The sequence below is a fragment of the Pollachius pollachius genome, assembly GCF_949987615.1.
Source record: "Pollachius pollachius genome assembly, chromosome: 20".
Taxonomy (NCBI): domain Eukaryota; kingdom Metazoa; phylum Chordata; class Actinopteri; order Gadiformes; family Gadidae; genus Pollachius; species Pollachius pollachius.
In genome coordinates this window covers 13,624,030-13,694,620 of record NC_136953.1, presented here as the reverse complement: position 1 = coordinate 13,694,620, position 70,591 = coordinate 13,624,030, and the positions used below count along the sequence as shown (strand labels likewise).

General features: G+C 47.3%; 6 protein-coding genes across 7 annotated transcripts; all 6 read left to right on the top strand.

The window, feature by feature from the left end:
* Positions 1-16,297: 16,297 nt before the first annotated feature.
* Positions 16,298-19,817, top strand: LOC307091479 (uncharacterized protein). Its single transcript, XM_079758474.1, has 4 exons — positions 16,298-16,357; positions 16,461-16,614; positions 17,780-18,088; positions 18,906-19,817. The coding sequence occupies exons 2-4, from the start codon at positions 16,480-16,482 to the stop codon at positions 19,047-19,049; spliced, it is 588 nt and encodes a 195-aa protein (XP_079614600.1). The 5' UTR covers positions 16,298-16,357; positions 16,461-16,479; the 3' UTR covers positions 19,050-19,817.
* A 407-nt stretch (positions 19,818-20,224) lies between these two features.
* LOC307091360 (uncharacterized protein) lies at positions 20,225-29,956 on the top strand (the record flags this gene model as incomplete). Its single annotated transcript, XM_079758304.1, has 8 exons — positions 20,225-20,323; positions 21,802-21,911; positions 22,484-22,568; positions 22,736-22,931; positions 23,423-24,663; positions 26,047-26,939; positions 27,838-28,041; positions 29,706-29,956. The coding sequence occupies exons 1-8, from the start codon at positions 20,232-20,234 to the stop codon at positions 29,954-29,956; spliced, it is 3,072 nt and encodes a 1,023-aa protein (XP_079614430.1). The 5' UTR covers positions 20,225-20,231.
* A 2,228-nt stretch (positions 29,957-32,184) lies between these two features.
* mfsd8 (major facilitator superfamily domain containing 8) lies at positions 32,185-40,340 on the top strand. 2 transcript variants are annotated; one of them, XM_079758470.1, is made up of 12 exons: positions 32,185-32,589; positions 32,863-32,945; positions 33,536-33,579; positions 34,116-34,356; positions 34,850-34,963; positions 35,897-36,041; positions 36,188-36,246; positions 36,624-36,729; positions 37,818-37,952; positions 38,089-38,192; positions 38,627-38,880; positions 39,324-40,340. In XM_079758470.1, the coding sequence occupies exons 1-12, from the start codon at positions 32,531-32,533 to the stop codon at positions 39,531-39,533; spliced, it is 1,554 nt and encodes a 517-aa protein (XP_079614596.1). In that variant the 5' UTR covers positions 32,185-32,530; the 3' UTR covers positions 39,534-40,340. The 2 variants fall into 2 exon arrangements, with proteins under 2 accessions (XP_079614596.1, XP_079614597.1); XM_079758471.1 differs by lacking the exons at positions 32,185-32,589; positions 32,863-32,945 and having other exon boundaries at positions 33,537-33,579; positions 34,061-34,356.
* Positions 40,341-41,913: 1,573 nt separating this feature from the next.
* LOC307091359 (uncharacterized protein) lies at positions 41,914-45,314 on the top strand (the record flags this gene model as incomplete). The annotated part of the gene is made up of 4 exons (XM_079758303.1): positions 41,914-42,016; positions 42,862-43,042; positions 43,363-43,649; positions 45,179-45,314. Exons 3-4 carry the CDS (start codon positions 43,372-43,374, stop codon positions 45,312-45,314), a joined length of 414 nt encoding a protein of 137 aa, XP_079614429.1. The 5' UTR covers positions 41,914-42,016; positions 42,862-43,042; positions 43,363-43,371.
* A 1,042-nt stretch (positions 45,315-46,356) lies between these two features.
* On the top strand, positions 46,357-62,590 carry dtx4a (deltex 4, E3 ubiquitin ligase a; the record flags this gene model as incomplete). The annotated part of the gene is made up of 8 exons (XM_079758468.1): positions 46,357-46,564; positions 48,524-49,628; positions 58,582-58,643; positions 59,054-59,215; positions 59,317-59,378; positions 59,851-60,171; positions 61,690-61,779; positions 62,360-62,590. The coding sequence occupies 8 exons, from the start codon at positions 46,357-46,359 to the stop codon at positions 62,588-62,590; spliced, it is 2,241 nt and encodes a 746-aa protein (XP_079614594.1).
* Positions 62,591-67,133: 4,543 nt separating this feature from the next.
* On the top strand, positions 67,134-70,157 carry msantd1 (Myb/SANT-like DNA-binding domain containing 1; the record flags this gene model as incomplete). Its single annotated transcript, XM_079758302.1, has 3 exons — positions 67,134-67,387; positions 67,564-67,884; positions 69,866-70,157. The coding sequence occupies 3 exons, from the start codon at positions 67,134-67,136 to the stop codon at positions 70,155-70,157; spliced, it is 867 nt and encodes a 288-aa protein (XP_079614428.1).
* Positions 70,158-70,591: the final 434 nt, after the last annotated feature.

Below are 70,591 nucleotides of genomic sequence, written 5' to 3'. Positions count from 1 at the left end.
CCTGTAGTTGTTGAACCCCCAGTGGTTGTTGAAACTCCCGTGGTTGTTGATCGGCCTGTTATTGTTGATCCGCCTGTTGTTATTGATCCCCAAGTGGTTGATGATCCTCTTGTAGTTGTTGAACCCTCAGTGGTTGTTGATCCTCCAGTGGTTGTTGATCTGCCTGCTGTTGTTGATCCCCCAGTGGTTGTTGATCCTCCTGTTGTTGATAATACTGTTGTTGATCCTCCAGTGGTTGTTGATCCGCCTGTTGTTGTTGATCCCCCAGTGGTTGTTAATCCTCCTGTTGTTGTTGATAATCCTGTTGTTACCACTGCAGTGGTTGTTGATCCTCCAGTGGTTGTTGATCCTTCTGTAGTTGTGGACCCCCCAGTGGTTGTTGATCCTCCAGTGGTTGTTGATCCCCCAGTGGTTGTTGATCCTCCTGTAGTTGTTGAACCCCCAGTGGTTGTTGAAACTCCAGTGGTTGTTGATCTGCCTGTAGTTGTTGAACCCCCAGTGGTTGTTGAAACTACAGTGGTTGTTGATCCGCTTGCTGTTGTTGATCCCCCAGTGGTTGTTGATCCTCCAGTGGTTGTTGATCCTCCTGTTGTTGTACCCTGTGTGGTTGTTGATGATACTACAGTTGTTGTGGATCCTTCTTTTGTTGTTGATCCTCCAGTGGTTGTTGATCCTGCTGTAGTTGTTGAACCCCCATTGGTTGTTGATCCTCCAGTGGTTGTTGATCCTTCTGTATTTGTTGAACCCCCAGTTGTTGTGGACCCCCCAGTGGTTGTTGATCCTCCAGTGGTTGTTGATCCTCCTGTTGTTGTACCCTGTGTGGTTGTTGATGACACTCCAGTTGTTGGTGGTCCTCCAGTGGTTGTGGACCCCCCAGTGGTTGTTGATCCTTCTGTAGTTGTTGAACCCCCATTTGTTGTTGATCCTCCTGTAGTTGTTGAACCCCCAGTGGTTGTTGAAACTCCAGTGGATGTTGATCCCCCAGTGGTTGTTGATCCTCCTGTTGTTGTTGATAATCCTGTTGTTGCCACTGCAGGGGTTGTTGATCCTTCAGTGGTTGTTGATCCTCCTGTAGTTGTTGAACCCCCAGTTGTTGTTGACCCCCCAGTGGTTGTTGATCCTCCAGTAGTTGTTGATCGTCCTGTAGTTGTTGAAACTCCAGTGGTTGTTGATCCCCCAGTGGTTGTTGATCCTTCTGTAGTTGTTGAACCCCCAGTTGTTTTGGACCCCCCAGTGGTTGTTGATCCTCCAGTGGTTGTTGATCCTCCTGTAGTTGTTGAACCCCCAGTGGTTGTTGAAACTCCAGTGGTTGTTGATCCGCCTGTTGTTGTTGATCCTCCTGTAGTTGTTGAACCCCCAGTGGATGTTGTTCCTCCAGTGGATGTTGATCCGCCTGTTGTTGTTGATTCCCCAGTGGTTGTTGATCCTCCTGTTGCTGTTGATAATCCTGTTGTTGCCACTTCAGGGGTTGTTGATCCTTCAGTGGTTGTTGATCCTCCTGTTGTTGTTGATCCCCCAGTGGTTGTTGATTCTCCTGTTGTTGATAATCCTGTTGTTGTTGTTCCCCTAGTGGTTGTTGATCCTCCTGTTGTTGTTGATAATCCTGTTGTTGCCACTTCAGGGGTTGTTGATCCTTCAGTGGTTGTTGATCCTCCTGTTGTTGTTGATCCCCCAGTCGTTGTTGATCCTCCTGTTGTTGATAATCCTGTTGTTGTTGACCCCCCAGTGGTTGTTAAAACTCCAGTGGTTGTTGATCCGCCTGTTGTTGTTGATCCCCCAGTGGTTGTTGATCCCCCAGTGGTTGTTGATCCTCCTGTTGTTGTTGATAATCCTGTTGTTGCCACTGCAATGGTTGTTGATCCTCCAGTGTTTTTTGATCCTCCTGTAGTTGTTGACCCTCCAGTGGTTGTTGACCCCCCAGTGGTTGTTGATCCTCCTGTTGTTGTTGATAATCCTGTTGTTGACACTCCAGGGGTTCTTGATCCTTCAGTGGTTGTTGATCCTCCAGTGCTTGTTGGTCCTCCAGTGGTTGTTGATCCTCCAATCGTTGTTGTTGGTCCTCCAGTTGTTGTTGATAATCCTGTTGTTGACACTCCAGTGGTTGTTGATCCTCCTGTTGTTGTTGATAATCCTGTTGTTGACACTCCAGTTGTTGATGTTGGTCCTCCAGTTGTTGTTGTTGGTCCTCCAGTCGTTGTTGATACTCCAGTGGTTGTTGACATGCTGGTGCTTGATTCCGCTGATACGGTCATCGAAGTGGAAGCCAAATGAAAGGCAACTATGTTTGATTTGGAAAAACATTAAATTTAATTAAATTTAATCATACTTAAAATATCATGTATAAGTCCTACACACGCTTTTATTCTCTAGAGCTGTGCTAGGATATTTGTATATTTGGATGTTTGTATTTAAATCTATTTAAATTTAAGTATTTTGTATAAAGTGTAATCGAAAAGATATCAGCAAATTTGTAAGGCTGCGAGATTCCTTCAGGCAGAGAACGCTTCTCTTCGCCTCCTCCGTTGATGTTTCATTCCGAACATGTAACGACTGAATCATCCTTCATTAGTATTAGTGGTTTGACGACTGGCTGTCCAGTGTGAGGATTAGCAAGACCGAAATAGACAGACATTTAAAGAGGTAGTTGGAATAATGATAATATTTATTAAATGTTGTAGGGTTCTCCCCGGGATTTAGTTTTCCGTGGTGGCGCTCCAACTAGTCTGTTTCGGCAACAAAAAAAAAAGGAGGCAGGGTTAATCGGTTTAGAAGGTTTTCAATAATGAATGTATTTAGCAGCTATTTTAAAGTTGGAAAAAGGCCCTAAAGCTCTCCCTACTGATAATAACGGGTTCGTATTTTTATCAATTTGAATTGAACAGGTACCAACGTCAGGTAGCAAATTAATCACACTCTTATATGGTGATCCGTCAACTAGTTGACAGTGACGGATCACGAAATTCGCATGACAGTACTCTTCACCAGAAAATAAAAATCACGCTAGCGCATGTGTGGTTAATTTCTTCGGGTGAATAGTACTGCCATGCGAATTTCATAGAAGCCGTTATATAGCCGTTATATAATTTTATATATATATATATATATATAAAGAAACTCCCGGCCCACAATGAAGCCCTACTGTAACCGAGTTGGACTAGAACCGATGAATGGATCCTTAAGCCACAAGCTCGCATCCACACAGCAATCATACCTGTTGTTGTTTTTGTTTTGCTTAAAGGGGATCTCTAACGAAAGCGGCGCTTAGTTGATTAAGCCCGGTTAGAACTAACGCCAACTTCCACTTGAGACTAAAGCCATTCCATCAACGTAGTTCAGACGCGCCCTCCTCAGCCTAGTTCAAGCGAGGCTTACGTTATCGTGGATTACGCGCGCTGACGAGATATGTAACCAGCCCAGAACCGTGAATGTCGAATCATGGGTCAAATGTCCGAATAAGACCGAGCGGGATCTTTTCCAGAGACGAACAGAAGCTGCTTGTGGAGGTCTATGAGGAGTACAAACATATAACAAATCAAAAAGGGAACACCGTAACCATTAATAAAAACAAGGAGGCCGCCTGGCAATAAAATTGCAGATCTTCTGAATGAATAAGTAGTATTAAGCGTAACATATTTATATTTAATATTGTCCATAGATTTGTATTCAGGGAGATTGTCTCGAGGTAACGTGTCGGTCTTGCACCTGGTCGTCCGGGGTTCAATCCCACCTAATTAGTGATTTAGGAAGGATTACTGGAGAAATCAAACAACTTTTCATGTCTTTTATTTTTCATTTCTTTGAATATTCTAAATTGACTAACCATAGTATTTATCTCAACAGAGGTGGCCTCGGCTGCCTCTGAGAAACTCACCTGAATAGAATTTATGTGGCTGACAATTTCCCATGCAGCAGTGTCTTCATTTCACTATCAGTAACATTAATATAAACATTAACTTTACCATGGGTTTTTGCAAGTTATATTTGGGTTCTACGGATATTGTGAGACATATTTATTATATAAAAAGTCAATTGTTAGGTCTAATTTCTCTGATATAAAGGAAATTACCAAAATGAGCCAACGCCAAAAATTGAAGGACGATAACAATTGATTGCAATTCATTTAATTATTTTCTTTGCAGAATTTAATCTTAGACCCTTAGTGAAAATACACGCTGTTTGTACTTCATATATGTACACTTATGACAAAATCGTGAGGACTAGGCTTGGCGGAACCTTCTGATGGTACACTTGTTTCCGACAGATGGACTTATCTGAAACAACGCTCAAGGAAGCCTGACAGTTAGCCTGGTACCGACCAGGTTATTTTGGTCGGATAAATTGCCATGGTTACTTAGCGGAGATTCCCTTAAGCGACGTTAATGGAATGCAACTCTAGCTGAAAGCAGTGAGGCTTGGCGAAATAAGCCCGGCTTTGCCTTTAGCTTGGTTGATGGAATGCCTCTCAGGTGTTAGTGTGATTAGCTTTAAAAGCCGTTTCGAAAATCTGCCCCATATGACATCACTAGTGGGCGTGTCCACCTAGATCTGTGCTGCATAGATGGGCAACGTTCACTTCAGTCCACTGGGTAGGCTGGTAGACTGATCTTTCCAGCAGAGATCTAGGTGGACACGCCCACTAGTGATGTCATATGGGGCAGATTTTCGAAACGGCTTGTAAGGCTAATCATACTCACACCTGGTGGTATAATATGTCCCCTTTAAGGCAAAACTTTTATTCCAAAATTATGAAAAATATCTAAATTTATGTATTCGGGCCGCCCCTAAAAGCTGCTCTTATTATTGTATGAACCTACCTAAAATAAAGATGCATGCCGATTTTCTCCTTCCCAAATCCATTCTGTCTTCTTTTTTACCCTAAGGATGAAAGAAAACATTCAACATTATTAAATCAATCACACTTTTATTGTAACTTTTCAGTGGCGTAGGGGGCTGAAAGAGCTTGTAACTGCATTTTATACTGTTTATGCTGTTACTTGTATTCGCCGCTATGGGGATTCATGAAGCAGAGCGGGAAGATCAGCGGAAAGTGGCACAGAGGCATCAACTCGCGAGAAATTACATCATTATGTGTTGTGAGCTGACACTTCTTTGCAAGGAATCGCAGCTATTACGTCCACGCTTTGTCCACCGTCCTTTTGTAGGTAGCCTAGTGGTGTTTTGCACAAATCCATTGTTTGTGGACTTTATTCAGCACATTGTAAAGGTGCTCGTCAGGCAAGTATGTAGTGAAATCGATGTCAGTTCTATGTCGTTCTGTTAACAAAGGTCTACTGTATAAATTGAAAGCAGTTTCTGTAAAATTCTGTAAAAACCGGTGTGGCGATAATGATCACCGTATCATGCCAATGAACCGGATACCTTGACAAGCCTATGACACATGACTCTACTGTGACAAGCCTAGGAGTTTTAGGCAACCACCTATCGTGACTTTGTATAGTCTGATGGTTGGTTCAACTTTAAGCTTGAGAGCAGCAAACCTTCAAAAGTATTCTATATGGAATGCCATTTCAGTCATTATTGAATAAATAAATAAATATAGCTAGGAAATAAATAGAAAAGACATTAACTATAAATATATAAATATGTTTTTATTTTAAAAGGGTGTTTTTCCAAAGGAATATTGTTATTTATTTCAGGGGACCTTTAGTTCATCATGCTATTGTTATTTATTACACAGAACTTTTATTTCCTAAAGCCACATTTATTTATTTAATGCCACATTTATTTCATAATGCCACATTTATTCATATAATGCCACATTTATTCATTTAATTCAACATTTAGCTTGCTTGGGACTGATTGAGCACAATGTTTGTGTAGAACAGGTCCAAGTACTCAACGTTACTTCAAGCACCGACTCTGGACATCCCAGGTGATATGCTTGTGACCTTTGACCAATCCAGTCTTTCAACCTGCTCTGGTCTGAGATAACCATGCCCTCTCATTTGAATAAAAGGAAATGTGCCATGAGGAAATAAATGTGACATACAAAACAAAAGTCCCCTCAAATAAATAAAGATGGCCTTATAACAAACGTCCCCTGAAATAAATTAAAGTAGTCCTTCGGAAAAAAGTCCAATGTATGTATTTTATATATTTTGTACACATTTATGTATATATTGATATTTGTTTTCTATATTAATTGCCTCATTTATTTATTTCATAGCCAGATTTATATATTTATTTATTTAATATTGACTCATGGTATTCCATAATTCCGAATTTTTAGATGGCTCTTTTGCTGTTCTTCTTTGTTGTCACACAATGTATTTTGCATGTATTCAAATGTATACATCTGCTAATAGTTAACTTATACAAACCCTATCATTTAGAATCACTGAGACAATAATGTTCTTCTGTAAACTCCAATAGATGTTGACTAACTTCACAGTCACCTCATAATTTGCACTGCCATTGTCATCATTGTCACTGACTAACGATCTGTCAATTCTTAAGTGCAAGTGAACCACAATTCATGGTTTTTAGGTCTTAAACAGTGATTTATGACTTTCCCTGTTAATAATTGTGATCATCAGAAAAAAACTGGAGTCAAGTTTTGTCCAGTCTGTCTGCCAGCCAGTTTTTGAATGATCTACTCTGCTCAGAGCTGAGGTCCAGTTCTGTTCCCGTCCAGCGTCACTTTGTGTGCTTTATTGAAATCTTTAATGGGAATTATTCAAATTAAGTGACTTTACTTTCAGTATTCCTCTTCAATATGCTACTCAAAAGGTTACACTTAACTTTTAAATATTAAGAGTTAGGCATATTTAAACATAATTGTGTAAAGAAATTCTAAGATGTCAAAAGGTCTTCCATTCTCAGTGTGTCACCATCCAGCGGTCAACTGGTATTAACGGGCATCCACACAAAAGTCTGAAATAATAAGATCATGCAGTTCCTAAAATGTAATTAAACATAAAAAGATCAAGGACTCACCTTTAATTAAACAAGTTCCAAATGTATGTGGCACCTTCTCAAATAAAAAAATGTAAATCCTGATTAAATCTTTGGATTGGATCCACTTGTTAATCTCTGTGCAAATCACTGGTGAAATGTTGGCACACAAGCTTATATGGGTAGGTTAGTATGACGTGCCAAGAGTTTTTCTAGCAGGTGTTTTTTTTCGGTCGGAAATAATGAAAGAGATGAGTTAAGGACAGAGGGACAGGTTGCAAAAATGTCAATCATCACAGATTCATGGTCATTGTGCATCAGATTATTCCATTGTTCCCCTTCGAAGCGAGGTGGTGCTTCTGATGCATTCCACATGCCTCAAAAGTCCCTAAGTTCTGCCTTGGCAGTCCCTAAGGCAGAAAATGTAGAAGTCTTCCATGACAAACACAAATGGGTCTTTCAGGAAATAACACCTGTAAACTTGCAGAAGCAAATAGCAGAAGGCATTGGTCAATTCCTTTGGATACCTGACAAAATGTTGGCATATTGTTGCTCATTTCTGAATAAAAAATAGATATTAAGCATTAATTGATCCTTATTTTGAAAATATGGAGAGTGGAGGAGAAAATCCCAGCAAGTTAATCAGTAAATTAGCTGTTATATTTCGCATTGCGCTATAAACACAGCAAAAAAAAAGTTTATAATAATTTCCTTTCCATCAACGATGAAGTATGCCATGTCTGACAAGTCTGACAATTTGGAGCTCGGAAATGATAGACAGAAATTAAAAGATTAACAAAAGCAACAAACCAAAAATGCTGGCAGACTTTCTGAATTAAAACAACAGAAGTTATCAACAACTGAGACACTTACTAGACTGGGTTAGCTACAGAATAGAATCATCAAACAAAGGGCAAAAAAAATTGTTGTTCTTAGTTGCTGTGAGAAGATTTAAGAACGTGGCTGTGTTTGGGGGCAACTGCCAAAAATAGTTGTCTTTTCAGTGGGCCTTGTGTCTTTAATTTCCAATTCATTGAATATCATCCATTATACTATTTTGTTAAATGTACGTTGTGACTCTGCTGGTCCACATACACTTGAGGGACTTTCTTGGATACAATTGCGTGTACATTTCATTATTCTTTTTTTAATGCAGTAACAGTTCATCAATGTTGTTCATTTGCAAAAGTTCAGCCATACAGCAAAAGTAGAGATGGCACACTGCCACACCAGACGCAGTGACGCATGCATTTTTGCACATTGTGTCTGCTAGGCAGTGTGTCTACTGTGGGTATAAATAGAGCAATCTACTCAATCACCATGCATTTGTTCAGACATGTTCATTGTTCATACTAGCGACTTATATAAAAAGGATGTAACCTCATTGATAAAATGACCCACATGGTGTGTCATATTTCTTATCTTTCGGCTATAACATAATGACTTTGTCCATCTGTAAGAAATTACCTGATTATCGCAGAACACCTACAAAACAGAATGATTGACTGTGAATTGACAATTTGTATTTATAGGTAAGATGAATGAACCGGCTAGCCTGCTCTTTCTACTGCCATCGTTGCAATCAAAGAGGTGATTGTTTCAGGGACTTGAGAATTCAACCTGCTCCTTCCCGTATGACGGTTTTCATCATTGCTCATTCCTGTATGAGAATCGACCCTGGTATGAGTTTAAATTCCCCTGACGAAAGCCTTGTAGTTCTTTCACATTCATTTAACTAATGTAATAAATCGATCAATTGAACACATTCTTTCGCATTGATTTCATTTATTTAAATACATCTCATACCATTTTCCATCACCCAAACGCTTATACCACAGATACAGATACAGATGACTATTGAATTTATTTGCAACAGTTTCTCAGCTCCAACCAGGAGCATTCAGGTAAATGGAATAGAAATACACTCTAAGCTATGCCAGGAATAGCTCCCTTAATATTAGCCTTTTTTGTGTGCTTTTCCCATTTGGCAGTAGGCCAGTCCAGCCCCTTAAGAATGTCCATCCTTCCGGCGGAGCAGGGTTACACATAAAGATGTGTTAACCTGCTGTCCCAGGGCTTCCATGTGCTGCCGTGCAGTGCACGTCAGTCACTCAGGGCTGACTGAAAACGGGGTATATCTGAGCTCGCTTTGTATGAGAATGCTTTTGAGCATGTGTGAAGGAGCTGGGGTAGATAAGCTTGTCATTGGAGCTTAGATCGTGGATTGTTTTGGGTTACGACAACCCGCTTGTGTGCATTCTTAGGTGTGGTTGACCCAGAAACAATGGCCAAATATGTCGTGGTTTGAAAATGTAATGTTTGTTTCTGCGTTTCTACGTACAAGCTACATTCTCCGTTGAACCCCTTATGTCACAGGCCCAGTGGGTGTTGGGAGGATTTTTATATAAAAATTATATTTTGTCATTGAGCATGATTTATTACCAGCTAATTACATAGGTGTTAAAGCGCCATATATATGTCTTCTGCCTTCTTGAGAGCCATACATACCAACTCTCTCTATCTTTCACGCACGCACACACATTTCAGAGAATCATACAGACCACCACTCACGCTTTATTCATGAATTAGCTTTGAATGAGATCATTGAACAAGAAACTGAGGGTTTTACCTCAAACCCTTTTAAGGGAGTTAAATGTTAAAAATGTGAATGTCATCCCCTACATTTCATTCGCATTTTGCATTTAAACAAGTTTTTTACTGCCTTGAATAGAACACCATGTTCACACTTTATCATGTCACACATGTCAACCATATCACTCATGTAACATATTTAACAACACCATACACACGGATACACAGGTAAGGGGAACGAGATGTGTTCAAAGACTGAAAAGACTCAAGACTCACCTGTTCAGAGTTCACCTAGACTCTGCATGGCCCACCCCTCCTACTTATTGTATGTTGTACGTCCTGCCACTTAATGTACGCACTTATTGTATGTTTTATTAGTTATAGTACTTCATTGTGTAGCATCTCATCCTCGCTATGCTTGCTGTATACAGGGAATGGTTTAACCTAGCGATTGTTAGCGCTTTGCGCTAACAAAAAAAAGTGTTTCATTTTTTTTTATGACAAATGTACTTATTGTCAATCACTTTGGATAGAAGTGTCTTCTAAATGCCCTGAATGTAAATGTCATGTGTGTGATTAAAGGCTGGAGATGTTTGGTGAGGGAAAAAGTCTATAGGAGACAAAGACCGAAGGTGACAAAACCCCAGTGGTTTAACATAACAAGGGACCCTATACGGTGCATTGAGTCGTCAGTTCGCAAAAAAAGGCAAGAACAGAATGTAAAGGCTGTTATTTCTAACCTCTGAGACGCAGAGAATCGTCAGCATACTTGAGGGGATGAGATCGAGGAGTGATTGGATTTGGCTCCTGTCTTTGCGGTGTTCTGATCGCCTTCTATTTTAAGGACATGCCACTCGGACTGTAATTGTTTCTCCCCTACACAGTCCTTTTGTGCGGTGGGAAATGGGCGAGACTTGACGTCAGTGCATTATAGATTGATTTAGAAGCGGAAGAAAATATAACACTGCCACGGGTTAGTTAGTTTCACTAGGGCCTACAGTATATATATTTTTTTAAACGTGGCATGCAGTAGGCATGAAAAAAAAGAGAGGCAATGGGGCCCTTAATAAATATATATATATATATATTCTGGCCCTTTCATAGGTAGGGTCTCCAGGGTACTCGTCTCTGCTTGCCAATACCTTATTGTTTGTGATTCTGAGAATGCCGCTAATTGAGAATATCCCACCAAAACCCATACCAATTAAATATGGCTGATTAAGGAAGAGCCCTTCAATGTCAGGCTATGTCCACAGATAGCAAGAAGTTTGACTGTAGTGGTTACACTATGGCAACAAGTGTTGTCGATATTAATATTTAACGTCCTCCAAGTGTTGCAATGCAATGCAACAGCTCAATATTGTTGCTCCATTTGAGGGCCCTGTGAACATCAGAACTCGGGGTCATGGATCAGAACCAGTGGACCTAGGTTCCTTGGTACCAGTGGACCCCTGGAGATGTGAAGGGAGACAGTGAAAGCCAGCTGGGAGGCTGTGTGTTGTTTCGGTAAGTTTCTGATGTCTGTCTGTCTGTCTGTCTGTCTGTCTGTCTGTCTGTCTCTCTTAATGTGTCCAGCTGATGCCGATCATCAGTAAGATCATAAATCACCTCATATATATATATATATATATAGACGCTAATAGAGACGTTTTAATTCAAATCATTGTTTACCATGACAACCGTCTCCGTCACACTCTAGGTGGCGAAGGGTAAGGCTCCACCGGTAACAAAGGATAAATAAACAGAGAATTCCTGTCCCGTTGAGACACCCGCATTGTCTCGATTCCATGGCTGATCTGTACATTCCTGGTGGCATCATGGAAACGCACCTTAGATCCGCTAACAATGTACGGCTAGGGTCCCGGCCGTGCAACACGTTGGGCGACTATCGCTGCCTCTCACATAACGTGGGGAGTTATGTGTGTTGCCGTGGGTTTCACTCATTTGGACAATCGCTAGACTTTAATGAGACCTTTTTAAATATAAAATTGAAATATTGCGTTGAGGCAATACAATAATAATTGATATAATGAAATGATATGTTGAAAAATGTATGTAATGATGTGTCGCACATTTTGAAGAGTTTTCAAAGTACAGAAGTAAAACAGGTGGATACAAAAAAAAACAATATCAAATAGACTTTAATTTACTGTTTTAATAATTATTGTTAAAGGTAATAAAGGTTTCATTCTGAGTCTGCTACTGACAGTGTATCAAGTGTTTTTTCAGACGGTTCCAGGCCCAGTGTTTCACTTTAACTTCAAACATCAATTTGGCTTAATTATCGAATTATATCAAATTATATTATTGTGAAATACTGGTATGGATTGTACATGTGAGTTAGTTTATTGAGCCATCCTTAAGCAAGATGCCTGATTCCTACCTGCTCAATATTTATATCAGAATTCACTGTAAAGAAGTCCCTTCGTATTAAAATATTTATATTTACATTTACATTTAGGGCATTTAGCAGACGCTTTTATCCAAAGCGACTTACAATAAGTGCATTTGTTACAATAAGTACATTTGTCATAAGAAGTGAAACAATATATCGCTGTCGGTACAGTAAAGATGTTTATAGAACCAAGTGCAAGTATTACAATCGCTAGGCTAACCCATTCCCCGTGTAAAGCAAAGATAGCAGCTACTGTAGATGCTACATAATTAAGTACCTTGAATAAGTGCAATGTACAAGTGCCAGGACGTACAACATTCAATAGTGGCTGTGCATTGGTTTCTATGCAGAGTCGAGGTGAACTCTGAACAGGTGAGTTTTAAGTCTTTTGCGGAAGCTGGTGAGTGACTCTGCGATCCTGACATCGGTAGGGAGCTCGTTCCACTACTGAGGTCCCAAAACAGAGAAAAGTTGTGACTTCGCTGATCGACCTTTGCTTGCTCTTAGCGATGGCGGTACCAGACGTCCAGCTGAGGTAGTTGAGCGGAGGGATCGAGCTGGGGTGTGTGGCTTTACTAATGCTTGGAGGTAGGCAGGGGCAGTTCCATCGACTGCCTTGTATGCCAGTACCATCATCTTGAATCTGATGCGAGCTATTACAGGGAGCCAGTGGAGGTCTCGGAAGAGGGGGGTTACATGTGAGAACTTTGGTAGGTTGAACACGAGGCGCGCTGCCGCATTCTGGATGCGCTGCAAGGGTTTAATCGCAGAGGCAGGGAGTCCAGCCAGGAGCGAGTTGCAGTAGTCGAGGCGGGAGATGACCAGTGATTGGACTAGAAGCTGAGCTGCTTCCCTTGTGAGGAAGGGTCGGATCCTGCGGATGTTGTAAAGTGCAAATCTGCAGGATCGGGCCACCGCAGTGATGTTCGCGGTGCAGCATAACTGATTGTCCAACACTACACCAAGGTTTTTGGCATTTGGAGAAGGAGATACAGTGATGTTCTCAACAGTGACCAGTAAGTCCATGTGTGGGCAATCTTTCCCTGGTATTAGGAGGAGCTCAGTCTTGTTGAGGTTAAGCCTCAGGTGATGGGCAGTTGTCCAGGTGCTGACTTCTGCCAGACATTCAGATATGCGTGTTGCAATCAGGGCTTTGTCAGATGAGGGAAAGGAGAGAAATAGCTGAGTGTCGTCAGCATAGCAGTGATAGGAAAAGCTGTGGGATGTAATTACAGAGCCCAGAGATCTGGTGTAGTGGGAGAACAGAAGAGGCCCCAGTACAGAGCCTTGAGGGTAACCTGTATCAAGCGTGCAAGGTTTGGACAAGGAGCCATTCCATGTTACCTGATAAGTGCGATTCATCAGGTAGGATGTGAACCAGGAAAGGGCAGATTCAGCTATGCCAAGTTCGGCGAGAGTGGCGAGGAGGATCTGGTGGTTCACAGTGTCAAATGCTGCAGACAAGTCAAGGAGAATGAGAACCGATGAGAGGGACGAGGCTCTGGCCGCACAGAGGGACTCAGTCACCGCGAGGAGAGCCGTCTCAGTGGAGTGTGCTTTTTTGAAGCCTGACTGGTGAGGGTCAAGCAGGTTGTTAGATGAGAGATAGGAGGACAGTTGGTTAGCGACGGCACGTTCCAATGTTTTAGAGAGGAATGAAAGAAGAAATACCGGTCTGTTATTCTGGATGTCAGTGGTATCAAGGGTTGGTTTTTTGAGGAGAGGCTTTATTCTGGCAGTCTTGAAAGACGTTGGAACAATGCCAGAAGTGAGGGAGGAGTTAATAAGTGCGGTGAGAAATGGCAGGATGTCGTTTGACACAGCCTGGAGGAGGGAGGAAGGGATAGTGTCCAGGGGGCAGGTGGTGGCATGGTTAGATGTTATAATTCTGTTGACCTCGTCTGAGGTGAGAGGGATGAATTGGGTAAAGGCAGAGGTGGGGGTGGGGGGAGGGAGGATGGTGGCAGTGATAAAAGTGGAGCTAATGTCCTTTACTTTCTAGGTAAAGGCGAGGCAGGAAGGGGGAGGAGGGGAGGGAGGGTTGAGTGGGGAAGAGAACAAGGAAAACAGTTTCCTGGGGTTTGAGGCGGAGGAGTTAATTTTGGTCCGGTAGAAGGCAGATTTGGCTGTTGACACAGTGGAGGTGAAATCAGAGAGAAGAAAGAGATAGTGAGATAGATCATAAGGACAGTCTGATCTCTTCCATTTCCTCTCAGCTGCCCGCAACTCTGCTCTGTAGGTCCGCAGAGATTCAGACAGCCAAGGAGGGGGGGGTGAAGATCGCGCCGGTCTGGAGTGGAAGGGACAGAGGGAGTCCAAAGAGGAGGAGAGGGAGGATAGCAGAGTGTCAGAGGATTCCTCTGTGGATAGTTGAGAGAATTGTTCAATAGAAGGTAGTGAAGACAGAACAGTTGAGGCAAACGTAGAGGGAGAGAGAGTTTTGAGGTTGCGGCGGGTGGTGACAATGTGGGGACTAGAGAGGAGGGGGGAGAGGACTTTAAGGGGAGAGAAAAAGCAACAAAGTGATGGTCAGACACGGGGAGTGGGGTAACAGAGAGAGCAGAGGTGCCACAGGACCTTGTGAATATCAGGTCAAGCTGGTTCCCGGCCCTGTGTGTGGGAGGAGAAGGGGATAGTGTTAAGTCAAAGGTGGCATATTTGTGTTAATAACTTAACAGTAATAGTAAACTATAAAATCATAGTAGATTATTAGTAAATATAACCTACTTACTAAAACTTACTAAATATAACCAAACCGTAGGTAAATTAGACTCTGTAAAATAGTGAACCTAAATGTCAGTAAATTTGACAGGACACAATTTTCAATGCATCAGCCAGATTGATGTTTGCTGTAATATTGTGAGCTCTTTTCCACATTAAAGACATGTTCAAAAGTTAAAAGAAATTGAGATCTGATTAAAATTCCGAATTGATCAGATCCACCCTAATTCTATATTTGGTTTCGATCTAGTTATTTCTTTCACTTTGCGGATTAAAGATACGCTATGAAGGACATTTCAAATTTCAATTTAAAAACGCAGCCGTCCTCTGTCTCCCTCTGGTGGCCGACCTGGGCTGTGCGGCTCTGACGTGGCAGTCCTCTGTCTCCCTCTGGTGGCCGATACGTGCTCTGCGCCGTCCCTCGGTACACAGACGTATTGGACGCCATGGTTACTTGGTTATGCCTACTGAACTATTGGGGCAACTCGAAATGGACACAAAGCCAACCTAGACCTAGGTTTGCTTGTGTTTAGGTAAGTATTATTTTTTGTGTGTCTGTTATTAAACTATATATATAGGTAAAACACTATAATGAACGATCAAATATACATACTTTTATCGTATAGGTATTTTATTAAGTTTAACAATTAATATAACTTGCTACGTTCTCTATTGCAAATATCACCAGTGAATAACACCCAGTAACCTACGGAAGAAGATCAGGGCCATATTTAAGTTTGTTTGGAGCTCAGAGTTTGCGATAATAGGCCTTTTCTCAGAATTCTAACTTTATTCTATGTATTCTGACTGTAAACTCAGAACTCAATTTTTGACTCATGTGACCCTAATCCTCTTCCGTAGTTAACCTGTGCAGCGTGTGAACTCATCGATATCATTGCCAGAGCTATCTAGAGAGAGTTGATCTGGGTAAACTACATCTGATTATTGCATCACACTCAATATTCCTTTCCCTATTTCTCCAACCTGTACCTTTAGCTCTTTTCTATCCACTGCGCTTGAGAACAGGACCATCTAATGCTCCTCTCGTGTGTATAATGACATCCTTCTCCGGTTCAGAGAACCACACCAATACCCCACTACCTCTAATGTTGGGACCACCGCTAGCGTTTTATATAGGTCATTTTCTTGAATGCATCACCATCCCACACGTAACGGCGCCCCGTTTGCATTTGGTTGATTGGACGCGTTTCAATGCATTTAAAATGTCTCGTAATATATTACCTACATTGTAAGAATAAAGATTATCCAACCTGCACATGTTTTGTCATCTTTCTCTTGACCTAGGCCTATACACAATTCACAAAATTGTGTAGCAAATGTGCAATTTAGCCTCTTAATTCATGAATGTAAGTGTCTTTCCTTCTGTTGATGAGATAGACGTTGCATGCATTATAATATACTGTTTGGTCGGGAAATAGGGAGGTGGGGGTCTACAGATAGGGGGAGGGAGGGGGGGGGGGAGACTGCATGGACCTATTAAGGGAGACTGTCGTGGTCATAATGTGACGTCACCAAACTAAATCTCCTGTGCATCCCCCTAAAAACGCCCCTCCTCGGCGCCTTGCGGAACGAATTAAACCCCATCGCACCGTGGGTAGCGCTGATGGCAACGGCATCGAGCCAAGCATGTTAAACTGAACACGCAACTGCAGCGCCGGTGGGGGAAAAAAAGTGTATGCTTTTCTAGAAGCGTACACCCTCAAAACACTAAAGGTGGTGGATATCGTCGGGGAGTTTGACGTTGACCCAACGGTAATAATATTTGTGTCCCGTTGCTATATCATCCAACTCACCGCCCTCCTCGCCACCTTAATAGGTCCGTGTCTGTGTCCGACATGGCCGATCAGGAGATAACGGCAGACCTCGATGCCATGCTCGACATGCCCGCACCCGGCCGGTCTAGGACGGCCAGAGCTGTGGCTCTGGCGCGGTTGCTGCACCAGGAGTGCGACCAACTTCTCCAGCTATACGTGAGTACAAATCGACCTGCTCCTGGTTACCTTAATCGCCTGGCTAGATTATGATTGATAGATCTCTACGTCCCGTTACTTTCCCTGTTCCAGTATGTCTGCCGCCCCCTCCCGCCTGATATATATACTTATATCATGGCTATGTTTCATAGCATGTCTAACGGGCTGCTGCTATGCGATGTTGTTGGCTGTTGTATGTGCAGTCCGGTGGTTGGATTGCAGCTGCAGTGCATAATTGAATCATCCCGAACCCACTTCTAATGGATTCTCTGGCTCACTCACTCCCCCCCCCGCTTTTATCAAATCAATACAATAAATGTCATTGTTGCCCTATACACTACATGCATAATTCATGCTGAATTTAACTAAAGACACGGCTTTCCTTCCACCACTTTGCCTTTCACACTTATTTCTCTGATCAAGCAGACGTTTTCAACGCAATGTTATCCTCACTGTTAAATAACGTGTGTGTGTGAGACCTTTAAGCATATTGCTGTTAAAATGAATTGGCTCCATCATAATGTACCTGACAATGATTACTTTAAAAACATAGCAAGCACTCCAGACATTGTAACGAGACTCTGAAAGGTGTACTCATTATTGAGGTGGTTCTGTAGCTTCAATTTGTATATGGACACCTGCTACTACTCTAAGTTACTGAAGTACCAGCCACTGGTGAGTCTTATATGCCAACTAGGTTACCAATGCAAATTTATATCTTTCATCTTTGGAAGCTTAGGTCATATCCACAAAAATTTGGTTAGAGGACTGCGGTTGGTTGGGTTACATAAGAAGGAAGCCAAAAGATTGGCAAAATTCTGCTCTGTTTCAGCCACCATAGGAAGCATGCAAATCTGGAGACAAAGATGTTTTGTTTATCCATAAGTATTCGGTGTAAGCTTGTAAGTTTCGAACCTGTTACCTTATCAATATTTTTTCCCAAAATGTTTGGGACTTTTTCTCCTTCTTTTGTAAATTAGCATCCAAATAAAAGCTGTGTGTGTGTGTGTGTGTGTGTGTGTGTGTGTGTGTGTGTGTGTGTGTGTGTGCATGCGCTGTAGGACTGTAGCTATGCTCAGACATGCTCAGACATGCTCTCCTCTTCGTCCTCTTGTAGTTTATCGTCATCCTAAACTATACCTCCTCCCCCCCCTCCCGTCCCTAGCGAGAGAGGGAGAGCTTCCTGGCGGACCAGACCCCCGAGGAAGGTCGTCTCGTCTCCCCGGCCCCCGACGCCCCGGACGGCGAGGGCCCCGGGGTGGGCGAGCTCCACGGGGCCCTGCGCCAGTGCCTGGGCCTGCTCCACTGCCTCATCCAGCGGGACGAGGAGGAGATGGGGAAGCTGGAGGGGGAGTACGAGGCCATGAGGAAGAGCGTCTGCCGCAGGCTGGAGCACCTGCTGCTCAGCACCCGGGGGCTACTGTCGGAGGGGGGCGTCGGCGCCGAGGTCGGCCCCGACCACAGCTGCACCGAGGTACCCCCCCCCCGCTGAGCTGAGCTGACGGAGCAGGGGCTGTTGTTGTTGTTGCCGTAGGGGGTTGCGTTGTGGGCGGAGTGCGTTGTTGGAGGTGGCCGGGTGGAGACATACCACAGTCTTCTTCGAGATTCCCCCGCCTGGGATTGTTTTTTATTCATTTATTTTTATTATACAGGAATGTATGAAACACAGTTACAATTTAAAATGGGCCTGACTCAGTATGATGCTGATTTCCAGCAGGTTACTGTTCCTGTTCCTATTGGGTTCAGTAGAGTGTGTTCATATCTTGACTTGCAGTGTGTGTTGGTTTAAAAGGTAATCCCAGTGATTGATGGCTCTTGGCACGTCAGAACGTTAAGGAATCGGTTCTCCGCTAAAAGGGTTTCGACCGTTACAATTCAGTTTGATTAGGATGTGTTGTTGATTAATGTAATTGGTAATCAAACACTGTTCAAAGATGATGAGCTGGTATGTAGATATGTGAGATATTCTCAAGGGTCTAGTTGTTGACCAATCGGATTGCTTGGTCAGATCTACCTGTCATTAATCCTGTCAACTGACTTTGAAACTAAGTTCAGAAATGTTTTTTCACCACCTGTTGCCAAAATGAGGTTTTGGGCTTTTCATTTAGTCAATAATTAACAGACTCTGCTTGCTGTGTGCTTTTGGTTGATAGCTTCCTTTTGGGAAACGCTTACTTCAGTGCACTGTTCACTGGATTTCTGTGTTGTTCTTCTTAGGCCCATCTCATTAACTTGCTAGGTCAGACGTGTGTGACGAATGCTATCTTCTTCTTTGGTTGTCTTGTGTGCAGGAGATTGATAGCGAGATGGGATCCTTTGCCGTCAAAATGTGGACGTATCGGGTGCTGCTGGAACTACTACACTGGTCCGACCACGCGAAGATGACCCTCCACAACATAAACACGCAGAGCCAAGACACAGAGGAGGACGTCTAACTCCGAGTTTCTTTTTATCCAAGCCCAACTGTGAACCGCGACGGATTCTGCATCCAAACTAAGCCAGCTCTGGGTGTGAATGTGTTGAGAGGAATTAAAAAAGAGAGGAAAGATAGAAGTTAATGTGAAGTTGACGTAATGGGTCCTCTCTGGTTAACCTGCAAAGAGTACCCTTTGAGAAAGATTAACAAGCCCCTCGAACAAAGTCTACTAGCTTTACCAAGACTGGTATTTCTCCGGCACGTGTCAAAATGACCTGCACTTCCAATATGTTCTCTTCAAACTGTGGTGTTGCATTCTGGGTTGTTTTCTTCATTTTTTATATATATATATATATATTTATTTTCTTTACTCACTAAAGGTGAAACATTTAATTGGAATAGGTTTAGTGAAGATGTTTTAAGTTATTCCCACTAACACTAGAAATCCTGCTAGATTGTAGCCAGAACTAACTAACTGACTGATAAACTGTGACTTAACATGCAGATAGTAAAACCAAGCTAGCCGTATATGGTGTGAACAAGATAGATGTATGCTCAGAATTTGTGCCACTACTATTTTAGCTTGGTGTGATTTCTGGGTCCTGTATGTTCACTTGGCATTATATTGTATTCTCATTTTTTAAAATGCTGCTATATTGTTTTCACAACGTTTAAGTGATTTGATGAGGAATTAATGAAGCCTGTAGATAAATGTTTCACACTGAACCAAACTCAATCACCATCACAGAGATGTTGCCAGACGGACTGGATGTTTTAAGAATGAATGACCTGCGCTGTGAATTGTTATACCAAACCTGTTTTAATGCAATGTCATCTTGAAGTTATATCTAATCAACAACCCTAATAATTAATTGAATGTAGTTTAAAATGACATTAAAATTCAGCTGTGTATATATCATCTCCATGTGTGCATTCATTGAAACCTTTCAAAGACCCACTTCAACTGCATCATTGGATAATGATATCCTCAGTATGTTATCCACTTCAACTGCATCCTTGGATATCACTGAGACACATTTGCACTACGGCAATCGGACACAGAGCGTGATACGGGTGATGTGTGTTAATTGCAGGGCCATCTCCAACGGTACCCCCATTTTACCATTTAGAACCCCGACAGAGTGGCGCGCATGCGCACCGCGAGGAGCGTCGGAGCGCGAGAGGTAGGGAAGGAGTCCTAATGGCGGAGAACGTACGGTCGCCTTTCGACTACCGGGAGCCGCCGACCCTCGACAGCGACGGGGACGGGAGCAAACCTCCGCCGCCACGGGGGTGAGAAACATTACCTCTCGTCGACACGCCGGGAGGCTCTCTCTCCGCCTCGCTAGGACGGCTAGGCCGGGGTTACACACGTTAGTTTAGTTCCCTGCTTGTTATTCGCTCGCATGGTTTAATATCGTGGAGGAAAATGGAAGTGGGGGGCGATGCGGGGTCTCCGCCGAGGCTTCCTCTGTGCGTGTTTTTTTTTGCGGGGTGCCAGCTTGCGTGTATCCGAGGCTGCATGTGCACATCACGAACGTGTAGCCCTTGTATTTTGGTTGTTTTTTTTCACATGATATAGCAGAGGCTAGTGTGTGCTAACTGGTTAGCCGTGGTTGAGCCAGCGTAGAGATCAGCGGCGGCGGCGGCAGCAGCTAGTGATGTGTGTTGGTGCCAGCAGCTTCCCCGCCATGGGTTAGCGTTAGTGAGGGGCTTTTCTCTGTGGCACGCCAGGTCTCCATGGGATGATGGGGATCATGACAGGCTCACATCCCGATCGCTTGCTGTCGTCACACTTTGTTTTGGGTTGGCTATTGAGCGATGCCACGGGGCTAATCAGATCTCCTGTAAACAAAGTTGCTGACCACGAGTAAAACGCCCCCCAGGGCATAGGGTGTCAAACTATGGGACGCGAATGACAAATGCCCCTTTTTAACCCTTTATCTCAACGGGTTACCTATGCTTTCTATTGCAATGTGATGTGTGATGTGATGGTTTACTAAACGGAACTGATGTGATGTGGTCCAAAGGGGCGGGTTTATTATCACGGCAACAAATAGGCAAAAGTAGGCTATTCAGTTACTAGGTCGATACTGTGGTTGGTCATTAAAGGGTAAGCGGGGCCAACTTGCACATTCCTCGCTTCTATTCCCCAATATATATATATATATATATATATATATATATATATATATATATATATATAATCTATTTACCTACAAAAGAAAAACTCCTAGGTCTGATTAAAAACACCTTAACATCGGAAAAAAAACCTAGGGAGTGTTACACTGAAAATAGCATGGGCCAACAAATGCCATCGTGTGTGTGTGTGTTTCCTTTTTCAGAAATTCTAATGATACAGTTGTAATGCAAGAAAAATATAATAATGCAATTGTCCTGTCCATCGTTCATTCTGTTGTAGGTGGAACTGAACAGTACCACCTAGCTAAATAAGGATCAGATTTGTGCCTGTGAAACAATGCCAGCAGTACTGAACGTCTACCATTACATGTGTAATAATAACAACTCTGGTTTTAAAAGCTTAAATTCATCCTCATGGCTTAAAGCATCTCTGCGCTATAAGACCGGGAAAACCCTGTCTTTAAAGTAAATCAATGACCGTTTTATGTTGGTTATTTCCAGGATATCTTTGCTTGGCACTTTCGACTTGCCTTCCTTTGAAGTGCTTACTACAGAAGAGTCTGGCAGGCTTTGATACGTTGAGTGGATCCTTGACACGTGTGTTAATTATTTTTCTTTCATTCATGCAGACGCGTATGTGGAAGAAAAAGAAAAGGCACACCTGTGAAGGTGTGTGATCGCGCCTACGTCACCGAAGATGAAGAGGAAGAGAGCATGTCTGAGCACAGCTACAGCCCTGGTACACACACACACACACACACACACACACACACACACAGACACACACACACACACACACACACACACACACACACACACACACACACACACACACACGGCCTCTTTCCTTCCTATGTTTTTTTCCCCCTCGGTTTCAAAACACGACAGAGTCAACAATACAGGTTTAAGTGTCAAGCACACAGACATTGATCATCAAGTCAAAATAGATGTGGAGGAAACTGGCCTGAAATCGGATTTAAACCCTTGTCAATCCATCTGCAGCTTTGTATTGTATTGCATATCAGCTGGTCTAAAAGTGGAGCGGCGCCTTGTTTGGCCTCGTTCATCAGTCCATCGAGCGTTTCCTGTTGTCCCGCTCGCGCGGAGAACGCGACGGGCCTCGGCATCGGAACCTCTGTTCCGATGGCGGATCTGCCGATCAAACCCTGACCCTATCTGTTGCTCCTGAGCGGCCCGACATAATCCCAGGGCCTGAGGCGAGGGCGCCCACGTGAGTGATGCAACGCCGCAAGCTAATGTGGAGCATTAACGTGTGTCTGTGTGTGTCTGTGTGTGTCTGTGTGCGTGCAGGGGACGGCCAGTACCCAGAGGGGGCAGAGGACCGCCTCCCGCCGCCGGGAAGCCCCTACTACCTGGCCGACCCGTCCCAGCTATGGTAAGCTACGCTATGGCTAGCCCAAAGCTAACGACGGCCCACGGCCTGAGGTTCGTGCTCCGCTGTCACACGCTTTACTGAGCTGTGTGTGTGTGTGTGTGTGTGTGTCTGTGTGTGTGTGTGTGTGTGTGTGTGTGTGTGTGTGTGTGTGTGTGTGTGCCCGACAGCGTGCCAGAGCTGGGCGAGGACGGGTCCAGCGGCGTGCGTGGCCCCGTGCTCTTCCACCCGCCGCCCAACTGCCGCATCCGGGAGGTGCACTGCGGCAGCCAGGTGCGGCTGGTCGTCATAGCGATCCGGGACATCGCCAAGGGCGAGGAGATCACGGTGGACTACAGCCTCACGGACTGGGGCGAGAACGCCATGGTGGGTGTGGCCAATGGCGTTGTGTGTTCTTTATTTTTCTAAAAGCTCTTTATAAAACTTTATAAAAGTTCACAATCCTTCGTTTTCAAGGGGGTCCTTAACCTCAAAAAAGTACAATAACAAATTAAGAACATACTCTTAATAACAAAAAAAACGCACAAACCCCTTTTCCCCCCCCCCCCCACCAAACAAACAAAAACATCAGACACATACGCACGCACACACACTTGCATGATGAAGGCTGAACATTAATCTTGCAAACGATTCCTGGGGTGGAGGTTAATGCATGGGGGAGTGATGGTATGGCAGTGGTAGTACGATGAGAGAGCGTTTTTGATCAAGTACAGAGATGAGACGGATCTAATGTTGTCCAAGCGGAGGGGCCTTGAGTATAAAGGCTTTATGAGCTACACACTCGGAGGCTGTGTGTGTGTGTCTCGATGTTCGCCGTGTCTCACCCGGCGCCGCTTTCTGTTCTGGACTCCCCCCAGGAGGAAGAGGCGGGCCCCCACCCCCTCTCCCTCTCGGTCTCGGATTACCTCACCCCCTCCTGGTCGCTCTCCCCCTCCTCCTCCCCCCTCACGCACTCGGAGCCCAGCGACTCGGACCGCGAGGAGGAGGAGGAAGAGGAGGAGGAGGAGGAAGACGACGACGACGACGACGACGAGGAGGAGGAGGACCTGGAGGAGATGCGCGGCCGCATGCTCCGGCGCCGCAAGAAGCGCAAGATGGCCGCCGCCTCCGTCAACCCCAAGAAGAAGAGCTCCGCGCCGCCGCCGCCGCCGCCGGCGCCGGCGGCGGCGGCGGCGGCGGCGGCCTCCTCCTCCCGGGGGCCCGGCCGCCCCTGCTCCTCGTTCCCGCGGCCCTCGGCGGCCCCGCCCCCCCGCTCCCAGCCGCCGCCGCCGCCGCCGCCGGTGAGCGCGCTGGCCCCACCCACCACCAACATCAACAACAACATCAACATCAACATCGGGGCGGCGGCGGGCGTGGCGGCGGCCAGCCGGCGGCAGCACTGCCCCTACTGCGGGCGCCACTACCGCTCGCTGGCGCGCCACCTGGAGAAGCACCACGCGGGGCAGCCCGAGGTGCGCGCCGCCATGGAGCTGGCCCACCTGCACGCGCACGCCGCCAACGGCGGCGGCTCGCACGCCCGCGCCTCCTCCACGTCGGCCCCGCCCACCCCCTCCGCCGCCGCGCCGCACGGCCACTCCTTCGCCGTCCCGCAGCCCTCGTCCTCCTCCAACCCCACCCCGCCACCGCTCTTCTCCTCCTCCTCCTCCTCCTCCTGCTCCCGGGAGCGGGAGCGGGAGTCGCCCGCCACGCGCTCGGCCGGCCCCGCCGTCTCCTTCTCGCTCTCCCTGTCGCCGCCGTCCCTGGCCCCGCCCCCCGCCGCCGCCGCCGGCGGCAGGAAGGGCGGCGGGCCAACGGCGCCGGCCGCCAAGCGCGGCGCGGCCGCCTGTCAGGCGGCGTCCCGGGTGAAGAGCCCCTCGCCGCCGCCGCCGCCGCCGCAGGTGGCCGCGCCGCCGTCCTCGCCGCCGCCGGCCCCCCGGAGGGGCCAGAGGATGAAGAGGGAGAAGCAGGAGGAGCAGCAGAAGGTGGAGAAGGAGGAGCTGGCGCCCCCGCCCACCCCGGAGCCCCACCTGGACCAGGAGGAGGAGCTAGAGCTGAGCGCCGAAGGGGAGGAGGAGGAGGAGGAGGAGGCGCCAGAGGAGACCAATGGAGAGCTGCTCAGGTACGGTGTGTGTGTGTGTGTGTGTGTGTGTGTGTGTTTGTGCGCGCGTGCGTGCCTGTGTGTGTGTGTCTATGATTGTGTGTGTGTGTGTGTGTGTGTGTGTGTGCTCCCTCTCTCCCCCTCTGTGTGTGTTTGTGTGTGTGTGTGCGGGCGCGTGTGTGTTTTGTGTCGCCGGTGTTCAACGACAGTGGCTTGCCGTGCAGTGGTGACGTCTGTCGCCTAGCAACCAAACATATTGTGGGTGGTAAAAAAAAGCGAGCACAACGTTAACGGCAAGGGCAAGACATCTTAAGTTGTAGCGGCGGCTTGATGTCGCCATGAGCATGGAGACACTGCTTAGACGATGGGGACTCCTTGACACGACGACGTCAGTGTGAGTTGTCGCTATGCGCTGGCCATCTCTCAAAGCGACAGAACGAAATTATATTCAAGCAATGGCGGACCACCTTCTCCATCTGATATCGATTCCTCCTCTGATGACCTCACCTTGCTGCAATATTAGAGATGCCAAATATAAAAAGAAAAAAATGAATCACTATTTCCTGTGAGCGTGCAGAATGTGTTTTAACTTCTGATGCCGTCGCCATAGTCCCCAAACATCCATCTTGATTTCTGGTTGGTGATAAGTCATACCATTAAAAAAAAATAGAAAAAAATAATTACATTGGTTCGCCTGCTGCAACATTCTGTTCGCCAGAGAGGGATAATTAAAATTATTTAATTTATCTTTTTCAGTCTGTATTGGCCAATCTGATTTGCCTTAACAAGATTGCGACTCAGCCTACGCATAGCATGCACGCAAACTCACAGCCAGACACAAGAACTCCTTCTAATTCAAGAGCAGCTTTTTCTTTAACGACATAAAGAAAGATTAGAAAGAAAAGAAAACTGAAGCCTATTTTTTACATACTTCCATAGTGTGTTGTAATGCAAGCTGCATTGGTTATTGCATTGTTCATAGAAAGTCATATTTGTGACAAAAGCTTTCTCTCTAATAAAATATTAGATAAGTTAATTCATCTGTTGATGTCTTTAATGGTCATCACAGAAGTAGGCAGTGATTAGCAAACTCAGATGTATATATATATTTTTGAAAATCATGCATGGTAATGTACATAACAAAAATCGTTGCATCGATAATCGTTTTAGAATCCAATCGTTGGCCTCATAATCGAATCGTTGGCCTCATAATCCAATCGTTGGCCTCATAATCCAATCGTTGGCCTCATAATCGAATCGTTGGCCTCATAATCGAATCGTTGGCCTCATAATCCAATCGTTGGCCTCATAATCCAATCGTTGGCCTCATAATCCAATCGTGAGGTGCCAGGAGATTGCTACCCCTGCTAACCGCTGGGTTCTCCCCCCCCCGTCTCTCCCCAGCGCCCACCGACAGCACATCTCGCCGCTGCTGTCCTCGCTGTCCTGCCTGGTCCTGTACCTGCGCCGGCAGCAGCACGCCTCCTTCCTGTCCCTCACGCGCTCGCCGCACTCGGCCGAGGCGTGGCGCCTGCTGTGCCACTCCAGCCTCTCGCTGCTCATCCTCTACAACCGCCACCGCGAGTGCGAGGTGGCCAAGCTCTCGCTGCTCGACTACCGCAACCGCACCCTGCCTCCGCCCGCGCCCCCTGCCCCGGCCGGCGGCGGGCCCGCCCCCCCGCCGGCCACGCCCACCGGCACGGAGGCCCTCCTCTCGCCCTTCGAGCGCCACGTGCTCTGCCACCTGCCGCGGGCGGGCGTGGTGGGCAAGCGGGGCCGCGTGCAGCCCCTCATCCTGCCGCCGCACAGCGAGTCGTGCCTGGAGCTGCTGCTGCAGACCAGCCCCAACGTGGGCGTGGACCCGGGCAGCCCCTACGTGTTCTCCCGGCCGTACCACTCGCCGGCCACGCCGCTGCGCGGCACCGACCTCCTGCGCAACCTGGCCCGCGCCAGCGGCGCCAAGAACCCCGGCGCGCTCACCGGCACCCGGGTGCGGCGGCAGGTGGCCATCCTCAGCCAGCTGCTGCTGCTGGAGGAAGGGGGCGAGGGTCCGGCCGCCGGAGCCGCCGCCGGAGCCGCCGCCGGGGCCGCAGGAGGGGCTGTGGCCGCTGCCGGCAGGGCCACCCAGCGGCTGGAGGAGTTCTTGGAGCGGGAGTACCATGTGACGCAGAACTGCGCCGCCATCGTGCGCGACCCGGCGCTGATGGGGCGGGTGGGAAGGGTGGTGCTGTACGGCGAGCGGGAGGGCGTGCTGTTCCGGGGGATGAGCCTGCAGCACATCTGCCTGGAGCTGGACGGTGAGGCGCTGAGGGGGGGGCCGCCGCCTTACTGCACCCGTACGCCGTCACCACCACCCATTTGGTTTCCATGCCGTCAAGGGTTCGGGATAACGGGACGTTTTGACCCTCTTGAGTGTTCCTGATCGGACTGAGTCACGTGTGGGCCAGTCCCAGTTAGACCCTGGTCAAAAGTAGTCCTCCCGGTTCGACCCGGGTCAAACTGGGAGGACTGCTCCGTCCCAGTTTGAGTCAGTTTGTTTAACTGGGAAGACTACTCTGTCCCAGTAGAGTACATACTACTCATTCCCAGTTTGACCCGGGTCTTACTGGGAGGACTACTCTGTCCCAGTTTGACTCAGTGTGTTGTACTGGGAGGACTACTCTGTCCCAGTTTGACTCAGTGTGTTGTACTGGGAGGACTACTCTGTCCCATTTTGACTCAGTATGTTGTACTGGGAGGACTACTCTGTCCCAGTTTGACTCAGTGTGTTGTACTGGGAGGACTACTCTGTCCCAGTTTGACTCAGTGTGTTGTACTGGGAGGACTACTCTGTCCCAGTTTGACTCAGTGTGTTGTACTGGGAGGACTACTCTGTCCCAGTTTGACTCAGTATGTTGTACTGGGAGGACTACTCTGTCCCAGTTTGACTCGGTATGTTGTACTGGGAGGACTACTCTGTCCCAGTTTGACTCGGTATGTTTTACTGGGAGGACTACTCTGTCCCAGTTTGACTCAGTGTGTTGTACTGGGAGGACTACTCTGTCCCAGTTTGACTCGGTATGTTTTACTGGGAGGACTACTCTGTCCCAGTTTGACTCAGTGTGTTGTACTGGGAGGACTACTCTGTCCCAGTTTGACTCAGTGTGTTGTACTGGGAGGACTACTTGGTCTAACTGCGTTCTGTTTCCGCCGCAGTGATGTCCGGTAACTCTGGGGACTCGTTTTCGGACGACTCTGACGGAGAAGGGGCAGAGAAGGAGGAGGTGAAGGTGGAGGTGGCGGTGGCCAAGAAGAAGGGGCCGGGCCGACCTCCCCGGAAGAAGAGGGGGCCCCTCGCCACCCCCGTCAACACCATGCTTCCTGTCGCCCATAAAAGGAGATGCGTCCAGCCCAAATCAGGTAAATGGAGATCTCCACAGCGCCTGACTATTTCTCTGCCAATGGCATCCATTTGATTTGAGCCGATCAAATACGATGACATCTGAAGGAACTCTGTTTTTAGATCTGTTGCTAAAATGAAGCTTAAGTACATTTGGTAGTAATTACGTTGACGAACGGTCTAAAATTGCGACAATTTTGAAATACGAGTAAAACTTACAGAAACCAAATACTAACAAGCTACATCATTTGTGATATATGATATATTTGACAAACTTGCTGTTTAATTGATATTTGTATCACTGCCATGTATCGTTGTTCCTCATTACTCTCTGAAGCAGTTGCATGTTGCATAGACTGCAACATAAAAATTAGGGAAAGTGAGGAAAACAAGTTGTATTGTTTCATCCTCGAGTCATCATCACTACCTCGGCTTGGATCGTCAAGTATAACCTATGCTGCTTTCGGAGCTACAAAGGTGCGTAGCCTACCACACCGGAAAAAACTTGTGATTGTGGGCTGCCAGAGCTTTGTCTCCTTACCCAGGTCACACTTCCCATTCAGTGATTAGCCTTTTGTGTTTCGGCAAAGGAGGTCCTTGATCTCACGATTCTCATTAGCTTATTAAGTGTGTTTCTTTCAAGTCTCTCCGGTGAGACTCCAGTCTTAAGTGCTATGTGCTGAGGCACCAGATTCTCAGGTCTCCTGCTCTGCAAGGCAATGTGTGGGGTCTAAGGCTCGAAATATATCGGTTTAAATATCTAAATACGATACGTGAACACTCCAAAAATAAACAAGATTACACTTTTTGCCGGGATTTATTTGTTTTTATTACCGGTTTATTGTTTGCATTAGCGTGACGAGATGACCATCACGCAATATCCCGAGTTTGAGGTCTCCATCTCGGTGTATCGCCCAATATCCCGAGATAGCGAACCAATCAAATTGCGCCATCTAAGGAGTAGCATATACTAACAGAATTTGCTCAGATTTAAGGGTTCTTGGATACAGAGTTTGTTACTATAGGGTGTGACATGAAGACTCTGCATTCACAGTGAACCACCAATCACTGATCATGTTGATCAATGTATGATCAGACAACCAAAGCAGTCATTCTACGACATCCCAAATCTTCAGAACAAAACTTCAAAATGGGCCAGCAAAAATAAGTTTTGAATCCAAAATGATGTGCCTGACTCCTCCCATTATCTGACTCCTCCCTGTTGCCTAAACTCCTCCCATTATCTGACTTCTCCCTGTTGCCTAAACTCCTCCCATTATCTGACTCTTTCCTGTTGCCTAAACTCCTCCGTCATCTGACTCCTCCCTGTTGCCTAAACTCCTCCGTCATCTGACTCCTCCCTGTTGCCTAAACTCCTCCCATTATCTGACTCCTCCGTTTCCTAAACTCCTCCCTTTACCTGACTCCTTCCTGTTGCCTAAACTTCTCCGTCATCTGACTCCTCCCTGTTGCCTGACTCCTCCCATTATCTGACTCCTCCCTGTTGCTTAAACTCCTCCCATTACCTGACTCCTCCCTGTTCCCTGACTCCTCCCATTATCTGACTCTTCCCTGTTGCCTAAACTCCTCCCATTATCTGACTCCTCCCTGTTGCTTAAACTCCTCCCATTATCTGACTGTTGCCTAAACTCCGCCCTGTTGTCTGACTCCTCCCCCTCCCCAGGGAAGCGCGGCGTGCTGAAGCGGCCGTGGTCTGAGGCGGAGCGCGTGGCGGTGGAGACGCACCTGAAGAGGAACATCGTGGAGCTGCGTGTTCCCGCCAAGGCGGACTGCGAGCGCTGCCTGGAGCTCTGCCCCCTGCTGGTCAGCAACCACAGAGACTGGCGCTCCATCAAGTTCTACGTCCACAACCGCATCCAGCTGCTGAAAAAGCAGGGGCGGCGGGAGAGCAGCGGGTGCAGGGCGGCCTGTTAGGCTAGGGGGGAGGGGTTTAGGGTTTAGGGGCGGGGGGGGCGGGACATATACGTACGTACACGCGCACGCACGCACACACACACACTCACGCACAGACCCAACACATGCTATGTTGTACAAAAAGCCGCCAGCAATCACAAGGAGGTCTCCTTGGCAACGGTGGAGCATAGTCGTGTTTGTGTCTCCCTTTTAAAAAAATAAATAATGGAAAAGTTGAAAGGAAGCGAGAGACTTCAACGTCGATGAAGGGGGCGGGGCTGTCGAAGGGGGAGGAGCCATCACCCCCGAAGGGCTCCAGAAGCTCCTCAAGTTATAAAGGGAGAAGTGTAATAATACGGGAATGAAAAAGTACAAGTTTAAGCTACCAGACGGGGGACTGAGACGCCCGCGGATGTTCGAACGCTTTGCGGCGGGGGAGACGTTCTGCTTGTTTTTGTTTTTTTATTAAATATCTGGACGTGACGTTTATATTCCGCGTGTCGTTTGAGGAACACGCCGGATGAAACACTTTTAGGTTTAGTGACCATGTCTACTGAAGGCTGACGACCAAACGTGAATGTGTAAAGTTATGTGACGATGATGAAGAAGATGACGACGATGATGAAGAAACCCAACGGTTGCGGACAACCCCCATTTGAGTCCTGATTTCTGGTTGCCGTGTTTGAATGGACTGGGACGTCGATGAACTGTATAGTTTGTGTATTCAAGTGTATTCTTCAAATATCGGACCATGATGCACCAGTGTGGTTCAGTGGTTCATTTTTATTTTTATTTTATTCGGCGTACCTCTACCACAATCATAGTGACGCTTGTGCTGTTTAAAGGCCACCTTTAAATACATTTCATATCAAATCAGTGGTGTTTTCTTTTTTTATTTGTATGTATACATGGTCTTATTCCACAGTGTAAATACTTGTTTATCAATGAAACGTATACAGTAGTGGATACTATGGTGGTATTGTGATATGGATATTGTAAATACTGTAAATACTACCTGTACTTATTAAAGTGTATGACATTTTGAGGTGTTTTCTTAAACGAGGTTGGAGTGACGTTTTACATAGTGAACACGGACATGATGCGCATGATGAATAAATATAAAATCAATTGCAATGAGTCGAACAATAAAACAAAAATTGAAGTGATGTGACTTACTATCCCAATGAAAAAAATATAATTCTAGATCACATTGTGAAACCAGATTTGATCTCAGCGGTTGGTAAACAGATGAAGTTAAATATAGCTTTAATTTGTTAAATCGAATAATGTAATAGGTAGAGAAAATATGTTTGTCAGACTGCAGATTACTGCAGTGTTGAACAAAGCGGGGATATATGAAAATAGACAGGGGAACCTTTTCAGTGAGTTACACAAATAATTACTTTTTCTGAGAGCCACACACGAGTTTACACACTTTTTAGTTTCAGACCTTAAGTTAAGATCTGAGCATGCCTTGTGGGAAGATATAAGATAACTGTTTAGTTGACGTTACTCTGTCATGTACCCTTTTCTGACCTTAAATTGTCTACTGTTGTTTCGGGTTTTAGATTATGGTGAAGAGATGTGAAGTTAACCTGGAAATTAGCCGTTATTTACTGAATATTTTGTGCTGAACTACGTTTCATAAAGGTAATAAATAAGGTAATAAAATCAATTTCCATCGCTAAAAGGTCTTAAAAGTTATACCACTATACACGGCTAAATACTTAATTCAAAGCGAGTTGAAATAGTTCCATCTGCCGAAATAGCTCAGTTGGGAGAGCGTTAGACTGAAGATCTAAATGTCCCTGGTTCGATCCCGGGTTTCGGCAGTACAGTCTGCGACTGTCTTTTGATCTTTTTCAGCGTGAAAAAAGCTGCTGAAAATGACAATAACATCAACTGTCGCTCTTCCCTATTGTATATTCACATTTTATTTTCTATTATATATATTTTTACAATTTAAATGTTCTTTTCATTTACTGAAGTCACTCCAATTGTAACTGTAAGCTTCAACTGTAAGTTTGAAAAAAATCCGCCCACACTTAATCAACTATGTGACTGTATCGTATAAATGATGTAATCGTTAAAGCAGAATAAAAATATACAACGTTATTCATAGTGAACGAACTTGTTTTACCTGTACTTGACGATTTGTCCGCCAGAGGGCGTCCTTACAAACCCTCCATTCACCAACCATGCAGAACGACGCAGTGACGTAAGCGGAAGTGTTTAAAAATACAGCTGATTGCCTTTCACGTGAGGAGGACCTCTCGAAACCCTTCTTGCATCTGATTTCTTTCAGTGATACTGTCATCTGTATTCTGCACCTCGTAAACAGTGGGGATTTTAACAGCGTTTCTAGACTAAAGAGAATCATGTTACATCTCGCCTCGCCTAGGGGCGATCAGACACGGGCATTGTGAATCGCGTCTGTGGGAACCCGATCTGAAGTGATCGAATGTGGAGGACTGATCCCACTTTGCATCGCCTCCGTGGCTCCGTGACGACATGACGACGGGGAAATAGACATTTCTACAGACTGGGTCCTTCGGAAGGAACAACATAGTCTTGTTTTGGACTTAGACAGCAGCTATGTCTCAACTTATTGATTCGGATGAAAGCACTCCTCTGCTCAGAGACGATGCGAGCAAGTAGGTTCAGAGTACATTACAGCAGCGATAACCTGTGACCTATTAAATCACACTGCACTGACTGTCCGTCCGCAGTGTGCAGCCGCTGGCCTTAACGTGTCAACACTCAGTGACTAACATGTCACTCAGGTTGTGAGCGTTTGGTCAGATCTGTAGATGTATCAGTGCTCCACAACCGGATTGTTTGTTTTACATTTTATGAACACGCACGTTTTATTGACTGTTGTATCGCAGTGCTGCTATTGCATTGATTGTTGTGCTGTCTGTGTGCAGTGACGACTGCCAGGATGCAGACTACAAGAGCCGGTGGAGGTCGATCAGAATCATGTATTTTACCATGTTTCTCAGTAGTGTGGGTGAGTACTGGTGCCTCCCATGTTTTTATAATAACAACCAGAATGTCTGGTTGAGAACAGTGGTTCTCCTACGGTCCAGCCTGGGATCCCATATTTGTCATTAGTCAATAAGTCACTAAGTCACAAAAAAATAAAAAAGATTGACCAATATTGCAGTAATCAACAATGCCGTCTCGTTCATGCACTGTTTAAATCTTGGAGCGAACAGAAAGCTGAAACAATGGGGGCTAAAGTTAATGAAATAGTAAGGCATTGAGGCATGAATCAACATTAAAACATACTTTTTACCCATGAACTTCTTTCTGAAGATTAAGGTCTGGCAAATTGTGACCCACTCAAAATAACCTCCTATGGGTCACGACCCACCAGATATGAACCCCTGCTCTAGAATACCTTAACGCACGCACGCACGCACACACACCCACACAAGCACCTTATGTGGTCTAACCTTCTCTGCAGATCTGTAAGAATGTATGTCAAAAATAATTGTGTTCGCGGGTTGTGATGCATGATATCAATGACTGCAAGCTTGATCTTGGACCCGCATGTGTATGACGACCGTTCTGTTGTGTTTCACTTCCTCTTCTCAGGGTTCACCATCGTCATAACCTCCATCTGGCCCTACTTGCAGAAGGTAAGTGAGAGCAGTCAGCCAAATGATGTGCTGATGCAAAGACAGCCTTTCTCACAGTTTATTTTAACCCGTTTTGACCCCCTCGCGGACCTGACTTCTGTTTTCAAATGGACTCGGAGAAGCTCTGGCCTTGCCTTCTCCAGTCGGAGGAAAAACAAATCTGGTCTAAAAGTCACAGTGTTAATACTTTGACAAAATATGAGGTAAAACACATTTTAATGCGCTGTTAGACAAACTAAAAAACAACTGGGAATCAAAGTGGTAGTGCAAAACTCCCCATTAACGCTGAAGGCTTTAGTAGCTGGGGTGGGCAGCCCAGTTTGAGAGCACCTTGGCTGCTGATAAGAGGCTCCCTAAAAGTAAAAGTTCTTCTTTCTCTTCCTCTTCTTCTACTTTTTCTTCTACTTTTTCTTCTTCTTCTTTTTCTTCTTCTTCTTCTTCTTCTTCTTCTTCTTCTTCTTCTTCTTCTTCTTCTTCTTAGTATTATTGTTTTCTTGAGCACCCTATCCCTGTCCCTCTGTCCCTCCGGCGTGCAGATCGACCGCGGCGCTGACGCCAGCTTCCTGGGCTGGGTGGTGGCGGCCTACAGCCTGGGCCAGATGGTGGCCTCGCCCCTCTTCGGCCTCTGGTCCAATCACAGGCCGTGCCGGGAGCCGCTGGCGTGCTCCCTGCTGATCAACGTGGGCGCCAACGTGTACTACGCCCTGGTGGCCCTGCCGTCCGCCGGGAACCGCTACCACATGCTGGCGGCCCGCGCCATGGTGGGCTTCGGCGCAGGTGAGCTTCAACACGCACAGACGCGCGGGCAAGTGCCACCGCCGCACACGCACAGGAGCAGCTGCACCCACCACGCGCACGGGCAACAACCAGCCACCATGCGCACGCACGCGTGGACGGACACGCAGACAAACGGACGGACACCCAGACAGACAGACAGACAGACAGACAGACCCACGCACACCCACCCACCACTCCACACACACCACCAGCCACCATCGCCCCCACCACACCAGCTGGCTGCCTTGTATTTCAATCCGTTCTGTTGGAGGTCAGATCAGCTCTCACGTTGCGCACACGTACCGAGACGGACTCCACCTCTGCGTCTCGTAGACAACACTAAGGTCTCTCAGCGTATATTACGTGGATAACCGGGTCTCAAACGTTTGCTGTACCATCGGGGCCGCTGAGGTGAGGTCGATGATTCTGCGAGCGCGGATTCTCCGGCCGCGTCCTGTGTGCAGGAGTTGGGTTGACGATGTCTTCATGACAGGTAACGTTGCCGTGGTGAGGTCCTACGTTGCCGGGGCGACGTCGCTGAAGGAGCGGACAAATGCCATGGCCAACATGAGCGCCTGCCAGGCTCTGGGCTTCATCCTGGGACCAGGTACACACCTCCCTGTAGCATTAAGGTTGAAGTATTCCACCGGTCCGATCCGCCGCTGTGGTTCGTGCTGTCCCCACAGCGTCTCAACCTAGCTGTCTTTGTTGTATACGGGGAACGGGTCAACCTAGAGATTGGTAGTGCTGGGCACTCGGTTCTATGAACATCCTAGGTGTACCGACATCGATGTATTGTTGTTCCTCTTTCTTCTGACAAATGTACTCATTGTTAGTCGCTTGGGATAAAAGTGTCTGCTAAATACCCTGAATGTAAATGTAAATCCCTGTCCCTCTTCAGGGGGGATTTGGTCTGTGCTTGGATGCATAGTGTTTTATCCCTGACCCTTCAGAGGCCGGTGGGTTGGTGGGTGTGGGCCTTGAAACCCTGTGAGTCGCTGTAGCTGAAGGACCACACAAAGACTCATTTACTGTTTAATTGACTTATTGACTCTTGAATTATTCCATTAGTTTTCAATGTTTTTTTGCGAGGGGCAGGCCAGATCATTTATTCAGTATTTTTTTCATCTCTTTGTCGTTAGACTCACTCAGTTAGGATTAATAAAGAAAGAGTATAGATTATTAAAAAAAAGCCCATTCAATATTTTGATATTTTGTAGAATATAAATGTACATAAATGTTATAAAGAAACTAAATCGGCATACATTAGTGTACTTTCAGTATGCAAAACCTAACTTAATAAACCCATCAACATATCCATAAAGAGTCTCGTGACCAATGAGGACACACACGCACGCACACACACACACACACACACACACACACACACACACACACACACACACACACACACACACACACACACACACACACACACACACACACACACACACACACACACACGGAAGTACATGTAGCTCCGGTCATGTGACCCGTGCGTGCATGCGTCTGACTCTCTCTCCTGTGGGACCCCCCCCAGCCCTCCAGGCGGGCCTGTCCTTCATCGGGGAGACGGGCGTGGCCGTGGGGGGCGGCGGCCTGCGGCTCAACATGTACACCTCCCCCGCCCTGCTGGCCGCACTGCTGGGGGTCATCAACGTCCTGCTGGTGGTGCTGGTGCTCAGGTACCCACAGAGCCCCTCTCCCCCCCTTCCCTCCCCCCTTCGGCTGATGCTCAGGTACCCACAGAGAAGTAGAGGGTCCATTCAATGCGAGCAACACGTGTGTGTGTGTGTGTGTGTGTGTGTGTGTGTGTCGCTGTGACCCCCAGGGAGCATTTCGTGGACGACGAGGGGCGACACCTCTGCGCCATCAACTACGAGTCGGAGGGTAAGTCCCCCCCCCCCCCCCGTCTCTGATTCGCTGTTTGAAGCTGATGAAACCTCATGGCCGTGCATACAGGGCTCAAGTCTTAGTTGTGGTTCCACGTCGACGCAACAGAAGGGGTTTACGGACCCCTTACGTCCTTGCGGACCCTCCTTGCGTCCACCGCAGGGGCCCGAGGTGCGCCTCCCACAAATGTTAACCTTGCGTCGAGGCGACGCAGCAGCGAGGGCTGTGATTGGCCCGCTCACTCAAACCCGACGCAGGACCACAACAGGTTCAACGACTGCGTCGAAGCGTCTGCGTGGTCATTGCGTTGCGTCGACGTGGGTCCGGGTGTTGTTATGTAATCTTCGTCTCGTATGCTCCTCTCACTCATGTAGATCAAGTGGAGCTGCAGGAGACGGAGGGCGACATCGATCCCATCGCCGTGCTCACCTCCAACCTACTCTTCTTTGTCATCATGTTCATCTTCGCCGTCTTCGAGACGTAAGTGAATGCAGGCACGAGGCAGGGAGAGAGGGGAGCGATGCCTTTAGTCATGCGTCCTTTAAACGGATCACGGTCAATTAACCAATCAACTAGGGCATCTGGATGTGGGCGGTTTCAAAATAGATGGTAAATCGCACGTGACAACCTCTTTAAAGAAAGATGTAATGAAAGACATAATGAGTTGATTTGTTTTAACGAATTATAACAAATTATAGATATCTAGACATTTCTCAGGAGTTTCAGCTGCTTTGGAAAACCCTTAACAGGTTTTACACTGTGAAGATGTGGAAGTGTCTGAACCTGGCAGTGACAGGATGAAGGTGGAAAGGCAATAGCAGAGAAATGATGCAGAATTGTGAAGCTGCGTACTGTAGACAGAAAGATCCTTTGCTGTAGATTGAGTCCGAGCCTGACTTGACTTAAAGGGACAATGAGTACGATAAACTTGTGTGTTTATTTGTTATTTCTTAAACATTTGACCTGGTTATTTGTCTAGTACAGGCCGAGGTCAACAATCCCCAAGATTCCAACAATCACTTCGATTACACCCTACACCGGAGGAAAGTGTTGATTAGTGACTGCAGGGGGCATTCTCCCCCTGTCTATAGGAGTATAAAAAGGCACACCCTGCCGCACCGCACTAATTGCCCTTTGGCTACAGCAGAACCAACAGCAGCCTCCAGATTACCTTGGGGCAGAGACGAGACGGCGAGAACTAGTAGTTCTCGTGGTGAGAGCTGAAAAACACAAGTCTTCCTGTGGGTTCAGGGTTCAAGGGACATGCACGAGAGGTGTGATCTGTCAATGTCAGTGGCCCCTATGCCCTCTGCCGCTAAAGAAAAAGTTGCCAGAAGTTGCTAGAATTCTTTAAAGCGGTTGACTGTTTGATTCCAAAAGTATGAAAATGTTATGAGCATAGCAATGAGCATAAAATCACAAAGTGTTCTACGTTTATAATGTTTAGGCATGACGAGCGTCCTAATGGAGTCGTTCTCCAATAATACCTTAAACATTTTTCATTAAGTGAACGCCCACGTATAGTTTGTTCCGTGTGTGAAGTGGTTCTCGTTGTGCGTGGGCTCCAGGATCACCACGCCCCTTTCCATGGACATGTTCGCGTGGGCCCGGAAGGAGGCCGTGCTCTACAACGGCATCATCCTCTGCTGCATCGGGTTCGAGTCCATCGCCGTGTTCCTCGTGGTCAAGGTGGTGGCTCAGAGGTGGGGAACGTCCACATCGCAGTGACCCGCGGGGTCACGGCGCCGCGCCCAGATAAGCCACAACAAAAAGCGGCATTCGTATAAACGGTCCCACGGACGGAGTCTTATCTTGAGCTCTTCCCCCCCGCCCCCCCAGGGTTGGAGATCGTCCTGTACTGCTGGGGGGACTTAGCATCATATTCTGTGGCTTCTTCGTGCTGCTGCCATGGGGCGACCAGTACCCCCTCCTCCAGTGGGAAGGTAAGGGGCCTCCTGTTGCATTATGGGGGATTGGAATCACAATGTCGTTCATGGTATTTATTTCTGCTGGTATAACTAGCTGTCATTGTTGTATGCGGGGAATGGGTTAACCTAGCCATTGTAAATGCTTTTATCACACTTGTTTCTATGAATATCTTTACTGTACCGACAGCGATATATCTTTTTCTTCTTTCTCTTCTGATAAATGTACTTATTGTAAGTCACTTTGGATAAAAGCTTCTGCTAAATGCTCTAAATGTAACTCAAGAAAGTGTGACGATAATGTGCATGCAACATGGCGAACCGTAATAAGCAGAACTAAAAACAATTAAGACCAATTAACTAGTCGCGCTCATAACTCGCGCAGCTTTGAATGTTTTCCCGGACCACATTTATTTCCTCACCTTTTTCCTTTCCAATGTCTTCTTCCAAAGACATCAAGAACAACTCTGTGGTCAACCAGACCTTCTCCAGCCTCCTCCCCACCACCACCACCATCGCCCCAGGGGCCTCCAACGGCACGGTGGGGCCCCGGGGCTGTCCACTGGCCCAGAGCTGGTGCCAGTACACGCCCTCCATCCACCTGGGCCAGTTCGTCAGCGCCGACGTGCTCATCGGCGCTGGCTACGCCGCTTGCAACGTCATGTCCTACACGCTCTACTCCAAGATCCTGGGGCCCAAACCGCAGGTGAGAGAAAGAACCGACTCAGACGGTTAAAGGGGCCGACATTTACATTTAGAAGAAGCTTTTATCCTAGTGGTGGGTGGAAAAATCGATTCCGTTCAGAAACGACCCAAATTTGTATTCTTACCCCCAAATCAACACACCTTGGACCAAAAGAAAACGATAAAGTTAACTCCAATCTATCGCCTGAGGCGATAGCCTACTGAATCGCAATACATTGCAGAATCTAATCGCAGAATCTAATACTTGCTGGAACGCACTTATGTTAAGAATCGCAATAATAGTATTATATTGATATAATAATGATATTGAATCGTGGCCCAAATATCCCAATACTATCGAATCGTCACGTGTTTGTCAATCCCCTCCTCTATTTTATCCAAAGCGATTTACAACGTTTGACGCACACATTCACACACTGTGTCTCCCCCCCCCCCCCCGGCCAGGGCGTGTACATGGGCTGGCTGACGGCGTCGGGCAGCGGGGCCCGGACACTTGGCCCCGTGTTCGTGTCCAACGTGTACACGCGCCTCGGCCCCCGCTGGGCCTTCGGCGTCATGTGCGGCCTGGTGACGGCGGGCCTGGCGCTGCTGGCTGCGCTGCACCGCCGCCTGGTGCCCTTCTCCGTCCACCGCCGGCGGGCCAGGGACACGTAGCCCAGCGTAAGCGGAGGGCTGTGGCGCGGCAGAGCCGGACCCCGCCGCACCGCCGGGTACTGGACACTGGGTCGCTGCGGCGGGGTCCGGAACAATGCGGCCGCTTGGTTCTATTGTATTAGCTGTCGTACCGCCAGGTGTGACGTGTGGTCAGCCGTTAACGAGCCCTTTGGAAAATCGGCCTCTTCTGACATCACAGGTGGGCGTGTCCACCGAGATGCGTGACGGGTGGATGAGCAGTGTGCTACGGCCCACTAGGTAGGCCGGTAGGCTGATTTTCAAAACGGCTTGTAAAGGCTGATCACGCTCATACCTGGTGGTATAATATGGCCCCTTTAAAGAGTTCGACATAGGAGTGGTGCATTTATTTTTTGTAAACACTATTGTAACAGTAGCACTATTAGCAATGTTTGATAAGTAATGTGAATGATGAACAAAGCTGTGGTCCCTATTTCTCTGTTATACATATTGGGATTAGTGCTACGTCTTCTGCGTATGTTTTGAACATGTCATTTTACTTTCCATTATTTTTATTTGACAAATGATTTTATTTTACTGATTTTAGACGATTGTAATTCACAGCAGGGATGTAAATAAGTGGACTGATTTAAAGTGTAAATATTAAGGGATTTATGATATTTTTTATGTGTGTATGAATTGAATTTTCAGTCTGTCAAGAAATGGAGGTGTGTGTGTTTGGGGGAGTGTGTGGGTGTGTGATATAATCTGTATACGGCAACTACCTTGTTTAAATAATCTATGAAAATAATGGGATTTATTTTGAATGACTAATCCAAAGAAATGTTGAAGAGAAACGTTCATGAACAATTAAAATATGGAAATAAACAATGTCTTTCATAGTTATTTGTGTTAAGCATGAAATCTTTCATAGTTGTGTTGATGAAGGAATGTGTGTTACCATCCATTGTGTGAGGGCTATAAGTGAGACCACGATTTTAAAATGATTATTCATTTTATTAATATGACCATATATGACCAAGGGGCATTGCTAAGGTGTGTAGGACTGCTGTGTACATCTCATACCTTGCCATTGTGGTGAGCTGGTGTTGTGCCAGGAAGAGGATGTGGTCCACCGAGGTCACAAGACACAAAGATACACACACAATTATGTCACCCAAATCTTTACCTTAAGAAGCAGGGTTAGAGCTCTGCTATGAAGATCTTCTGAGACCAATCTGTTAATTATCCCCAGAGTAAACACGAAACATGGGGAAGCAGGATTTAGTTGCTATGCAACAAATAGCTGGAATATACTCTGAGGATTTAAGACTTGCCCCAACTCTGACCACCTTTAATACAAGACTGAAGACTTTTGTTTGCTTTAGCTTTCCGCTAAATCTTAAATACATTCTTAAATGCTTTTTTAACTTTGCCTTTATTTTCTATTTTTATCAGAAAGATACATGATCTGATACCAGAGAGAAAGGATAAGGGTTTGAGACCTAAGCTCTGTCTGGGTTTGAGTCCTAGAATCTGGGTTGGAGTCCCAGAGAAAGGACCAAGTTCCTTTAGGTCGGGTTGGAGTCCCAGAGAAAGGACCAAGTTCCTTTAGGTCGGGTTGGATTCCAAACTTGGGTACCAGAGAGACTGTTGATCTGATCTTAAATACAATGCACTTTCTAAAATGTTCATTTTTTGCATATGTTGTCTTTTATTTATCTATTATTTTATTTTGTTGTATGTCAATGTTTATATGTGAAACACTTTGAGTCTGCCTTGTGTATGAAAAGTGCCATATAAATAAAGTTGCCTTTCCTTGCCTTTCCTTGCCTTGCCTATGAAGCGAGTAGAATGCAGAGATGAGGCCAGTGTAGTTTCTCAGAAGGGTGCTTTCAGTGAAGTATCGATTGCGAAATGTGTCTTCTTCTTTTGTGAACTTGGGGCAACAGCTTCAGTGACATGGGACAGTTTTATAAATCCTAGGTAAAGGCCTTGGGATTTTTTGCTTGGAAAACTTATTGGCCAATAACTCTGGATAATCACACTCTTATTTGTCCTGTGTGGTTGGGATGAGTTTTACATGATCTAAAACTTTTTTTTTAATACAGTTTTACATGATCTAAAACTACTTTTTTTGTAGTTTTACATGATGATAGTTTTACATGATGATGATCATGTAAAACTATATGGTATAGTTTTACGTCATCATCCAACCACAGCTATCACGGTTAAAGCTAGTTGTGTTGTTGGGTGTTAATTGTGTGCAAAGAGGCATACCTAGGTCAGATTCAGATTTAAGTTTTGCTTGTGCAAACTCATAGCTGGCGACCTCAGGCTAAGACGCCCCTTCCTTAAAAAAACACAGTGTGAGTTTGTGTTGGCGGGGCTATACGTCATTGGTTCTCTCACTCTACCATTTTTTCAGTGCTAGACTCACACACCCATATCCACCATCATGCCTTATAGTCAAAGCGACTAGTTTTATCCCTGGTACTCTTCCACATGTGATACCACCACAACCGGTAAGTGACTTTAATCATGGGCTATCATGCACACACAGTTTTACAGTTTAAGAGTTTATTTTTTTTATCTTTTGAATGTTCACTTTGTGTGTTTTTTATGTGTGTGCATCACTCATTCAGATCTCGGTTTCTCACCCTACCTTTACAAGTCATCCTAGATCTGGTGTGACTTGTCCCAGGCTGTTTAGACTGAATAATTAGGTTTTAATTGAATCTGATTGGAGGTTAAACATGGTACTACTTCAGAGTGCATCTTCATTTTCAGAGATCACTGAAGGCATCTACCAAATAACAATATATAACTTCATAACTCTGCTTGCTCATACAATATCTTTCTCTTCGTGAATTGAAATTTAACGTGAATGCCAGGCAGACCGTTCTTATCTCGCACAATTAAGGCAGGAAACGACAGGTCTTTGAGAAGTGAGATGCGCATTTAAGCGCGCTGGCTTCCTGTCATACAAGTTGACCGCAGTGCTCAGTCATGCACAATCAACCCCATACACACGCATACACTTCCTGTGCAAGTACCGCCAATAAGCTTGCAATGCAAATGGGAAGCGAGCTGTTGTTAAGTTTAGACGTCTTGAGAAATTCAAATTCAAAAGAGTAATGTACAGTACATCGAAGAGGGTTGGAGTAGGACAGGATTTCTGGATGCCTCGCTATTTCATTTCCATTTTGAAAAAGGCATTTGAACAATATTCTAATAGTTATGAAACGTTCTTACTTATGTTTTAATTGATGTTCTGAAGAAATACAGTAAAAAAGTACCAAGAAAAAACAAAAACAGCTTTACCTCCCGATTTTATTTCACTAATCAAAAGCCAAACGACCTTTTTCAGAATCTCTGAGGCTCTCCTCGATGGATTTTCTGCTTCGGAAAAAATTGCAAAACAAGTCAGCGAGACGAACCACCACCATAACCTCAACCACAACGACAATCAGCAGGGCTTCCACTGAGGGCCACAGTTCTCTGCTGCAGTGACCCACTCCTAGAGACACTCTTCCCATCAACCCACCAAGGTAAGGCTCCTCCACACGACAGCCAGTGCAGTCCATCAACAAGGTGCTTACAGCAGCCCCTCCACTGGGTCAGCTAGCCTGGCTGCCAGAGGCCTCCACATTAATTGGATGCTCGTTTGCAGCATTGAGGGTGATAATCCTAATGAGGTTTAACAAACCCAACTCCGGCGCGCTTGCACTCACTACAATAATTGTAATAGTGTGTGATAAGCCATTCAGGGATTTTCCCGGCACCATGGAAACCCCCTGGAACCCGCCCTGGTACTCAAACCCTCCAATCGCTTGTGTCCCCCCCCCCCCCCCCAATATCCTTCCTACAGGAGCCAGCCATGTCATCCAAGTTAATTGACGAGACTTCCTCCAAGACGGTGATCCTGCTGTTCTTCTGCCTCCTCTTCCTCATCTTGCTCCTCCTCTTCCTCTACAAGAAGCTCAACAAGCAGACGGACGGCGAGTACACCATCAGCAACATGGTGCTCGGTGAGGGGGGGCTCCGGGACCGCGTGAGGGACATCCTGCACAACGCCTGCCTGACCCACTTCGGGGTCCGCCTCTGGGCTGACCGGGACGACGAGCAGGACTCCGAGTCGGGGGTGGGACGGGAGGAGTGGGGAGAGGAGGGGGAGGAGCATGAGCAGGGGGGGGACAGCCGGGGGAGCGCGAGCGACGAGGAGGACGACGAAGAGGAGGAGGAGGAGGAGGAGGAGGAGGCGGAGGAGGAGGGGAGGAGAGGAGATGGCGAAGATGTGCAAGACGGCCGCGCCAGTGTACCGAACGACAAAAACCCGGCCAATGAAAACACCCAACTGATCGTGGTGGTGGAGCAGACGAGGGGGGATGAGAAGGAGGAGTTGGTGGAGGTGGTGGAGGAGGAGGAGAAGGCCGGAAGCAATGAGGGAGAGGAGCAGGGGCCCGGCTTGATGATAAACCTCAAGCAGTTCTCCGGAGGGGCCATGTGGTCAGAGGATGATAAAGATGACGGCACCATCATCGACCTGACAGTGTTGTAAGACACAAAACAACCATGGGGGGGACGACGACGACATGTCAAGGTCCTAGTCATGCTGACTTTGCCCAAGCAGCTATCGAGTGAAGCCAGGGTTCCATGACCTTCTGGCCCCTCCTATCTCCACCTCCTACCAAAGACCTCCCCAAAATGAGTCAAGTCCTCATAACATGTTCATCCAAAAGGCTAATAAAGGCTAGATGTTATTGTTAATACAATCAGGGAAGTATTGGTGCAATTAAAGGCTGGTAGGTCAACATTAGCTTTTTGCTTGACGCATGCATTTTGAAAAATAATAATTATTGAGCCATTTCCTCGTTTAGCCTCATAGCTGCAGCCCGGCAGCGTGGTGACGCCCCCCTGTGGCCCGCATGCCTCACTTTGCAGCCTGTGTTCAACGCTTTTTAGTACTTCAGGAAGGTTTAATATGACTATTTACATTCTGAGTTATGTAACGCTTTGTAAATGCAAATGTGAATAAATTACTTTGCTACGGAGTTTTTTGTGCTTCGAGTCATTTAAAAGAGTTATCCTGTGGAAATACAAAGCTTAGCATAACATCTGCAAATGATCAACGTGGAGCCAGGAAGTGGACTAGAGTAGTCTTTTACTAATGTAATCTACATGCATCTACTTGGTTTTTGACTTGTGTAACGTCTTAACGCTGTAGATAGCAATAGCTAGCTTCATTATCTATTTTATCCTCCCTAGTAGCCAATGGGGGATGTAGCTCAGTGGTAGAGCGCATGCTTCGCATGTATGAGGCCCCGGGTTCAATCCCCGGCATCTCCACCTCTTTTAACACTTTTTGAAAAACATAATAAATAACGCCATCATGTGTGAATGTGTGTTCAGTAATTAGCTACGAGTAGAAAGATATATGTAAAACATATTGCGAACATTTGAAAGGGCCATACGACCGACCCTGGTTACCGAAAAACAGCAGTTCACCATTGGAGGAACATTCACGGAAATAAAAAAGCGCCCGCTTTTCATTGGTCTTGATGGGGTTTTGGGCGTGGTCGCCACCGCACGCACACAAATGTCAGGCTCCACTTTCTTCTAGGAAAGGCCCAGCGTTGCCAGATTGGGACAGATTGCCCCTTTTTCTTACTCGAGGCGCGCTGCAGGCAGGGTTGCCAGATCGGGAATCGGGAAATCTGGCCCAATCTGGCAACTCTGGATAGGCCAGCCGTGCCCGTGCTGGATCTCAGTGTGGCTCTCCTCATCAACACGGGTGGTTCTGCATTAATGGGCCACACGTAGACACCATGGAGCACCCAGCACCACCGCTCCCGTCCGCGGCAGCATATAGGCCAAGGAGCATACGGGGATAAGACATGATCAGAGCAATTATGTAACAGCCACTGGATCTTCTCTCAAGAACGGCATCACAGCATCCCTGGACGTTTTGGAGGTATCGTGATGGATTATCGATAAAGAGGCCAGAAAACCCCCCCCCCCCCCCCCCCCCCCCACTTGTTTCGGAGAGACCGACGGCGACCCGAACCATACGTTGGTAAATATGTTGGTTATTTTCATCTTAAAGAGGTCAACCAGCTCGTTGGAGGCTGTGTGCACGGCCGTACCGGTACTATGATTCCCACCGTCCACGCCAGTGATGAAATCGACATCTTTAACAGGGGTGTACACAAACTGTGTACACATTTAACAAAAAAAAGAAGCCCAGAAACTATGATCACACCATCAAACCAAAGTGCGTTCATCACCCGCCACCTTACGAGCGTTTAAACGGGCACCGTCTCTCCATCCTCACCCTGACTCGGCTGTACCACAGAGATTATTTCAGTAGACGTCACGTCTATCTGCATAGGGGAATGAAATGCAATAAACCTGCGAGGTTTGGTGGTGCCGTGGTGGAAAATAATGCCAGACTGTCCTAGCTCTCCGGGAAATGGCGCACACCTCAAAACCAACATGGAAGGTATATTTATTTATCTGCATGCCACTGCCACCGCCGCTGTCAAAGCGACGATGATGATGCTCGTACCTTAAGGGGGGGGGGGGGGGGGGGGGGGGTGATGGAGGGGGTAGGGGAGGTTGGAAAAACAACAGAAAAAAAATATGAGCCACATCTGGTTGGCAAACTGTCTTAAGATGGATGCAGAGGCGGCGCGCGTAAAAAAATGACAAGGTATCCTTTCTTTAAATGGCGTCCCGGTGGTGCGATGCGTGCGTTATGGTGTTTTAATACATGGATGATACAAAAATGGCGTGTTGTCATTGTGTTCCGTGTGTGTGTCCCCCCCACACTTCCCACCACCACCCCCCTTGCAGCCGGAGTAGAATGTTACTAGCCTCCGCGGTGGTGGTATGGGAATGGCTGAACGAGCACGGACGCTGGCGGCCCTACAGCCCGGCCGTCTCTCACCACATCGAGGCGGTCATCCGCTGCGACCCGCGCACCGCTAGTGTGGTCTTGGGCCAGGTGGACCCGCGCCTAGCGCCCTACATCATCGACGTGCATTCCATGCACCAGTTCCGTCAAGACACAGGTAACAACAAAAATAATGGATAATATCATCTCCTGGCAAGAAAGGTTTTTATTTGTGTGCGTCTGTGCAGTTCGGGAGTGATGTGGGAATATGGGGGTGCTGCTAAATGTGGCGATGAGCTAGATGTTTTGCAAGGCCTTCATTGAGCTCCTATACACGCCCGTAGATAGAAGCTCCGCCAAGCCATGACAGGCTTTTGTTGTTGCTTTAAAGGCCAGATTCTGCCTACCTATCGTGTCAAAAAGGATGTACCGTGATCGCGCATGTTATTAGAAACGTCCTCCGATTGCACGCACAGCGGCTGTTTCCGCGAAAAGACGAGCGTTCATGGATGCATTGTGTACAGGTGTCACACATTGTGCGCTTCAAGCTCTCTGGAAGTCGATCGTATTTTCGTCGTGTCCGCCCTGAAACTCATGGCATAGAGAAGCGATGGCTGTTTAAACCGTTTCCACGGGGGCTTTCTCTTCTTTGAAGTCATAATGAACGCTGAATCGAAAAAAAAAAAAAAAAGCGGTCTCGAGGCAGGCGAACATGTGTCTGGCGTCACAACACACGAATCGACATGGCAACACGGTGCTTATTTTTGTTGTTAGTGGGAAAAAAACGAAATCACAACAATATGTCCAAGGTGCAAGGAGGCCACCATACGACACACACATAGCCGGTGTGTGTGTGCGCGTGTGTTGGGGGGGGGACTTGTGGCTCCCTCCTCCTCGGCCCTGGAGCTGACAAAAGAGTTTTGTTCGTTCTGCTGCCTCCAGTTACCACTTCCAGCCCGAACCTTGGGTGAGAGGAAAAGGGGGGCAGGCAGGTGGGAGGGTTGCCCTAGTCTAAAGGGAATCTGGAGGAGTTGGAGGTTGAGGTGGAGCAGGAGAGGAATGGTTGGAGGGTGGGGGGGGGGATTTCATTTCAGAAGTTTAGGGTGGTGAACAAAATGGTGCTGATGATCAGATGTTTGTGCCAACGCCTGACAAAAGCCTTTTTCAGCGGGTCTGCTGAAATCCCTTTCTAGGGGGAATCTGAAAGGCTTTATTTGTATTACGTTGTCAATCAAAGGAAGGTTGGGTTCTCCGGTGATGATGGTCGTCGTGGGTTGCGTAAGCATCCAGTTTATTAAGCTTTCGAGGCCCATTACGTTTAGAAACAATATTTACACCGTGCATGTTTGTGGTATGAGGATTGGGAATGTGCAGTTCCACTGGACACCCTGGGAAGACAAACATTGGCCTTAGGTCGGATCAAGGCCGACCAGCCAATGGGAAGCCAGAACACAGTGAGCCGTTACCAGGGCCGACCTGATTGCCCAAATTATCAGTGAACACACACAGACATGTTGAATTTGGGAGGAATTGTAATCTGCTTGTGCACGGCAAACAGCTCTGTGTCCCGTCATCTCCTCTCTCCACCGACGTCACCGTAACAACGGCAACAATGACTCCATTCACCCCCCCACCGTCCACTCATATCTGTCGAACCGGGGACACTCGTTTACAACAACAAGCTCGTCAGGGCTGGAGCTAGTTTTGTGTGTGTTTCTCTGCAAGGGTTTTCAAACCAAGGGTAGAAGACTTGTTTATTGTAATGATGGCTTATTTGCTAAATCTGAGAATTCAGCGCTAGTATCATAGTGTTTATAGCGGATGCTTATTTGCATCTCCCGTCCCTAGCAGGGCTTTTGTAGGGATACAATAACGTCAGGGTACGAATAAGATAAACAAGATAAAAACAATGAGCTACAAACAAGGTAAACTGAGCACAGAGCAGCGAGAAGCAATAAAACGCACTTAGAAGTTACGCAGCAACAGACAACAAGACGCCTCATTTACATTTTCTTTACATTTCCATACCACGCAATTGTAATCAGTTTTCCGGCCGGATTGTAGTGGAATGGCCGCTGGTCTTGGCGCCGCTCATCAGTGGTTGGTAAACTGCTTTGTGGGTGTGTTTTGGGCCCAGGTACCCTTCGACCGGTACGCCGCAGCTTCTACGACCCCGCCTCGGCCCCGGGCCAAGGCTGGCAGTGGGAGTGGGAGAACGACGCGGGGAGCTGGACTGCCTACGACACGGAGGTGGGCATCGCCATCCAGGCGGCCCGCGACCGGCAGCAGCCCTGGCTGGACCTGGCGCCGCTGGGCTTCTGCTACCTCATTGACTTCCAGAGCATGACCCAGATCAACGGGCAGACGCAGCGCTGCCGCCGCGTCCAGCGCCGCTCGGACCTGGCCTACCCGCTGGTGTCGGGGCCCCTGCCCAAGTCCCAGCCCGCCTGGGGCCCCGGCAGCGGCTCGGCGGGCCCCGGGGGACTCATGGGGATCGGGGCGGGCGGTGGGATGGGCGGAGGCGGAGGGGGTATGGGCACGGGCACCGGCAACGGGAGCGCCTACCCCAGCGGCGCGCTGCCCGCCTCGGCCATCACCTCGCTGGGACAGCCGTGCGCCTGCCAGCAGTGCATGCTGGTCCTTAGCGTCAAGGCGGGCGCCATGTCGGCCGTCCACACGCTGGGGCGTCGGCCGCTGCCCAGCAAGCCCCCCAGCCCCAAGCTGGGGGGCTACATGTTCCAGGGGGGCTCGTACTCCCTGACCCTGCCCCGGCCCCCCTCACTGACGCGTACACTCTCCCCGCATAGGACATCCATCACCGGGGCCACGGGGGGCGGCGGCGGCGGCGGCCCCTTCGGACACTCCCTCTCCTTCCTGGGCTCGGCCACGGCCGCCCTCTCGCTCTCCTCCACGCGGCCCCCTCCCCCGCCCCTCCCCCCGCCCCCGCCCCCGCCCCTCCCCCCGCCCTCCATCTCCCTCTCGGCCCCCCCGCACCCCTCCGGCGTCTCGGCCGTCACCGCGGCGGCGTCCATGCAGGCGCTGCCCCTGATCTCCACGGGGGCGTCCAGCTGCGCCCCCTCCCCCTCCGCCCGCGTCCTGGGCCCGGTGGCGTCGGCGTCGGCGGGGGGAGGGGCGGGGGCCTGCGCGGGCCCCCTGCCCCCCCGGGCCAGCCTGGCGGGGCTCAGCAGACCCGCCCTGCAGCGCATCGCCATGGCCCAGTCCCGGGCCCTCATCGCCTCCGGGTGAGTCGCCATCTTGTCTGTTGTTGTTGTTGTTGTTGTTGTTGTTGTTGTTTGGGTTTCGGCGTTGTATGGGCGGGGGGGGGGGGGGGGGGGGGATGCGGCTTGAAGTTGTTGTTTCCTCTGACCTATTGGAACGTCCGAGCCGGATGTTGCGTTGGCATGGCAACGGTGGAATTCAGATGTGGTCATCGTTTGGCTGGTCCAGTTTCCCCCTGTTTATGGGTTATCTTTCCATCCATCGGTCCGTCTGTCCAGCCTTCATCCACCCCTCTGTCATCCATCCATCAATCATCCATCAATCAATCATCCATCCATCCATCCATCCATCCATCCATCCATCCATCCATCCACATCCATCTGGCCATCATCCATCCATCCATCTATTCATGTTCTTTCATGCCAGGCTTTTTGAAGTACATAAAGTTCTGTGCCTTCACCCAGGGAGTGTGAGCGCGTTATGTAACCCACTGAACATGAAGACATGCTCTCGTGTCCTACTTCACTTAAAGGTCCAGACGAATACCAGGCCGAGGAGCCTCTAAGAAGTGTTTCTTTGGTGTTGTCATACTCGTGAATAAAAAGTGTACTCTGTATTTAGGTTATATTTAAACTGGGATCAGCTTATTTGTGTCTGTCTTGATGTCGTCTCGTCATTTTACGTATTTTTATTTAATTTTCGTGTGCACACTCAAAACCACATTAAAACACACTATTAGATTTTAGCATTTCCTTATGTTGTGGTGCTGCTATTAGCACATATTACATTTTGAGTTATTTTTGACAGGAAACGGAATCTCTCCAATCAAAGGTGTAAAGCAATGATGGGGGCACGTGAGGAAATCTGTCTGCCACCTTTTGTGTTGTGAGCCTCTTGCGTGTGCAGGGGATTGTGTGCCCTACATAATCATAGAAGGAAATCTGACATCAACACTCATTAGTATTCATAAGCCTTTAATGTATGTGACAGAGTCCATTCAGGGTAATAGACTCTGTGGGATAATACGATGTGTGTGCTATGGTCTTAAATAGGCAACGTTCGCACACCGAGTAACACGTTTTCTTAGTTTTAGTGGAAGGTGGTGGTGGTGGTGGTGGTGGTGTGGGTGAGTGTCAGGTGGAACTGAGCACTGCACATTGCTTTTTCTGCTTGTTCTCCTAACCCTGTCCAAAGTCTGCACCCCCCCCCCCCCCCACACTCCTAAACCCCCCCGTACACACACACACACACACACACACACACACACACACACACACACACACACACACACACACACACACACACACACACACACACACACACACACACACACACACACACACACACAAAACAAATCAAGGATGACAGAAGTGAGAAAAGCCTGGGAACTTTGTGTGTGTTGGTAACTGTGGCAACCATTATGAACCCAGAATCCTGCTTCTCCTTTGTGGAAACATTTGGAGACAGGAACGGAGAGTTTAGCTGTGTGTGTGTTTTGTGTGTTAGTGTCTTGAGGGGACATGTGTGTGTGCTAGAGTGTAAGTTTGGGTTATTGCGTTTCAGAAAGGTGTTTTTGTGCGTGTGTGGGTGCGCGTACATCCAGTTTCCTTGCAGCCATTCTGGCCAGGAGCCTCATTCACCTCATGAATGCCTTGTTTAAACGATGGAAGGTCATTTGTGAACTAGAGCATGTAGACAAACATCTTCACGCTACCACGTAGCATCAAACAACAACATGGGCAGACATATTGTTGTTTTAGCAAGGGGATGAGAACGAGATTAACAGAAGGTCGCATCAGCCACGGCTCGTGGACGGAGAGCGCTAGTTAGCGCGTTAGTTACCCTAGCCTAGTTCCTAGCCTCGAATGGGGTCATCCCTATGTTCCCCAGGTCCTATGTTCCCCGGGTGCAAAGGGTTAGGGTCAGGTTTAGGGTTATGGTTAGGGTTAGGGTGAGGGTTAACCCTAAACCTAACCCTTAACATAACCAATAGGAGGAGAGCCATTCTAACCAATCACAGGCGAATCAGAGACGAAAAAGGCGGTACTTGCCCCTACCATCCTACGGAAAAAAAGATTTGCTCACAGGGTCCTATGTTCCCCGGTCACAAACAAAGCGGGGAACATAGGACCCGGGGAACATAGATACGCTCCCCCTCGAATCATGTTAGGTCCTGTGGTCGTCTAGACACAATTTCTTTTTTTTATATTCCACAGTCTAAAAAGACGATACCAGTCCGGTTGATCAACCCAAATTGTGGGAAAATTATTTTTATTTCAGCAACAAGTACCAAAGGCAAGGGCGTAGGAACCGGTGGGGACGGAGGGGACGTGTCCCCTCCAATATCGGAGACAGGCGCATTTGTCCCACCTAAAAATTATACCGGATCTGTCAGGTTTCCGATATGTGTCCCCCCCAATGTTAAACTCATTCCTACTCCCCTGACCAAAGGGATTTGTCAAACATGTATTTGTACCGCTGGTTTAGGTGAAGCCCAGAGAGCCGGTCACCATGGTTTGATAACCCGGACCGGCGTTGTCCTCTGAAGAGAGAACCATTTCGTTGGGGGATGAAATAGGATGATTGATACATGGACTGCTTTTCTTCTACTCCATTAGTTATATAAATGTGGGGTTGCTGTTGCATCTGGCGCTGTCTGTAACCATGTAACAGTCGTCAACATCCACGTTTTTTCATCAGAAGGCATTCACACACAGTGACTTCTATAGTCTGTCATCCTTCTCCGGTCTGGAACCAACTCGCCCGAGCACAGTGTCACCCAACGTGGTGGTCGGCGAGGAGAGCTGTTCTTCAAAGGCACAACATCCTTTTCACGTACATAGCTATATTGTTTATATTTTATAGGCACGAATACTTTGAGATGGGCCACAGAACTTGCAGTGTGACTCTTCTCTAAAGGACTGGTGACTTTATTTCGGAAGAGGTATACGACCGGTTTTCTCATTTACTTTATTCACCTTACCTGATTCGATCTGAATAGAAGCTACTTCTAATTCCGCGCCGCGTTCTCCCCCAAAACAACACCTTCTATAAATACAACCAAAAACACCTCTGTAACAGACGCGTCTCCACCTCACACCGTGAATCATAGTGTATTATCTACACACGGAAACACGAAGCAGTACAACCCCGAAACAGCTCCATTCAGCTCCTTCCTAAGAGGCTAGCGTCGTTTCCCAGGGTCATTAGCGTGAGCGTGTTTCAGCAGACCAGAGCGTGAGCGTACGCTAGTGTTGTGCTGCCCTGTGCTAAAGCCGTGCCGCTCAAAGCACGCACGCACGCACGCACACGCACGCACTCAGTTTCAGTCCACTTTACCGCTATTTAACACTGAGATTAAATTACAGCCGCCTAAATGGGGCCGGAAATAAGTCATTCAGGAGTGAGTTAGGAGAAGGATTGATTCTGGTTGCCACCGCGGGTTTTAGTATTCACCGAAGAGTGACCACAGCGTTTCTCTGGGTGCGTCTTATGGGGAGTTAACTCTTTCCTTTGGTCCTTTTTTGGTCCAGAAGTCTGGATATCTGGTTTTGGGTATATCTAGTAGAGCAGGGTATTCAAACCACCATAAACTATCCCAGGCTGGAACGTTTGTGGCACGTAGCAGCAGAGAAACTCCTAGTCGGCACGGCAACAAATTTCAACAATTAAAAATGCATGCCAGATGCCAATTAGGATTTCAGGCTTGAAATTTTATTGATATGATGGTGCCATGTTTTGATTATGGATGGTTTTCTCTGACTATACTCGCTATAGTTATTAATAATGTGTATCACAGGGAGCGGCAAAAGTCCCCATATTTATTTACTTGCTCACACAAACTTTATTTACGAATTGAATCCATATTTTATGCATAATCAGAACCCAATACATAAATAAATTCTGAACCGAAGATTTGAAACCCTTTTTAATTGGATAAGCATTCAAAATGGGCATAAAATGCTCAACTTGCTGAACACAGTTGTATAAGTTGGATAAATGAAAAGTGACAATGCACATTCTCATTTGGCTTCAGAGCGTAATTCACTTTAACTTCTTTCTTTTTGACATTTTAAATAGACATCCTGACCGGCAGGCAGATGTTATTTTCCTTCTCATCTGAAGGTCACCAGCGTGTCCAAGGCAAATGAATCCCAGAGTCGACTAACTTAACATTGTGTCGTCATTGTGCGGGTGCCTGCAGAAATCAACAGCTGTATCCCTCTTACTCAACTATGGCACACGTTCAGACTTCAACACGCTTTCTAGCATCGTTAACCTAGCAATTATTGGTGCTTGGCACTTGGTTCTATGAACATCCTTACTGTACTGACAGAGATATAATGTTTCTCCTTCTTGCAGAAATGTACTGTAAGTCGCTTTGGATAAAAGCATCTGCTAAATGCCCTCAACGTAAATGTAAATGTAAATCTTCCTTTGTTTTCTTGGGGGGAGGTTTTCAACAGTTTGACTTAGTTGCTAGCATCGTAGTGAAACAGAGCAGATGGTCCACCAAGCCATTTCCAAGTGACTGTAACCTCCTGAGATTAACTCCGGCGGCGAGAGTGGCCTTTGCTGAGCCCACCTGCTGTGGCTCCCGTTTCCACGCCCACTCAGATGTATTGTGTCAGCGGAACAAGAACAAGTCAGGCCTTTGAGTGCTTCTTCAACATCAGATATTGTGTTAGGCTCAGGATTGTGTTGCGGTTTCATCTCTGTGTGCAGTTTCTCTGTGTACTGTGTATGTACTTACATAGATGTTTTTTTGTGTGTGTGGGTGTGTCTGTGTGTGTGAGATTGTGCGCGTACTTACACGTGCTTAAAAGAGCAGCATATGCTTCAGGCTTGTTCGGTCCCATCCTCCAATGATCCAGATGGACTGTAATGCTGCTTGATTAGCCTGGAAAACTCTTGTGTTGTTTCTGCCACCTTTTCTCCGAACACCTTCCCTTTCTTCTCCCTCCTATGTCCTCCCCCCCCTTGAGCTCCTCAAAATATCATATTTAATTTTTTTATACCCACGTTGACTGGGTAGGGCGATATGGAAAAAGCGTTTGTCACGATAATCATGGAGAATCCTACTCCATTATGTTAAGAGCTAGCCTGGGAACCAGGAGAATCTCACAAGGTCATGTTTCATTTGGTATAGATAAGGTCTGGCTCCCCTCACATAGAAAAAGATTCCCTTGGGGGGGTTCCCCTGTGGCTCACCGGGTAGAGCCCGTAACATATAGGCTCAGTCCTGAACGCAGCGACCCGGGTTCAAATCCTGTCCGTGGTCATTTGCTGCATGTCCTTCCCTCTATCTCACTCTTTAATAAAGCATAACATTTGAAGAAAAAGATTCCTGCCCGGTATTATTAGATGGACCGACCAATCACAGCCGTTGATCTAACATGGGGCATGATAAACATGATGACAGTGTAGAGGCATTTACAACAACAACATGGCTGCCGCTGATGTAGAAAGAGTGTTTCCGTCGAACAGCGCTACGTCATCCGTTTCGTCTTTATTGGTTGGTTGGTTATCCAATTGCGTCCAGAGTCATTTTGTTCTGCGCCCGTTGGTGACGCCCCTTAGAAATAAAAATTTAACGCTGAGGTTCCCCACTAATCACAGTTTGCAATTCGACTGGCGACCCCAGGCTAATAAAGGATCAGGATATGCTTATGAATTTAATCTTATTGTGGACATTCTAGCTGTGGGTCATTATATTTGTATTACACTTTTTTTGTTTTGTTATTTTAAGGGCATATCTTCCATCATAATTGACTATAAAACTGATCCTGATAAGTGGACTTCTATCATATCTATACAGTACCATTCAAAGACGATATACAATACAACTCAGACCATTACTGCTGAAATACTACTGAACCATTGTTGACATTGTCCGCGTGTGTCATTAAGTTGTGGAGAATCGTGTCAACACAAATGGTCACTCCCTGTACGTAGTCCTCCATGATTCAGCCTGTGTGTGTGCTGTGGATCACACACACCAGATTAGTGGGAAGATTAGCAGGGGGGTCTTCTGCTAATCAGAGTGAACTAGCCCTCATCATCATTATCATCATCATCAACATCATCATCGCCGCTCTTCATCATCGCCATCCAATTAAGTCGCTGAACTCTTCACTCGGTGTCCTTGTTGTGTTTTAGAAACTTGTTTGTGCAGCCCTTTTTATATATGATAATTATATATTTATATTATATCATAAATATACTTTTGCAGCTGCTCCAACATTGATTGTATTCCTAATATTGGTGGTTATCCACACCTGTGAGTCTTGGGACTCACTCAGAGCGGGAGAGGGAACCTGAGCAAAACTCGCCATAATTATTCACCATCCATACGGACACAACGACACAAAACACTGAATGGAAAAAACACAAAAGGTGTTGTCGCACTTGAGGCACCGCGCAATTAATCAACACATAGCTCAACACACGGGCGACCTTAAGGTGTTGTTCTCTCAACCTCATGGCCCCGGAAAGCGTGAAGTCGTGAGAGCCCTGAGCGGCATCCGCCAGGTGAATGAAACACTGTTTGCGTCACTAAGCACCAAGGTGTCATTAACGAGCATGTCGTCGACACTTGGTCAGGTGAGCGTCCTAAATATAGACGCTCTATATTGTGGCGCCATTCGCTGACTTCAGCGCTTCCGTCTCCTCCCTAATCACACAGAGGAAACCCCTCCCCCTCTCTCTCTCTCTCTCTCTCTCTCTCTCTCTCTCTCTCTCTCTCTCTCTCTCTCTCTCTCTCTCTCTCTCTCTCTCTCTCTCTCTCTCTCTCTCTCTCTCTCTCTCTCTCTCTCTCTCTCTCTCTCTCCCTCTCTCCCTCTTCTCTGTGTATTCTCGGTTCTCTGGCCTGACGTAATCCGCGCTTGCAATCCTCTCGGAGGCTCCTCCCATACCCGCGCTGGCCCTTTCAATGTTCCCCTTGAGTAAGTGTCACCTCCAAACCACCACTGGGCCCTCGTCCCCTGCGTGTTGGAGGTGGATGACAGCCGTTTGTGGTTGGTTTGAACTGACACATTGGCGTGATGGTAGTGACTCAAGGGTTTGATTGGTCACGTACATGTATGCATGTTAGAAATGCAGTGAAATGAAAAGTGGCAGTGCTATTAAAGATTGTGTAACATTCAAATTTTAAATTAATATTATTCAAATATAATAAAAATAAGAAATAAAATAACAATTAAAACAATTAGCCCTATATAGAATAACAAATCTGTAAGATTTGAACATTTAAAGTTTTGCAAAAACAATAAGTAGAGGTATTCTGTACAGTAAATAGAATAAAAATAATCGAATTTGAGATAGTCTTTGTTATATCTATGTGTCTGCGTTTGTGCATGAGTTGGACAGCACTGACCAACACTGTCATGAATACTGTAGGCATCACGGGTTGTAATAGACCTTTATCATAGAGGGTAACACAGGTGTGGCTTGTTAGGTTAATTATGGATCTGTAGGTAACGTGCCCATCGTAACGTCATGAGATACACCTGTGTTCGCCCCTACTGTTGCACCTCTGTGATAAAGACCTCTTGTAGACATTCGACGCCCAACGCTAACGTTATGTATATCACACTAATCCTGTGATGCCGGATGCGCTTATTTCTGCATATGGTAGCGCGTCGTCATGGTGACGCAGTGAGTGACGGGGTAATCTCCCCCCTCAGTGACGTAGGAAGGGGGGAGACTTCCGGGGCAGGAGTCTTCCAACAGATGGAAACAGGTGGATAAGCCCTATAAGAGGTGGAGGCTAGGCTCAGACGCTTCCACATGAGAGGGAGAGAGACAGAGGGAGGGACACAGAGGGAGAGACACAGTGGGAGAGACAGAGGGAGAGAGAGACAAAGAGAGCGACAGACAGAGAGAGAACGAGAGAGAGTGGAAGAAGGCGACAGAGAGAGAGGGAGACAGAGAGAGGAACAAAGAGAGTCACAACGAGAGGGAGAGCAGGAGAGAGAGAGACAGACAGGGGAGAGAGAGGGAGAGAGAGACGTAGAGACAGTATTACTCACCCATCTCAGAGGTAAACTAAGTGGGAGAACAAGTGGGAGTACGGATATCAACACAGGAGCCCGTCCAAATTGGCTCTGGAGTAGGATCCTGATTTTGCGTTAGAGAAAGATGACTATTATTCAAACAGGCAGAGGGTGAGTATTTGTAATGTAATTGTGTTGTTTTAGATATGTGGTTTTACATTTGGGCCGCATTGTACTTTATTGAGTGATGGGTAGATAATGTGATGTCAATATTATGGTGACAAACATGGAAAATAAATGTGTTATTTAGACTTTAAACCAGTTTGTGTGTGTATGTGTGTACGTAAGTACACAGCAAGCTGCAACCAAGCTGTTATTAAGCTGGCGTGTGTGTTTCCTTTCATTTAAACATCACACGTATATTGACACTGGCTTTTGGCTGTATTACAGATTTTTTATTAGTAGTTACTCACTTAAAGACACAAAGGAATGGAAAACGGAAAACAAGGAAAACGTTTATAGTCTTGTCAGCCGATAAAGCTGGTCTTCACCTCTGTGGTGAAATCCCACTCAGAAAAACCCCAAAACATTTCACAATACGGTTAAAAAAATAAATAAGTGTATCAGTAAAATACGCTAACAAAGATAAAACGCACAACTGCGAGACACATACCACACACACGTCTGTGTTTAACACCCCGACCACAGCGTTCCTAAGGGCCTCACAGACTGTAGCCTTACTTGGCAACGTAGCCGCGCGACTCGTGAATGTGTTAGCGCCGCATGACTCAGCGAAAAGCTCCTTAACCTGCAAACACCGCGAGGGCCACGCGCTAGCCCACAGCCGTCTGTTGACGAGGCGGGTCATCGCCCTGTCGTTGTCGTTGTTGTTGTTGTTGTTGACGTCTTAATGGGAGCCTTCTGTTCTGACATGTACTGCAGCTTTTTCTGAATGTATGTTTTTGTTTATTTCTTCCGCCAGGGTTCCGACGGTACCGGTGAAGAACCTGAACGGGTCCAGCCCTGTACATCCGGCACTGGCAGGTAAGAAGAATTCGACCAAACTCGACCAAGACCGACTTTACGTGACTAGAGTCGGGAAAGTCTTGCATAAAAATGCCAAATTGAACCAATGGCACTGACTTCTTGACAATGCACTATTTTCCTTTAAAAGTTTAACTTTAAGTTAACACAAGCGTGAATATTTACTTGTATGCGTAGAGTTTCATTTTTTCTTTTCTTCTTGAAGAAGATAACAACCTGGCAGGCGGGCTGACCTCACATCCGACACCGTTCTCCTTTGTCTGAGCGTTTAGTATCAGTGAGGTTAGGTCGAGTGCTAAGATCGCGTCCCCGGATCTTACCAAATATGGTCGACAAATTATTTCCAGGATGTGGAGTTTTGAGAGCTGCATTCCAACACTCGCCCCTCTCCCCCTGCTGGCTGTGCCTAGGTATTACAGGTATTCTGATGAGTGCGGCAGGACTTCCTGTCTGCTTGACCCGCCCCCCCAAGCTGGTGCTCCACCCTCCTCCGGTCAGCAAGAGTGACATCAAACCCGTGCCGGGGCTTGGCCACTGCTGCCGCAAGACCACCAAGAAACAGGCCCGCAAAGGTAGGTAGAATCCCCCTCCACCCCCCCTTTGAATGCTACGGTCCAGTCTTCACAGGACCAGACCTAGACACTTTCCGACCCCCGTCTGTTTTGTCTTGTAGGCAAGACCCCAGAGGAGGTGGTGAAGAGGTACCTGCAGAAGGTCCGCAACCCCCCCGAGGAGGTAAGGACCCGAGCCACCGAGGATGTCCTTTTTAGATGTCTTTGTGATTTTTTTAATTAGGGCCATGGATATTGTTAACATTGCCATACTGCTGGATGGAAAAACACCTGCTTCTGATTTTGGGGAATTGATTTATCTTGAATGTTTCTCTCGGTCTCTCTCTCTTTTTCTCTGTTCCTCTATCTCTCTCTCTCTCTCTGTCTCTCCATCTTGTTTGTCTGTGTGTGTGTGTGTGTGTGTCTCTCTCTGTCTATCTGTCTCTGTGTCCACACTTCTTCTCTCTGTCTGTTGTTTTTCTCTCTCCTCTCTCTCTCTCTCTCTCCCTCTCTCCCTCTCTCTCTCCCTCTCTCTCTCTCTCTCTCCCTCTCTCTCTCTCTCTCCCTCCCTCTCTCTCCCTCCCTCTCTCTCTCTCTCTCTCTCTCTCTCTCTCTCCCTCTCTCTCTCCCTCTCTCCCTCCCCCTCTCCCTCTCAGGACTGCACCATCTGTATGGAGGCCCTTGCCGGGCCCTCGGGCTACAAGGGCCCCGGCGTGGGGGGCATCTCGCGGGCCGAGTCGGTGGGCCGGCTGGCGCAGTGCGGCCACCAGTACCACCTGCAGTGCCTGGTGGCCATGTACAACAACGGCAACAAGGACGGCAGCCTGCAGTGCCCCACCTGCAAGACCATCTACGGCGTGAAGACCGGGAACCAGCCGCCCGGCAAGATGGAGTACCACGTCATCCCCCACTCACTGCCCGGCCACCCCGACTGCAAGACCATCCGTATCATCTATAACATCCCCCCCGGCATCCAGGTAGGCTGGACGCACCCCGCTGGAGAAAACCTCCCTAGACACGCCCCCCCCCCGAGACACCAACACTCCTAGACACGCCCCCCCCCGAGACACAAACACACCTAGACACGCCCCCCCGAGACACCAACACTCCTAGACACGCCCCCCCGAGACACCAACACCCTCTAGACACGCCCCCCCCCGAGACACCAACACTCCTAGACACGGCCCCCCCCCCCGAGACACCAACACCCTCTAGACACGCCCCCCCCCGAGACACCAACACTCCTAGACACGGCCCCCCCCCCCGAGACACCAACACTCCTAGACACGCCCCCCCGAGACACAAACACTCCTAGACACGCCCCCCCGAGACACAAACACTCCTAGACACGCCCCCCCGAGACACAAACACCCTCTAGACACGCCCCCCCCCCCGAGACACCAACACTCCTAGACACGCCCCCCCGAGACACCAACACTCCTAGACACGCCCCCCCGAGACACAAACACTCCTAGACACGCCCCCCCGAGACACCAACACTCCTAGACACGCTCCCCCCGAGACACCAACACTCCTAGACACGCCCCCCCGAGACACAAACACCCTCTAGACACGCCCCCCCGAGACACCAACACCCTCTAGACACGCCCCCCCCCGAGACACCAACACTCCTAGACACGCCCCCCCCGAGACACCAACACTCCTAGACACGCCCCCCCGAGACACCAACACCCTCTAGACACGCCCCCCCCGAGACACAAACACCCTCTAGACACGCCCCCCCGAGACACCAACACCCTCTAGACACGCCCCCCCGAGACACAAACACCCCTAGACACGCCCCCCCCCCGAGACACCAACACTCCTAGACACGCCCCCCCGAGACACAAACACCCTCTAGACACGCCCCCCCGAGACACAAACACCCTCTAGACACGCCCCCCCCGAGACACCAACACTCCTAGACACGCCCCCCCCCCCCCGAGACACCAACACCCTCTAGACACGCCCCCCGAGACACAAACACCCTCTAGACACGCCCCCCCGAGACACCAACACCCTCTAGACACGCCCCCCCGAGACACAAACACCCTCTAGACACGCCCCCCCGAGACACAAACACCCTCTAGACACGCCCCCCGAGACACAAACACCCTCTAGACACGCCCCCCCGAGACACCAACACCCTCTAGACACGCCCCCCCGAGACACAAACACCCTCTAGACACGCCCCCCCGAGACACCAACACCCTCTAGACACGCCCCCCCCGAGACACCAACACCCCCTAGACACGCCCCCCCGAGACACCAACACCCTCTAGACACGCCCCCCCCCCCGAGACACAAACACCCTCTAGACACACCCTCCTAGACACACACACCCTAGATACACCCCCGCTAGACGCGCCCCCCCTAGACGCGGCCCAGTGTTGATCCCGGGCGGCCGCAGCGCCGCCGTGTTGTGCTGTGAGGATTGAGTCGAGGAGTGTTCTACTGGTGCATGATGGGTAACCCTGTTTGTGGCTGCGTGGCAGGGCCCGGAGCACCCCAACCCGGGCAAGCCCTTCACGGCGCGCGGCTTCCCCCGCCACTGCTACCTGCCCGACAGCGAGAAGGGACGCAAGGTAAAGGACCACGCAAGGCGCTCTGCCGTCCGGCGCACGGGCAGACCTCCCTGCTCTCGCGCTCCTGCTTCTTCTGTTCAATTAGAAATAACTTTATCGGCATAGGGAGGGAGACGTGTTGACGTTGCCGAAGCAGATGAAAATTAACCATATTTTTTGTTTTTAGATTTTTTTTGAGAACTGCTATATTTGTACATAGTAATATCTGTATGTGTTAAAGGGTCATACATACATATTATTCGATTGGTTTAGATATGGTTTTAATGTATGCAAAGCCAAAGTAAATCATCAAATGTGAAAAATATTCAAGAATGTAAAATGTATGATGCCAATCTAATACTGGCTCTCGCTCTCTCCCTCTCTCTCTCCCTCCCTCTCCTTCTCCCTCCTTCTTGCCCTCCCTCCCTCCCTCTCTCTGTCTCTCTCTCCTTCTCCTCTCCCTCTCTCTCCTCTCTCTCTCTCTCTCCCTCTCCTTCTCCTCTCCCTCTCTCTCTCCCTCTCCTCTCTCTCTCTCTCTCTCTCTCTCTCTCCCTCTCCTTCCCCCTCCCTCCCTCTCTCTCTCCCTCCCCTCCCCCCCCAGGTCCTGAGGCTGCTGCTGGTTGCCTGGGACCGCCGGCTGATCTTCTCCGTGGGGACGTCCAGCACTACGGGCGAGTCGGACACGGTCATCTGGAACGAGGTCCACCACAAGACGGAGTTCGGCTCCAACCTGACGGGCCACGGCTACCCGGACCCCGGTCACCTTGACAACGTCCTGGAGGAGCTCAAGGCCCAGGGCATCACCGAGGAGGAGTGTCTACCCAAAGACTGAGGGGGCGGGGACTATCGCCTGAGCCAATGGGAGAGCAGGAAGGGGAGGTGTGAGGGGAAAGACAGAGCGAGACAATGAATGGAGGCGGGGCCAAAGGTGTGGGGGGGGGAGTGTCGCTCGGCAACCAGAAGATGAGGTTTCGTGAGACATCGGAGCGACGTGAGTGACGTGAGTGTCCGAAACAATGATAAACCGTTGCCGAGGTGTCGGGATAGATTCGCCAAACCCTGATGAGTTTGTCGGAGTAAAGAAACCGTTTTTCTTGTTTTTTTATTGAGCAGTGACGGTAACTACAAACAGAACTGACTGAAGTGGATAAAAGGGAGATGAAGTACGACTCAAAAACAAAACACACACTCATTCAAGTGCGAAAACTTCGGACACCTTAAAGCAAAATAGAGAGATTAGCACTCCAGCTCCAAACCACTGAGCTTCAGAAGTCTCGACCGACTGCATGAATAATCAGTTTTCCTACGCTAAATGGGGAATCATTGATTTATTTCCTTTTTTCCTGAAACAACAAAGGTGTCGAGATTGCAACGGTTATTCAGTGAAGTGTTGGGGATCACTGTGCACATTCAACTGTGTTTAGATTTTAAAAAAAGAAACGTGTCATTTATACTGTGGAGTTCAGAAAAAGGATATCAAGAATGTAACTAACTCTTAATTTTTCTGATTTTGGGAAACGGTGAAGTTTGCCAATAGTGCTGCTATATGATATCATAGTCGAGGGAAAAATTAAATTAACTTGAACGATGAAAGAGAAGGGAAAAAGGTGGAATTTTCATCACAGAATATCAGTGTTTTTCTTTTATATGATAACAAAGTTGTCGATGGACGGTAGGTTAAACAAAGGTGAAAAAATAACAGATTTACAATTCAGAAAACTGCTTTTAAAATATTTCAAGTGTGGGACTGAACATCACAGCATGGATGTTTTCTGACCTCTAGTGGTTCGTGTTGGGGATTACATTCCTTTTTAGGTCGTCTAAATCCTATCATTTTGAAAATGCATTGCTGTATAATATGAATACTTGATATGTTATCTGACGTTGTTTCCATTGATATCATTTATATATACTTTTACATGCCATATTTAATAGCATACTTTGATCTGACAGAATTATGACAGAGAGAGAGAGATAGAGTGAGAGAAAGAGAGCGATTGATGGCTAAGGATAAGCTATAGGTATAGCTGTGATGATTTTCTATACTACTTGCCAACCCCCTTTGGTGAATCAATTTTAGATTTAGGTAAAGGCTGCACATATCGACGTTACTTAGTGTGTCCGAGCAGAGGCACACAATGTGTTTATTTTTTTTCCTATTTTCTTAGGTTTATCACAAGACAGATCTCGAATACCTCCTTTCCAACAAAGGGGGTTAGGCCTACTGATTGGTTATACACCAAAAAAACATTTAACGCCATTAGTCTTGCACAAAGAACGCTCTCTGGACTCCTTATGAGTGACTATACCGTTTCAAACGAGACGCTTAATCTCGTCGATCACAAAACAAACACCCACTGTTATCACCTCGACAAATATATCCCCCCGTCCTCTATTATATGAGAAACGGTTAGAGAAAAACGCTCTAGAAGCAAACTATCAGCTCGACTTGTTTTCAGACGTCGCCAAAACGGCCGTGTCGATTGGGCCACACGGCGCTTTTACTTTAAAAGACCCACAGCGATGTGTAATGGTGTAGGCCGATGTGAAAACGAGACATTTATACTTTCTATTTTATGTATGCGCTGTTTGTATGTGTTTTATGTGCACACAATTTACATTAAACGTTTTCTAAGATACAACTACAGATCAGAGACGCACTCTGGAGGATTTATTTGTTTAATGTTTTGTTTCATGTCATGTCTGGAGGTTTTCGTGAGTGATTTTTATTTTGAAGTGCAAACATTTCTGGTTCCAACATGGTGAAGTATGGCCCCTCTTAGTTAAAAGTAAAATATTACTTGTGTACACTGTAACAGCATGTCATTTTACTGGTCTATTTTAAGAGATGCATTTTTTTGGTGGTTACATTTCTGTCCGAAAACCAATTAAATTCTATTCTCTAGAAATTAGCCCAGGATTGCTGATTCTTATACACATCTCATTGCATTTATTTTAGGAACAATCGGATCTTGTGGCCACATATTGCTTTCATGCATAAAGTGTCTTATTTTTATATTCTCACTGTTTTATTCCCTTTTCCAAAAGAAATGTTAATCTAGTTATCCTTCGCTGAGGGCAGTGTTTTGAATCTAAAGACTGTTTTTATTTTTATTTTAAAAAGCTGGTAAATGAAAACTGTACAAATTAGGTGGTGATTCAATGGCCGCAGTAACATGTATAAAAAAGTTGGCAACTTGCATTGAATATTCAGTACAGTGGGACTATTAAATTTGTAAAAATGACCCGTGTGTCAGTTCAGTTTTGTGCAGGTGCCTGTCTGAACACTAATTGGATTTTTAGTTCATTTAATTCACGGCAGTCCCTTTTCACATTTTAACAATTATTCAGACCTCTTCAAAGTAAACGGCACTGATTTACCAGACTCATTGACAGCAAATATGCGACTTATTTGAGGTTAAAGGGTTAAAATACTTAAAAATATAAAACATGTAACAGGCTGCCAATTATTAACAACTAATTTCTTCTTGGATCGGACTACATATAGATAATTCACTTAATGCAATCTTATTGAAATAAGGATTTCCATGCAATGGATAATCAAATATTCCACTTTGCTAAAGTGTTATTAAATAGGCATGTAGGCTATTGCTACTTGAAAAAACATCCAAATCAAAATAAGTATGCATACATTCTGTTATCAATCTCCCAAATTATATAGGCCAACCAGCGATAAACATAACATGCAGGCTGTGTTGAACGAACTGTTTTACCCATATTTTTTATGTATGAGGGAATGCCAACAAATGTACAAAGAAAATGACTTGCTAGGACTTTGCTCTCAGTAAGCCAATTACATTATTGTTAAATAGCCGGCTTTTGAATGACTCCCTTAACTCTAGATTAGTCTGTCTACTCTCTTGGATTACAAACGTGGATTATGTCCACCTAACTCGAAGAAAAAAGGAAACAAAGGAAAAATAACATTACCAAGCCTGAAACATATAAAGTTACAAATTGGAAGGTTTATGAATAAGACCTATTTATATATTTTATGACAATAGGGTCCATCTATAAACTGCAATTATATTAAACTTAAATAATCCTTCTAAAGGAAAGCAGATCTAACAGCAAAAATGTTAGAATCATAATTCCACTAAGAGGATTCCCTCAGGAATTTGACATCTAGAGGGCCATCTGTTACTCAGAGTCAACAAGACCACTCAGACATAATACTGACGGTACACATTACAGAAGACCCCTAGGCCTGGCCCATTTCACATCAACTCTCACTTGATCATTTCATTCCCAATTGCCAGAGCTACCAAATTGCGTATAAGCAACAATATATATCGGTCAATCGCCCGACTGTCAGTTTAGGAGCAGATGGGCAATGATTTTGGCCAGATCAGATGAGCCTAATCGGGTTGAAGTCGTGTTCAGACGGACAGAGAGCAAAAAAGTGGCACTAATTATAATGAAGATAAAGTGAGATGAGTCAAAGATCTGTGTATGCCTGCTACCTCGGTGGGAAGGGCGAGAGAGAGAGCGAGGGGGAGAGAGAGAGAGAGAGAGAGAGAGAGAGAGAGAGAGGCGAGGGCATTCTTTTAATATAATGCTTATATGAAATGCGCATTTTAACCATGCATTCTCGTTTCGCTGTGGATTTGTGTGGACGGCTGATGTAGTCTGTGCATGTCTCTCCGCCTGACTCTCTGCCTGTCTCCTCTCTCCCCACGTGTTAAACGCGTCCTTGTTATTTTTTTAGTGCGTGCCAACTGAAAGTATTTCCTTAAACGCTAATGGTGCTGAGGCAAATCCTCTTACTCCCGGCCACAATAGACTTGTCTATTACTAAAAAGCTTTTAAAAAGCAACCGCGCATTGGCAGCCTGCCGTAGTCTAGTTGCCAAGGAAACACACTACCCGCTCCCCCTCCCTGCCAGTGTCCTCGCTCACCTCTCCCGCCCTTCCCTCGAGTGTTATATTTCAAAGCTGTCAGCAGCCTCTCGCGCTCTCTCACTGCAGCCTTTCAGCTAAAAGCTTTTTGTGGAGCCAGCGGAGCCCGCGCGAGAAAAAGCGCTGGTGGGAGTGGCCTGGGAGGGAAAAAAGGGAGGGAAAACAGAGGGCCCCTTTCACCGTTGCCAGGGCAACTTGTGACGAACCCCCCCCCCACCCCCTACTAAAAGCTTTTAACCGGATCTCTCTCCTGCCTTAGGCCCCATTTTGAGGGCTCTTTCAGCTAAGCTGTGCGGGGGAAAGGAGACGGTTAGGTGGCGGTGACTGTGTGTTAATGCACAGGGTTGCTCACTGTAAAGTCTAGAGAGAGATCTCAGCAAGGCAAAGGGCTTTTTACCCTCACACACTCTAAAGACTGTTCTGTGCAGTAGGCTGGAAAACAGGCTGTTTTTAACAATGGCTTCAGAGGACAATTTCAGCTACCTTCTGCCCGGCCACAGTGAGAAGCACAGGCGGGCCCGCAACTGGACCGACGGAGAGATGAAGGCCTTGCTCTTTGTGTGGGAGGAGCATCACAACGAACTGAAGATGAGCAAGAGGAACGCCAAGGTGTACGAGAAGATGTCCCAGAGGTTCCTGGAGCTGACCGGGGAACTGCGCCACAAGGAGGAGATCAAGATGAAGATCACCAACATGTCCTTCCAGTACAGGTAACCGGGGTTTGGTTCATTCAGATTGTGTGTTTAGGTTTATACTCTGATAGGGTCCAGCATGAGGCCCTCTCGGTTCTTCTCTCTCCTGTTCCGAAGGCCGTTCACTGAATTCCACCGTTCACCGTAACACTGGCCGTGACCCGCCCCCTCTCTTACCTCCTATCGCTCTCCAGGAGACTCAAGTGCAACAGCGAGGAGGCCAGCGAGGCCCCTGATTGGCCCTACTTCAAGGCCATCGAGACCATCCTGTCCAAGCCGCCGGATAACGGGCGGCTTAGCTCCTTCGAGTTCCACGCGGTGGCCGGGGGCGGGCCCTCCACCTCCTCCACCAAGTCCTCGGAGGGCCTGATGGGCCAGGGGCCCGGGGCCCGCAGCGGGGCCGGGGGCCTCATAGGCTTCCTGCCCGAGTACACCGGCTCCTCAGACGAGATGGAGATGAAACAGGAAGTGGTCGACTCGCTGAGCTCGGACAGCGTCCAGTCACTGGACTCCAGGCGAGTTGGTGAAGTGTGCGTGTATGTGTGCGTGTAGGAGTGTGCACATATTGGCCGTTTAGGTTTAGGCCGTGAGGTATAGCGCCCCCCTTTGGTCAAAGCGGTACCACACTGTAGCAATGTCCATGCGACACGCTTTTACTGCCCCCCCCACGATTCAAGGACACAGGGTGTGGATGTATAAATCAGTTTAATGCAGAGTTATGACTACATGATACACAGAGAAGGTGTTAGGGTTAGGTGAGCTTTCGTGTCAGCCATCTTCCGTGTGTGTGTGGTTGGGATGGTTGGTTCAACCTGTGTGCATGATTATCCAAGGCTTCACGTGTGTGCAGCCTCAACCAGCCCGACTGCATTCTTAATCTCATACTGCAGTAACCCTTACAAACTGCACCCCGTTGCACACAGTATGCATACAATTGGGACATACTACAGGTGATGTCGCTCAGTGAGTTTACATGCAGTCATTATCGGATAAAGAAACGAATAAGACCTCAACCAGACTGTTAAAATGCATGTAAACACCATTACCCGATCCACTTCGGACCGAAATCGGTACATGAGCGGACAAGCGAGATCGGATAAGAACACCTAGATAACTCGACGATAGTCCGGTTTCTACCTGCATGTAAACCCGCGTCGGACTTCGCGTTCTAAGCATGCTCGAAATCTTGCGGCCGGGGGACGTGAGCCGGAAGTAGAAGGAGACGGTAGTTGTGTTGTTGTCTCCATAGACATATAAACAATTCTTATTTCTTTATAAATATAATTTATATATTCTTTACATGTTTATGGTTGTCGCCGTCGGAAAACGAGAAACGGCGATTTATTTAAAAAGGTGACTCAGAAGATGGAAGGAAGTTGGTGTCATGCCATTACCCCCTCTAAAGTGAAACCCCCTATCATCATCAACATGCATTCAGTACACACTACGCTTCGATTTCACCCAAGGCTGAATTAAAAGTACATGTTTTCCTAAACGTTGGTTATCAACAAGGTTGTAAAGTAGTAACTTCGGGCACTGACTGATTAGAACACCTGTAGGGCCAGGCTCAGTCGATGACTTGTCTTCTGTTGTGGAGAGGAATGTGGGTTAGAACAACCAAAAAGCATGCTGGCTTGCATGCCGCGAAATGCGACCGGATATAGTACAATATCCTGGAATTTTTTCCATACTAAATCTTCTTCTGGCATACTAAATAGTATGGTAGCATGGCTATTGAAACGCAGGGCCAGAGTCCAATCCATCTCACTCTGCATCAGCAATTGACCTCACACACTCCAAACCACACACACCTTTTGGAGAGCTCCTAACATCCGGTGTCCATACTAGTTTTTCTCCCTCGTCTTTACCTTTGTAGTTGTTGATTTGAGCATTTTTGCCTCATTCACTTTCCGTATAAAATGAAAAGAATACAAATATGACGCACACTGCATTGACCAACTGTTTGGTACTGCTTTGGTGTTGATTCCTCAAAACTGTTATAGTATATACAGAATATAACTAAGAAAAATGGGTTGGAGGAATAATAATTATAAAAATATTTTGAAAGAATAACAACAGTGGGCCTGCTAATTATAAATATCTTAATTTCATGTATTTAAAATATTTTTCTCCCAAAAGTTTGCCTCTTTCATGTTGAATATGTGACAAACAAAACTCCAACCAAAATGTCCAGTTCCAGCTAATCATTATTTTCTTGCATATCCACAACTCAAGCTAGGGTAGATTTTTGGGGATAAACCAGTCAGGCTAAACTTGATTTTGAAAGTATCCAACCCAAAAAAACCAGACCCTTCAGGTTTTTTCTCTTTTTCTTTGTCAGAGCATTTGATTTATTGACTGCCGTCAGGGTGTCAAGCATATTTTGACAAATATGTAAAAAAACAAACGGCCTACCCTAGGTTTAACCTTCAAACAAATTACTTTAAGGTAAAACAAGCGTATCCTTTAAACTCAAAACTCCATGTCTCCCTGCAGCTCCCGTCCGGGGAAGAGGAAGCGCGTGGACAGGAAGCTGGTGTCCATGAAGAGGAAGAAGCTGCGTCTGATGAGGGCCATGCTCCAGGAGCAGCGGCGTGTGAGCCGCTCCATGGAGGAGAGCAGTCGGGAGGTGCGCCGGGCCCTGCAGCAGCAGAACTTCCTCCAGATCCAGACTCTGCAGCTCCAGGAACGCATGATGAACCTACTGGAGAAGCTGGTGCAGCCAACCCTCCCTGGCTCGGCCACACCGTGGGCCCAGGGCGGGGCCCAAGACCTGGGGAAGCCGTGAGACGCTTGACACCCCCCCCCCCCCGGTGTGACGACGGAAGGTCCTGGAAGGAGTTTCACGGACGGACTCGCAGGGTGTTCTCTTGTAGATATTTATAGATGCATGAGAAGGATGAGCCGGTGTGGGTACTAGGGTTGGATTTAGTGATTCGTTTCCGCGAACCAGTTCGCGTCATTCAGTTCGCCAAGAGGAGTCGTTCGCGAATCGTTCGTTCGTTCGTTCGTTCGTTTGTTCGGTCGAGTTTCCGGTAGCGGTGAATCGAATCATACACGGTTCTCTGAGTCAGTCAGACTCAGCCCCTCGTTCGTGCGTTCGTTCGTTCAGTCGAGTTTCCGGTTCAGTCGAGTTTCCGGTAGAATCATGGAATGAACGGCTCAGACTCAGCGCCTCCCTCGTTCTCATTCTCATACATCAACATTACAACTTTAACCAAA

Bases quoted from the DNA above. Each gene is read 5' to 3' on its own strand.
- mfsd8 (XM_079758470.1), top strand. From the start codon at position 32,531: ATGTCTCAACTTATTGATTCGGATGAAAGCACTCCTCTGCTCAGAGAC. The intron at 34,357-34,849 runs GTGAGCTTCAAC...TCTTCATGACAG, and splicing joins CATGGTGGGCTTCGGCGCAG to GTAACGTTGCCGTGGTGAGG. The intron at 38,881-39,323 runs GTGAGAGAAAGA...CCCCCCGGCCAG, and splicing joins TCCTGGGGCCCAAACCGCAG to GGCGTGTACATGGGCTGGCT.
- LOC307091479 (XM_079758474.1), top strand. From the start codon at position 16,480: ATGGCCGATCAGGAGATAACGGCAGACCTCGATGCCATGCTCGACATG. The intron at 16,615-17,779 runs GTGAGTACAAAT...TCCCGTCCCTAG, and splicing joins ACCAACTTCTCCAGCTATAC to CGAGAGAGGGAGAGCTTCCT. The intron at 18,089-18,905 runs GTACCCCCCCCC...TCTTGTGTGCAG, and splicing joins CCGACCACAGCTGCACCGAG to GAGATTGATAGCGAGATGGG.